The sequence below is a fragment of the Camarhynchus parvulus genome, chromosome 5 (genome assembly GCF_901933205.1).
Source record: "Camarhynchus parvulus chromosome 5, STF_HiC, whole genome shotgun sequence".
NCBI classification, from domain to species: Eukaryota; Metazoa; Chordata; class Aves; order Passeriformes; family Thraupidae; genus Camarhynchus; species Camarhynchus parvulus.
The window spans coordinates 41,769,334-41,841,422 of NC_044575.1; the positions used below are offsets into that span (position 1 = coordinate 41,769,334).

General features: G+C 39.3%; 1 protein-coding gene across 1 annotated transcript; it reads right to left on the reverse strand.

The window, feature by feature from the left end:
* Window positions 1-333: 333 nt before the first annotated feature.
* Window positions 334-31,877, reverse strand: SEL1L (SEL1L adaptor subunit of ERAD E3 ubiquitin ligase). The gene is made up of 21 exons (XM_030949172.1): window positions 31,614-31,877; window positions 24,496-24,533; window positions 23,922-24,144; window positions 20,571-20,738; window positions 19,864-19,969; window positions 18,004-18,166; window positions 16,484-16,537; window positions 16,343-16,402; window positions 15,646-15,727; window positions 15,186-15,340; window positions 14,390-14,446; window positions 13,317-13,385; window positions 10,792-10,869; window positions 9,602-9,664; window positions 8,739-8,826; window positions 8,345-8,493; window positions 7,610-7,775; window positions 6,084-6,158; window positions 4,313-4,485; window positions 3,928-4,056; window positions 334-2,736 (listed from the first exon to the last, which is right to left on the reverse strand). Exons 1-21 carry the CDS (start codon window positions 31,705-31,707, stop codon window positions 2,533-2,535), a joined length of 2,394 nt encoding a protein of 797 aa, XP_030805032.1. The 5' UTR covers window positions 31,708-31,877; the 3' UTR covers window positions 334-2,532.
* Window positions 31,878-72,089: the final 40,212 nt, after the last annotated feature.

Genomic DNA, 72,089 nt, shown 5'->3' on the forward strand with positions numbered 1-72,089 from the left:
AACTGATTTAGAAAACTTATTAATATCTTTAATCCCTGAGTTAACTTGCCATTATTTATGGTAAGTACCTTTTTCTTCTACCACCACATTCAAATGAATGTCATCTGAAAAGTTAGTGGTAGTAATTTGGTGGAAGGGAAAAAAGCAGGAGAAAGACGTCCTTATTGCTCCTTCCAAAAGCATTTTTTTTTAAATGAAGTAACTTGCTGATCTTCAACTGTTTTCTTCTGCTGATTTCTTGGATGTAAAAATGCATCAGATTCACTGAAAGTAATCTACAAGACTGTCACATAGCAGCAGTGATGAGAGATTCTCATGCAAGTAAAAGAGAGCTTTTAGAATTCAGTTCTAATAGATCAACAACCAAAACACTTTAATAATGCAGTAATGAAATTGTTAAATTGCCTAAGAGACCAATACCAATGAATGAATGGTATTTAACTAAAAACGTTTTCCATATAATCTTTAATTTACTCATGCCAAGCTAAAACAAATTATTAAGTGAGAGTGGCAAAATATGTCAGAGGGAGTGTTCAGAAGTCACAGATATCTTAGAAATGCAGCTGGGGAATGCTGTACATATAAGACACTACATGTAAGTTCAATACTGTTTCATCTGCTAATGATGATTGAGACTGAACAGGCATTCCTCTACCACATGCTGCAACCCTCCACACTAAAAGATTTGTCTTCATATGACCAGCATAAGCATTGTGAAGTACTGAGAAGTTCGAACTATAATACTAGTACTTTTAATACTAGTCATCTGTGACATTTCCATTTACAAAAGAATGGATTGCTTATCTTCTATTCCAAGCTAGAGGCCTATTGTGCAATGATCTCCTTGCACATGTACGAAGTATGAAACCATACGAAACTCTCAATTCTAAATAAAGTGTATTGATATGTTGTTGCCAATACACTGGAAAAACATTTGCATGAAAAGAAGCCCTTAACCCTTTAAACACAACAGCTTCTGTCAGAAAGCAGCTAAAGCCTCATTTGTATTCATTCAGCTTTATGATAGTATATTCAGAGGGTTTAATGCTAGTACAGAAACCAAATATTTCTCTACTATTGGAAAATAAGAACAGACAGTTACGCATTTCATGCTCCTAGACTATTCTGCCACTGCTTCCCATCCCCAGCCCCAGAAATTATAGTTCAATGAAAATCATCACAAAGTGAAGAGACTCCTCTTGCAGTCTTAAATCATCAGTCCACAGGTCACAGTCTTTACACTCATTAAAAGGCCTTTACACTGACCTGGTGGCATCAAGAAGCCACTAGTCTTCTTTCTCTTTGGATTTTCTTGTTACAAAGGGTCCTCGAGATGGCACAGCCAGAAACATTACTGTGACTTTCCTCTATGCCAGGTACAAGAGAGGCTGGCAACAGCCAGAGCACCCCTGTAGCTTTGGAGCAGCATCACTGGCATAAGCCCATGCCCTTTTGTAGGGAGCAGGCATTTTTGTGGCTCTTTTTCATAGATGCATTAAGCAGATGCATGCATGAGATACACATATTTCTTTCTTGCAGTGCAAATCACTAACAGGTTTGTGGAAAATCAAGCACAGAACTTTCAACTCCAAAAGCAAGTCAGCTAACTCTGAGATTTCTGGCTCTCTCCTTTGTTCAGTGTGCGCAGTAATACTGGTGCTTTCTGCTATCTAGACTCAGCCTCTTAGTAAAGACAAATTTAAATTTAGGAACTCTACCAATATGTTTTCATGTCATGAAGGACTGCAAAGTACACAGGCTCCTGAAAAGTTTTAGAAGTATGTGAGATCTGGGTGCTGTGTGGACAGTTTTTGACTGACGAGATTCACAGACCCCACTGTCCCACTCCACCTCACGGGCTACATACTAACTGCTGAGACCTGTCTAAGGGGAATGCAGGAAAATACTCAAAACAAAAAGCACAAATGGAGAGTAGCATGTTTGCTGGCTTAGTTTTACAGGGTTTATCAATAATCTATGTTAAACCATCCAAGACAGCCTAAAAGACCAAAGTGTAAGAAATACTAAAAAAATGAAATAAGCACTATAGAAATACTTGGGATGCAGGTCAGAATTTAAGTTCCTAACAGCCCTAATCTTTTCAGAATTTGAATATAGGTCAGCTTCTTGGGACTTAAATTTGCCATAAAATTATTATTACATTTATAAAGGGCAACTGCTATCAAGCAGGCAAAAACCTTCCACTGCTAGCCTTCTGTCTCTCTGGGAGATGAAAAGGACTCTGAATAAAGAGGAACTAGATACAGCAGGCAACATTTTTGTAGTAGCACTCTTGTGTTTCCATGAAAAAAGCCATAGTGTTATTCCATTGGCACTGAAATAACATTCAAATCAGTTTCAAAATAATTTTCTTATCCCTGAAAAAAGGCATCATTCTAAGCAGCTTTCAAACATTTTTTTTAAACTTCTTTGTGCCTCTTTTGGGGGAGGGACTGTTGATCCAAAGTCCTAATTCACAATGAAAATTGTTCCTTTTGGAAAAATCCAGTTCTTTGACTGAGGCTCTTGTTGCTATTGTGGTGGTTGATGCTCTGGGGGCGGTTCTTGTTGAGGCACAGCTGGCCGCAGTCCTGCTGCTCTGGGAATTGCCTGGTGTTGCCTTTGTCTGTAAGCTATAATTGTTCCCAGGAGCAAGGCGATGATGGTCATAAGGTAGAGGTCCCACTCAGGCCCCAGCAGCTGGTCCATATCAATGTGTGAGAATACCTCTCTTATCTAAGAAAGAAAAAGTCCACATCATGTCAAAGAACACAAATGGGAAATTACTTTCATTTTAAATTCCACTTGTAACACTTTTCACGTACAAGTATCAGTTTTAAAATTTAGTGGCTCTTTTCCTCTCTGAAAAAATAGTATCACATCAGCAACATTTTCAGTTTCCAGGAACTAAAACACCATTGAGACTAAGAGCCATCCTATATAGAATGAGGTAGTCTATTTTCTATTTTAGAGATTAAAGTTCCACTATGGAGTTTTGTGGCTTTCCCACAAATGACACAGCATTAAGCCTTAGGACACTTGTATGGTACAATGCTGAGATTTGTGCAGGTAATGGACAGGGAATTTTGATTGAAGTGCCTTTTTGTAAGACCCCATTTGCATAAGGATTAGCCAACACACACTTCCATGCTTCACTACTGTATCTGATGATACTACACAGTCACTGCCAATTTAAATCTGCAGCAGCAGACTTAAAACCAGGAAAAGCTGCATTCTGCATACCAGCTTCTGTGAGTGCTATGTGGGTATTTGCCTGATCGACTTAAGTATTTTGACTGTCCTCAGCCTCAAATACTACTTTAATTTGTCAAACTCTGCTGAATTGTCTGAAACTGCATTTGCTCTAAGTGGTAATAACTTCCATACAATTTTAATTTATTAAAATCCAAAAAGGCAGTAAGATGTCAGAACACTGAGAAACATTGGAAAGACTTTAATTCCAGATAAGATTTTTTTCAGGGCCACTACCCAGTAGAAACTACAAAATACCTAAACTATCTAATACAAACACATTTTTTCCCCCACAGAGATCAAACAGAAGTATAATGGGGTTGTTGCAGCTGAATATAAAATAGCATGAGAATCAGGGATAATTTTTTTTTCCCCCTAAGCAATCATGTCAGTTAGATCTGCTTTCATTTTGACAGCAGATGGTCATGGATAAGAACAGTCAAACAGTTTTGAGAAATTCTCTTCAAGGGAAGAACAGCACAGAAGAGCACAGCATGTGCACATTTCAGATTCACAGAGTTGCACAAATAGGAAATAGGAATGAAAGCTTCAGTGACTTTCTTCCAGAAGGTTCAAGCAATACTTCTTACTTCTACTTAAGTAAAATTACAAATTAAGCTACTTTTAAAAATGGAAAACACATTTGCTCTTGTCTTTTAACTCTGCATTACTTACATTGATTTCTCGTATGTACTGCAAGGAATAAATCACTCCAAGCTTGCAAAGTGCTAGGAAGACTGGAACCTGAGCATCTGGGCTTGCTTCAGCTGCCATGTCATAGAATCGTTTTGCGAGATGAATATCCTGAAGTTAAGAAAATCCAAAGTACAGTTTTGAAGAACTTGAAAAATTAACCATAGTTTCTTTTTTTCCTAAGATATGTTCACCTTTGATGTCTATGCATCATTACTTCACATAGTTAAGTGTGAAGTCAATATACTTGTCCATTTCCTATTGGTGAATGTACTGGGAGACATGCTAATTCCACTAATTGTGGACTTAATTGAATATTAGCAAATGTACTGTAACAAAGCAGACTCTCAGTGTACAGCTCACTCACCTGCTTGATGCCCAACCCCTTCTCATGCATGTAGCCCAGATTAAACATTGCTTGAGCACTGTGCTGCTGTTCTGATGCCAGTCGATAGTGAATAAATGCAGTTTCGTAATCAACATCAGTACCAAACCCATAAAAATGGTAATCTCCAAGTTTAATTCTTGCAACAGTATATCCTAAAAAAACAACAAAAAAAGGATAAAATAACTAGGCAAAGAAACCCTTTTGGCTTCCTATGAAGATGCAGTAGGAGCGTTAGTATTACTTTTCACAGTTTGTACAAACTGTTTATCTTTCAACACCCCCTCACATAAACAGCTTTTATTTTTAAAATTTGGTTAAAGCTAACCAAAACACAGCCAATTTCTATCTGCAGGTAAGACCTCTTCCTAGTAATCCTACCAATATTTTTATTGCTATATAGTGGTATCAGCTGAAAACCCGTAACATGTTCATGATCACTCCCTTATTACAGAAAAACTTTTTATTTGCTATATGGCCTTTAAAGGACTCAACTTTTTTTTTTTAATGCAGTAACACTGGAACACTTGAAAAATAGTGTTTCATCATTCATGCCATCATCTCAATTTCTTAATTTTAAACTAAAAGCCTTGAAAGTCTGAATTTGCAAGGTAGTCTTGCTCTACAGTTAAAATGTAGTAGACAGATATTAACATAGATGCATCCCTTTGGAAGTTAGATACCTCAAAGTATTTCCTCATTAAGTTCACTTTTGGTTATTTTAGGGTAGGTAAACAAGCACCAGGGTTTAAATTTGTGTTGTTTGGACATCAAGGATGTATTTTTCATTAGTGCTTACTTTGAATAGGAAATTGCATTTCTTAAAAAATGATGAAAAGTAACAAATTACTCTGAAGGATTTTGGATTTATTTTTCCGAGCAGATATACTTTTAGAAAAGTCAGTGTAAACATTGCCAATGTTGTTTAACACTGCTCTTTAATTCCATATGGAACAGCAAAAGAAGCACAAAGTACATTTGTATCTTAGTCCTTTTAGTCTTTAGAATCACAGAAAAGCTCAGATCTGCAAGGATATTGTAATGACACTATAGCTAACAATAGACCAAAGAACACTAACCATCCTATCTGGGATACAACTTATGTTAACAGGAGGATGCAAACTTTCCCTCTTTACATGTTTCATAGCAAAACAGATGAAATCGGACATTAATGGCTCTACTAAATGTAAAGGAAACCTTCTTGTCTGACCATTTGGGAGGCACTGTGGCCATCACACTCCCACCACTACAGACTGATACTGCAGGGACTGAAGCTCCTTCCTCCTTTGCAGTGCTTGGCTGCAAGGGCTGATGAGTGCTTGACTCCCTACTTGTGCCACTCACACAGTCAGACAAGCTTTCCTTACTGGTTTGACTCTGGGTTTCCAAGAGCAGAGTCTCAGATGCCTGAATCTTTTAAACAATTTAATAATGGCACAATAACACAAAAAACAGCTTGAGCTTGTATTTCCGAGGAGGAACCCCAAACAAAAGAATCTCTGGGCTTTTATACCCTCACAGTCTGTTCATACTTAAGTGTAGGGTCCTTGGCTCTGGCTGTGTCTTGTCACCTGCCTGGGCCACAGGTCCCTGGGCCCCTTGTTATGGAAAAGGTTGGCAGTTCATGGCTCCTTGCCTTGGGCTCCTCCCACCCAGAGCTCAACCTGCAGCTCACACTGCAGCTGCAAACCTACACTGAATGTACTCCGCAATATAAAAAGAAGCAGATTGGAATTGTAAGGCACAGACATACCTTGAGAAGCTGCTCTATTCCAGTGAAGCAAAGCTCGAGGATAGGTTTCATTTTCTCCTACTATGCTAGCTTCTTCTAAAGAAGAAAATAATCCAGTTAAATAGAACCATGGTATATGCACACACGACCACAAAAAGCCCCCTGCTTATCTTCAGTCTGGTGAAATATGTTAAAAACTTGAAGCAATCTGTGTTATAGAACAAACAAGATTCAACACATCTGAAACTTATAAAAACCCCTTTCATTTATAGGGCCTTTCCATTTATCTGCCCACATAAGGGAGCTTGGAACAAACTATATAATTTTACCCTGAACTATGGCTTACCAAGCATCTCTCCCATTCCAGCTGTAGGAGATTCTGATGCATACTTGAGGAATGACAGAAAATGCAAGTTTTAAGAGCACATAATTTGAACTTTGACAAATACAAGGTTGAAGTATAACCTGTTACAGTTTTGGCCATCTGAAACCTAGGACTAGTCAGGTAAAACAAAGGCTTAAACTCCTTTAACCAGCCAGACTGCAGTCTCTTACATAGCAGTGCTTTGGCTACTTCAGAAGTTGTCCATGTCACAATATGAAGGTTCATGAACTATCAGACAATTCAAAGGATTTATAACTTGAACTTCTAGTGTAACTATGGTTTCAGCTGTACTGTCCCACAGCTGACACAGATTTTGTATAAAACATATAAAGTAATTTTAAATCAATCTCCAGTCGAGATGCAGATATATCTGAGTAAAGACAATCAGAGTTTTAACTCAGGGAAAAATTCTGTTTCTTTGCACTTCCAGCCAAGACCATCACTACTGTACCTTATCTAAAGATGATTCACTCAGACACCTTTAAAAAAACATTAACTGGAAATGAAGATGTTAGATTAGCCCATCAGCCACCAATAGGTGCTTTCAATACTAAGATATAAAGCTGGCAAGGAGACCAAGATTTGGTTTAGAGAAAGTTTAAAATACTGGGTTTTGCAGTTTGTAGAAAGATTTACCATTGTACTTCCACTGTCTACCAATGACTTGAAACTCCAATAAATCCAAGTTCAAGCCATCTAGTTCCAGTAAGACATGGGATAAGTTTTTTTTCAAATCTAAAAGAATCAGCTGCTCAGTTCCTTACCCCTGCTTCAAGAGTAGCATCAGTAAAGTCACACAAAGAAGAAGGTGCTGAGAAAATGCATTACAAGAGAAAGAACAAAGGACACTGAGACTTCTATGCATAGTACTGGTCAAAAGTAAACCTAATGCAATCCCTGCTTTTACAATTGTGCTTTGGAAGTCCAGAGAATTTTTAGCAGTGTGCAATATTCTAAAGACTCTCTGCTTACACCATTTTAAAATCCCCAGGTCAGAAAATAAATGTATTTTAACTTTTAGTCTATGAAGCCATTCTTAGAAGTGAAAATGAAAACTGATTGCTTTCCAGCGTGAAGAGCAGGTAAGAGGACAAGAGCTTCATTAAAGTTCTAACATGCCACCTCCAGAAAAACCCTTTTCAGTATATATTCAGATTCTTACTCTGATCAAGTATAAAAGCAGCATTGCTTTGTGCAACTTCATAGCCTTGTTCTGCCAGAAGAAGATATTGAACCACAGCAGAATTTGAATCACCATCTTTATAGCTGTTGTAGGCAGTCATCAGTCTTTCAGACCAACGCCCCCGTTCACAGACATTCTTAAACAACTGCAGAGGAAAAAGGAAGGGGGAGGATACTGGTTGTCAGGAACTTCAAAAATTTAGGTTTTGCAAGAAGTAACACTAACATTCTGATGCCTGTTCAAAATATTTGTATTTCACATGAAAACATGACAAGCAACCTCCACCGTTCAAGACAGGCTTACTTTAAGATACAAGTTGCTAAGCAGATAAATGCTTAGCAACTTGTAAGATTCTTAGTAAGTAAAGATAGTAACTTGTAAGATTCAGATGCTTACTCAGAATTATTTAGTATCTTAGTTTTGTTACACTTAAATCCAAGTATAAAAGAATTTGGTACTTATAAGTGACTGTTGCTTGCTTTGCATTACATTCTTTAGATTTTCTTTGAAGTTAATAACCGAAATACAAACCACGTAACAAAAAAGCCAAAGATTTTTCTCATGAAATACAAACAAGTTTGCTAATATATCACTTTCCCTTTTGATAGCCTTGACTCTGCAGTCACTGCTGGAAACATCCTGTACAGGCTGATGTGGTTGTAGCCAATCTCTTGCCAGTCAGTATTATTGATGTTGATGAACAGGTGACCTTACCTCAACAGCAGTATGACAGGACCGCATCACTCCAGTGCCAGTAGCATGCATCTGAGCCAGATTATAAAAAGCCAGAATGTGGCCACCCTGGGAAGCCAAGTTAAAATACTTCAAAGCTTGTTTGTAGTCTTTCTTGACTCCAATGCCATCTAAAAGAAAGATTAAATCATTGCTATTCATTCCTCTTGAAAAGCAGCATTGTACCAAACAGTTCTTACTCTTCAAAATTACTCTAGAAAAGCTTTGTGAAAAAGTCAGGAAAAAACAGAATGAAACAAGTTCCATGTTGTAAGCCCATTCTACATGCAAGGTATGCACACTTGTAATGCCACCTAGTGAGCAGTGACTGAAAGGGCAGATGCTTAAACCTGCAAATGGTTTTGATGCCACTTACTGTAATACATGGAACCTAGTTGAAGCTGTCCATCAACCCATCCCTGTTCTGCAGCCTTCTGGAAATACTTCAGTGCTAGCTCATAGTTCTGCAGAAAGATTTGGTCCAGTCATTAGAGCCTTGCAATACACCAAAGTTTAAGAGAGAAAATATGCATGTGCATATGTGAAAGGACAGATCTATTTCACAGAAAAATTACAGCAAGATTTTTTAGTGAAAATATTCCTCTGTTCAAAATCTGGAAGCAAAAAATGAAACAGACTACAATGATATTTAGCCAGTTCCAACTCTGCAGCTATCTCAAAGCTGGCATCCACATACAGCCTTTCTAGAACAGTTATGCTTAACAGAATGGAAGCTCTGTTCTGGTTTTGGAACACTTATTTCATCAACTTTGGGCTAATTCAAATTTTGAGTATCTGTTTGCATAGCTAAATATAAAAAATTTGACAAGAAACCTTCCTGTGGGAAAAGCAATAAAGGAAATTAACTGATTAAAAAGTTTCAGTGTTCCTCCACTCCCACAAGTCACAAAATGGGGTCAGTTAGGATTTGTTTTATGTCACAAGAAAATTAGAGACAAGCTCAAATCTCCTGTTAAAATGCACACTTCTATGCATTTCTAATAGCTTAAGCAACATTTTCAAGCTTCTGAGAGCAAAATCAGGATGCTTCTTTCACAGCTGCTAATTCCATAGTGCATTTTTTTTACATTATAGATTTTCCTCAAGGAATTTTCAGTTTAGCAGAAATCTTCATAATTAAGCTTTCCACAGTACTTTCCTCCAGAAAAAAATAAATCTGTTGACAACAAAAAGTCACACAATCACCTATGATTAGAAAGACGACTGTCAAAAGCTTACCACTGGAACACCTCTTCCGTAGAGGTAAGCCATTCCTAATCCACTCTGTCCAACTGGATTACCCTGAAAACACAGAAAAACACTTCTGGAAAGAAAGGCAAAACCTACATCTATATTATTCAAATCTAGTATGTCTTGAACATCATGAAAACATAGTACTCAAGAGAGATTCATTCTTTGCTCCTAGTAATACTTACTTAGGGAGGAAACAGAATTTACAGTAACTTTTTTCAGTAACTAACAGCTGATGAACAGGGAAAAACTTCCAATATTATTTATGAAAGTTTACTGTGCACTTTTACAGTGTTGTACAATATGTAGAACCCATAACCTTAGAAAGATAGGGCATTAATAGTTTACTTATCTTTAGTTTTTCCAACTTCAAAATGTTTTGGGTGCTACAGAAGTTCCCAAAACGGCTCCAGGAACTCTTAAGAACCCGTGTTAAGGGTGAAATGGTGGCTGTCCTGTGGGCTACATTACTATCCACTGCCCCTGCAAAAGCAGGCATTATGGCACTACTTCAGTGCCAGCACAGGCAATGGGACACATCAGAAAGTTTCAGTCAATGCAGGGTGAGCACATCAAGAGATCCTCACTTTAGCACAGAGCTGTGGAATCTAAGAGTTGTGGAATCTAAGAACCAGAACTGCCTATGAAGGCAGTTATCTTACAAAAGTTCCTTCAGAATTTAATCTACTGTGTTTCACATGCTGAACACCCTTCCTGGAGGGCTACTCATGCTTTAATTGTATACATAATTAACATAATCAAAAAACATCATCCCAAAGACCAAACAGTCCAGTGAGATGAGAGGTATAAAATTATTATATATTCACATAACAGAAGCACTGTAAATTCCTGTGACAAGACAACTTCAAAATAACAAACACTAGCACTTCACAGAATTGCAGACTATTTAGGTGGACAGTATTTCATAATAATGAAATAGAGTTAGACTCTATTCATGAGAGCTAGACTCCTTATGCCGAACAGAGCTTCATGAAGCACCATGGCCAGAGCTGTTTTTGACATCTTAGGCAAGAAAGATTATGGGCTAATTAATCTGGGAGAGAAGTTGGGAATAGGTGTCTGCACATGGAAGAGCACATGAAGCATTTGCAGCACTTCAACTTAGAGCTTATTAACTTAGTGCACATGCTGTAGTTCCACCTTACAGGTAATCATACCATATCAGCAGCTTTCTTGAAATACTGAAGGGCTGTTTCATTGCTCTGAGGTACAACATCACTTCCTTCTGAATACATCTGAAAGAGAAAGCCATTACTGAAGAACAGCCAAAGTAGTCAGTTTAGCATGAAGACCATGAAGCATCCTCACTTTACATATTGAGAGGGAGTTACTGTACTTAGATTATTCTGACTATCTCTTTACTGAATAATCATTAAAACTTGTCCAGAAGCAGAAAATACATCCCTCTGCTGTAAAACTCAGAGTTCAACTTGCTGATGGAAAAGAACTGCCCATACAATTAATTTTTCAAGACAATACCCTTAATTTTTAATTTCTACCAATGTGCAGTGAAAAACACACAATCAAGCAAAAATCTTGAGACCAGCAGAAATCAAACTCTTTCGGCAGTAAAAATACTTTGCAAAAACAAAGCAAAAATTGTTTACTAAATACAGTTCACTTCCACAATAATTAGTGACGAAACAACCAATAGAGAATGCAGGAACTGCAATTTCTTCTGTCAGGTGCCTTGAACAGCATATTATGCTATTTTTTTAGGTTTTAAGAACATTAATTTTGAATCCTCTGACAATGACAGCCTGAAAAAGATGACCTAGAGCTGGTGCTTATTGTAGCCTAACCTTAGAAGGTACTCAAATGGAGTAATAAGGATTTAGCTCCTCACAGGCTGAAGGTAGTCTGCAACCCAGATCTCAGACAAGTGACCTAAATACTTTCTAAGCAGTAATGCATTATAATCACTGCCAGCAACCTGCCAATCACATTTTAAATTAAAAATCATAGAACAGACTGGGTTAAAGATCATCTGCATCCAACTACCATGCCATGGGCAGGGATGCTAGCCACTAGACTAGGTTGCTGCGGGCCCAACCAGCCTGGCCTTGAACACTTCCAGGGATGGGACATCCACGACTTCTCTGGGCAACCCATTCCACTGCCTCACCACCCTTTGAATAAAGAACTTTGGCCTAACATTTAGCCTAAATCTTTCCTCATTTAGTTTAAAGCTATTCCCCGCTGTCCTATAACTACTTGTTGTGCAAAATGTTGCTCTCCCTCTTTTTTGTAAGACTCCTTTAGGTATTGGAAGGTTGCAGTGAGGTCTCCCTGGAGCCTTCTCTTCTCCACACTGAAAACCCCCAGCTGTCTCAGCCTGTCTGCATTGGAAAAGTGCTCCATCCCTCGATCATCTTGATCCTCTGTATTCACACCAACAGGTCCATGTCTTCCCTGCGCTGAGGACTGCACACCTGGACAAAGTACTCCAGGTGGGGTCTCACAAGGGCAGAGCAGAGGGGGAGAATTGCCTCCCTCAGCCTGCTGGCCACTCCTCTCTTGATGCAGGCCAGGATGCTATTTGTCTTTTGGGCTGCAAGTGAACACTGCTGGGTAATGTCCAGCTTTTCACCCATGAGATTCCCCCAAGTCCTTCCTCATAAGGCTGCGCTCAGTAAGTTCATCTCCCAGTCTGCACTCCTATTTGTACAGGTGCAGCCCTCCCATTTGCACTTATTGAGCTTCATGAGGTTCTCATGGACCCACACCTCAGGTTTGTCCAGGTCCCTTTGGGTGGCCTCCCACCCTTCTGTTGTGTCACTGCACTGCTCAGCTAGATGTCATCTGCAAACTTGCTGAGGCTGTGCTTGATATCACTGTCTGTGCCATTGGTAAAGATATTAGAGAGCACTGGTCCCAAGACAGAGCTCTGAGGGACCCCACTTGTCACTGGCCTCCACCTGGACACAGAGCCATTAATCACAACTGTCTGGCTATATCCATCCAGCCAATTCCTTATTTCCCAGATATTCTACCCTTCCAATCCATGTCTCTCCAATCTGAAGACAATGATGTTGTACAGGTCCAGATAGATAGCTGATATCAGACATTCTTTCCTTGCTGACCATTATTTTCACCCCATCACAGAAGGCAACCAGATTGGTCAGGTAAGATCTGCCCCTAGAAAAAAAAAGCCTTAAATTTGAGATAACTGAAACAAAGGCCCACCCTGCAGATAGATTCAAGCTTTAGTGCAAAGTAAGTACAGGCCTATTGGCATTTCTGACTCAGATGCCTCAATTCTCTACATTTCCTTCCCATTTCCTTCACAACTTAGTATTTCCCGATGGGCAAAGTTTTGAGAAACCTAGTTTTCCCCCATACTTTGCGTGGAAAAGAATAGTTTCCTATTTAGAGTTTTGAATTCCCTCACAGAAAAAGGACATTCAAATATTTAATTATTTGATTAAAAAACCACCAAAACCCTAGTTCAGGCACTATTTAAAAAAACTCCAAAAAGTTCTTAAAGTAAAGGAAAACTTAAGACAAGACATAACAGACTACAACACTCAGATCTTGCAGAAAAACTCAAAACAGGAGCTAAACTGCAATACTTAGATTCCAGAATTCAAGTTTTAGATTGACTGATATCAGAAAGTAGGAAACATTTTCTATTTTTCTTTGTAAGGCAGTCTTCTTACTTTTGAGAGTATTTATATCTTACCTTTCCTAGAAAAGCCATAGCATGGGAATTGCCAGCATTAGCTGCTTGATTGAAGTATTCAAATGCTCGCTGTAGAAAAGAAAACAAGTGTTTTAATCACCATCACTATGATTTGAGCAACTTGTCTTGCAAATGGAGTAGAGGCAGATAGATTTGTTTGCCAAGTTACCATGTTCTTCTGGGAGTAAAGTTACCAATCCCATCTAATTTAATATATGTGACAGGGTTCTTCACTTATATAATTGCAATATTAAGCATCAATCCCTCTAGCCAGTGTATTCCAAAAACCAGAAGGGGAAAAACCAAACTGCAATTGTTATTATGCACTGTCCACACAGGTAAATCTTACTTTCTTATGGTACCATCAAATCCTGTTTAGAATAGGCAAGATTGGCCAATTCCTATTCTACTTTTACACAGAAATTGGTTATACTTCTTCTGACCACTCACTATCATCTCTGAACCCTCCTGAAGCAGTCATTTTGAGGTATTTTAAATATGATGACTAATAAATAATTTCTGTTAAATAATTACTGTATTGGATTAAATAATCCTCAGGACTGCACATCCTTAGCTCTCCATTTTTTCAATACATACTTCAAGATGAGGTTAGCTATTTTAACTTCCATAAGCAAGGTAGCTAGTTTGGCTTACATCTGCAGAAGTTCTATTTTCTATGCACACCTAATATCTTTAGTATTTAAAGTTACAATGTTTTGTCTACCAGAAGCAAAATATTCTTGCAAGCCACAAACTACACTATCATCACTAATGTATGCCCAGCACATCATGAAGATTGTACCATATTTAGAAAAGCTCAGCCAACTCCAGTACTACTTGATAAGGTTTTACTTTTGACATTCTCATTTTTAAGATGGTTAATTTTAAACTAGTTATGTAAAAAAATCAGTTCCATCTTCTAGTCACATAAAGATTCAGTTGTTTTGAATAAGGCTATTGAAATTGTTACATACCATACAGTGGTACTTACACACTTTTGCACCACTTTTTCAGTTATACTTTCTCCCCCTCTGCCCAGCATATTATGCATCAGAGATATAGAGAAAAGGTACCTGATGATTTTGCTCTACTCCTCTTCCCCCATGCAAGTGCAACTGTCCAAGGCCAACCTAAAAAAAATGTTACATTGCAGGTAAGTCACTTTTCCCTTGGGACTTCTTTTTCTAGCAATACAGATACAGGTGAGCTAATTACATGCACAAAGATAGACAATATCAGAGTTAAAGATGCCACAAAGTTTGAAGACACAGATTTGATTCAATAATTACAGTACAGTCCTACTTTTTCACACTAGCCTAAACGGAAATTTATCCTAGATAGAAGCAACATACTGTCCTAGATGTAAAGTAACAAATGTTCTTTTGAATCCTGCCTACCTAAGTCTTAAGTGATACGTAACCAGGTTGGCTTAGGACAATTTGCCTCTGTTAGCATCCTCCCCTCCTGGACTGTGTGTAGAAGAGATCCAGACTGCAGCATGCAGAAGTCATGCAACAGCAGGAGCAGTGAGAAATTGAAATCCCTTGTCAAGGCCAGTATTTTTATCTAGCCTTCCTGCACAACATCTGAAGTTATCCTTGAAATAGTCTGGCTGGTTTCTAGCGAAAGCCAAAATCTCATTCCTAAGATGGTAAAGTTGTTTTCAAAAATATTTGCATTTTCTGTCCAAGTTCTACCTTAAACACACAAAAACATAAGTCTCTTCACATAAAAACTAAGGGGGAAATAGGAAACAGATTGATTCTGGATGAAGAGAACACTAAAGCTCCAATGTCTTTCCATACTTCATAAAGCTGTTCCTGTAATTCTTGAACATGTCTGAATGTCATCAGGTGAACTGAATCTTACCTGTGCTTGTACATCTCCCTTCTCAGCTAAAAACTGGTAATACTGGATCAAGTCTTCTTCTAGCATCCCACTTGCCATTCCTGGATTTTCCACTTCATCTGCTAAGCGAATTCGCTGAACCACTGTGCCACCAGTCAAGGAAATGTCACTAGCAACTGGAAAGGAGATGAGATAAATTTTCAGAAAGGTTTTTTCAATACAGAAGTTACACCATAACTTAGTAAAACCAGATGTCTACAGAGCTTCAAGCTGTTACTCAAGAGAGAATTAATTACTTTGATACCCTCCAAGACATTTCAATACAGACAAAAATAGCATATCATAATGCAGAGCCATAACTTGTTTAATATCAGAAATTCTCTATTTATACTATTAGTGTTGGAAGTACTTTAGTCTTCTAGTTGAAAGATGAAGAAGAACACAGAAAGTCAAGAATGTTACCCTAGTAGAAAGTTGTTACCGTGATTAGCTACGAGTCGGTAGTGAGTGAGAGCAGATTCACAGCTCTGAAGGACTCCTATCCCAGCCCAGTACCGGTAACCCTAGAAAGGAAACGACAAATATGGGACTAACAATTACTTGAGAACATACTGCTTGCAATGTTACAAACTTCTTTCACATTATTTGATCAAGATTTGACAAGACAACAGGCTGGACAAAGGCCACGAGTCCATTGTAGCTACAAAAAAACCCAATGACTGACACTATTAAAGGTTAAACATGGCCAGTATAGTTCAAATATTACTCAAGAAAAAGCAAATAAGTAGAATGATGCTTAAGGGTGAACCTGTAAAGCCTTTTATTTACATGTTGCACCTTGTCTTAAATCTCACAATACTCATTAAAACAGCATTTTCTGTAATGATCTCTTTCATAGTTCTCATTTGATTACAAAAATTTTAAGTCTGACAATTCTAATTTAAGTCAAGAGATTTAAACATGGTCCATCTAAATTCATAGTGGTGCATAGCTTAAAATGAGCAGACTCATCCTTGAATTAAAAATGAATAATGGGGAAGATACTACTGCCCACCCAATGCATACAAAATGATGTAGTATTTGGATGGGGTATTCATATGAAAGGAAATCATAACACTGAAAATGCAGGAGTACAAAAACACTCTTGCATGTTTAAAGTTATTAACCATCTTACTTACCAAGATCATATGAGCGATCAGATTTCCTCCTAGAGCTCCAAAAGTGTAATACACCAGAGCCTTAAAACAAAAATCACTGGTTATTTAACATCAGCCTCCAAGAGAAAACACAAGACCACACACCGAAAATTTCTAAATTACCTTAGCTTGACTCGAATTGACTCCTAGGCCAGACGCATATAGAAATCCAAGTGCCTAGAAATACAAAAGCACACCTTTTAAAAAACCACAGATCAATTCTCCTGGAATACATGGGCATAGAGATTCAAAGCTGCAAAGAGTAGGCCAAGCTCTACCTTCAGTTTGGTGCTGCCTATATCTGTGCTCTTCCCTGCCCCTTTCAAAGTATGAAGTTTCAAAATCATTCAGTTGCTTAGGATGTTAACATAAATTAGTGTTTCACCAGAATTTGGATGAGTGAATCAAATGCAAGGAGCAAACTACTACTTCCCAGAATATCAAGCCTAGATCCAAAGGTCCTAAACAGTGCAAGTATCCCAGTTTAAAGATCCTCAAGTGAAGCTAAGCAGTATTTGTCAGGTTATTCATGTACCCAGTTTGCCTCAGACACCAGTGTAAACATCTGTGAAACACAGCCTTGCACAGAAGACTTGTACTGTTTGATTCACAGATCCTATGAATTCACAGTTTTGCATCTGCTCCGCCACTGGTCACTTGCAACTATAAATACAAACAATCAAAATGCTCTGAGCTATTTATCTGAGGTTCTTTCAGAAGTTATTTTTGTTCTTAAGATTTACATTGTTATTGCTCTGCCTACCACACCTGTTACAGCTGGTAGCTCAGAACAGAAACTAGTAGCACAGAAGCTAGTGTATAAGTAAAGATGTCTATATTTCAGAGTTCTAAGACTATTCTAGGCAATCTGAAAGTATACACAAAAATTATCTCATGCAGACAGTATTGAATTTTAGATCAATAAAAGTCAAGGTCATCACTGAGAGATAAAGTCTGTAGAGAAAACATGCTCCTGCTTTCTATGGTAAATGGGTACTCCATGATTAAACAGGGAGCAGCTGGAGATTTGGTAGCCAAAGAGAAGAGAAAGTTAATAGCTCCTTAAGAAGCTGACACTTCCTAAACAAGCGATAACTAAACAATAAGTACATGCAGGCATGAGATATTAAAATCATTAACACCCATATTTTATGACATTTTGTAACACTAAGCATGAATAATTCTGTGTTCAAAGGCACAGGGACAAAGCAAGTCCCAATCCACTAAATACATGTCAAGTTTCCTAGGAGTTTTTATTTCCTAGATTATAAACTGGTGTCATCTCATAAAACTGCAAATGAAAAGTCACAATGTTGCACAAAAACCACATAAAAAGTACACAGTTTCAGAAGGTTTGTTGGCTAGAGTCACCTATATATACCCGTTTTTTTGACTTATACATCCAATGTTGTCAGTCATAAAACAGGGGAAAAAATTTTAAAAGACTAGCACCATCTTATATTACTGGTAGTTAAACATTTTAAAACTCAAACAGAAGATGTGTTTGTGCTTACTTTGAGGGTACAGGTGCCATCTATAAAAGCACCCTAGAGGAAGTACAATCTAAAACCCTATATCTATAGGTTATATTATTTCATTTATAAACCTATAGAAGCATCTGTAGGATCTAAGGACATACATACCATTTGTCCTTTAGGAGAACCTTCTTCCGTTAGTTTTTCAAATAGTTCTTTTGATGCCTGGATGTTCTGCTTCAGGTAATCCCCAAACAACAAAGCATAAGACACTTTCTCCATGGCCTTGGTATGATTCATGTCAGCTGCTTTCAGAAGATACTGATATGCTCTTAAGAGAAAACAATTTCTTTGTCAACTTGAAGCAATGTAGTAAATTCCATTTACAAACCTGAAGATTCTGGAGAGGGTTTTGTTCCTCTGTTTTAGCCTTTATTTTCCAAAAACGCATCTACCTACAGTCATTTGTTCCAGCTACAAATCATCAACATCAGCAACAACACATGATTTAGTTAATGGAAAAGCTGAATTTTAATGGTTGCTCTACTCCATAAGCAAAGCAGTGTGCATTTCCTCTCCTCTAAGACATACAAAAAATGTAAGCTCAAATGATCATATTTTTGTAGCAACAATTTTTAGTTCTGTACTAGGTGTCCAGTGGAACCACTCCTGTAACAGTCTCCTATCACGGTAAAGAGAAGCAGCCTGAAAAAGACAATGTATTCTCTACAATCTGAGTACAAAACCACTCCAGTGAAAACACCAAGCCTTGGGCTCAAGACAACAGCATGTGATCAATTTTGTGCTGAAAAAGTCATGCTAACAAACAGAGGGATCTCTGAATACTCCTTTTTCTATTTCACTCTCAGAACTGGTAGCCCTTCAAAGTAATTTCAGAGAAGCTGGTTTAACAGCAATTAAAAATCTCCTAACTTTACACAGGGTTACACAGTATCAAGCAAGCCTGCTTCAGCTTAGCCTCAGGGACCCTTGAGAGCACTCCCAAGATTTTCATTTACCTCTCCTTCTTTCAATTCTCAGGCATGTTCTTCAGGACAGACTGAGGCATACCTGGTTCCTCACAGAAGTTCATCTTCTAAGAAAGTGTAAAGTGTACAAGAGAACTAACACCGAATATTGTTTTAGAATTCTTACACTATTTTATACTAAAAAATACTACTCAGAATCCAACAGATATTGCCTCTCTTTGTCTTTGCCAAGGTGCAGACAACTTTAGATGTTCCTCACTTTCCCTGACAAAGTAGAAATACACTCCCTTATTTCCACAAATGAACCTAAAATAGTTATAGTCCTCACATATTAATCAGCAGAAGTTGCCAACATGAATAGGAGGAAGATCTAAATTAACATAGCAATTCTAAATTACAGTGCTAAGTCCACAGCTATTTAATCAGTAATTGGATGCCTTCAGAAAATAAACTAGAATGAACAGAACACTAATTTCTAATTTTTTTATTTGTCTGCAAGCATTACCCTCCTCTTTCTAAGAAAATTAATGATTAGAATTATAATGACTTGTTAATTTTAAGTTTAATACTATTTTTATGGTGACCAAAACCATCAGAAAGCAGGAGAAAAAACAGAGCAGGACAAGAAATGCCAATTTTTCCCACTTCATCTTTGAAGCAGAATGACAGCAAGACTGCAAGAAGCATGTGAAAAGGGCAATTATCTCATAATACATTCTCAGTTTTTTTCCTGGCCAGTTGCCATGTATAAACTGGAGCTAGAGAACTGCAGCATCACCTTGCATTAAGTCAATGTTTTGATGACACCCACTCTTCAGAAATTAATCTTACACAATTTTTACTGCATTCAAAGGAATGCAGGCATATTTTTTTTTCAAATACCCTGTATTTACTATCTATCTTCTATCACTGCATAGTTTGATCTTGAGTCCAATAAAGCTCAAAATCTCAGGACAGCTCATTCAAGTTCTTTTCAAGTTAAGCAAAAGTGACCAGCCATATCATTCTTCTCCTGTGGGGGCAGATGAGGTATACTTACACTTTCTTCTGAGCCTTTTTACTACTTTCATTAAGGATTTTCATTCCAATCTGATATACATCCTCAGCTTCTTGCATCTGCCTTCTCTTATTAGACTGCTCTTCAGCTAAAAAAAAAAAAAAGAAAAAGAAGTGTACATAAAGAGCTCAAATTATACCACTGAAGACTATCCTCTCAAAATTCCTATTCATTCTAAAGGGTAAGTACAGCCAGAAACTTGCTTTTGAAGACCAATAAACAAAGTGATTACAAAAAGCTGTCTAATTGATGTGTTTGATATATTAACAGATGATTTCTTCTTGTGTGATGTCTCACACATTAGTTTGCTGATAAAATGTTCTTTTTATTCCTTGCTCAAAAGCAAGCTGTGCAGGTTCCTCCTTCAGAAGGACATTTCCTAGAGAAGGGTTGCCTTTCTGTAACAAATCAGTAAGTATAATAGGCAATACTGTCAAACCCCTATCTCTCCTCCTACAGCCTCAGAAACAGTTTTATAGAGGCCTTCATTGCACTATTTCCAAATCAGGTCTAGGAATTGGCATTTTTTAAAACTTCTTCCATCATGAAAACTTTGCCTTTATAACTACTTGTTTATTATGGTATGAAGTGGCCACTTCTACATCCTGAAATAAAGAGCATTAAGACGACTGAAAAGATGAGCCTAAAAAAGCATTCCTTGAACAAGAACAAGCCAAAAGGTTGCTTACATTCACAGAAGCCCCACTTCTGATCTTTCTTGTAATCATAGGTTGTTGCACACCACAGCCTGCCATCTTCCCTCCCATCGGCAGTGCACTCTGCATATTCCTTCTCCATAAACAAAAACGGGAAGTGGCAAGGTTCACCATCTGCAGTGCCTCCAATAGCTGTCAAAACTGAAAAGACACACCTAGCAATTACTCTCCTTTATTCCCAAATTTAAATCATATGTTACAAACAGAAAAGTGCTCCTATGTTGGTTTTAGGCACAATCACGACAGAACACCACACATGACAAAATGCTATATTGAAAGCACTGGAGTATCAGCAGGGAGTACACTCAAACACACAAATATATAAAAATATTTAAGTGAAATCACTATGATGTAGATGAAAGGATTCTCATCACCATGAGTTTGGTAATTTTCTACTCTTGAAAATACTTAGGATAAATTGCACTGTTCAAAGCCATTTTGAATGCAACTAAATATATTGGCAAAATGAAGTAATTATTTTAATCTTTCTCATGCACTAAAACTTCAAATGTTACTGATTCCAATATCACAATATTTTAAAATCAAATCAATCTTCTATGAAGACTAAGAATTCTCTCTCTAGGTTTTGAAGATGGAATTATTTCAGTTAGAATTTTATAAAAGCTTTCCTCTTTCATTAAGCTCAATCCAACAGTTGGGTTCAGCTTAATTTGAAAACATTTGCAAAATCATGCAATTGATAATGTCAATTATAGAGTTTTTTTCAAGTTAACTCTGTAATTTTTGTAGTTACAGAAAACATTAGTTCTTTGTTTGAGGGTTTATAATTGAAAGGTCTAAAGACTATACTAATTTAAATATTTCATGTTGATTTTTTGAAGTAAAAGAAAGTCTTCAGGTATAGCTGGACCTGTTCAAACTGCTCTTCATAACTGGATGCCTTGATACAGGTTCCACCACATCACTTCAAGTTAATTATATCACAAGAGAGAAACTGTTATTTTCAGTAACTGCACTCAAAAATAACGTGTCAATATGCAATTAGCCTGGAATAATCCCAGGCATTTGTTACCTACAAAGTAATATACAAGCTCCTGCTAAGGGCTCATGAAACTACCACTTATGGGACCCCTCACCACTGTCATTTGAACAAGCTCCAAGTCCAGGAGCACTCCTCGAGAACTCTTGGTTTTATTTGTATTGTTTTGTACCTTGTCTCCTGTGTGGAAAGCAGTTTTACACAGGCTCTGCATGAGATGCAGCTGCACACTAAAGTTATGAAACTACTCTGCCCCAATGCTCCCCTCTTTGCATTTTTTAAATTCTAAATTCAACCATAATGCTGTTTTTGCTCCCAGGTAATAACAGAGACTAATCCCAAGAGCAACACAGCAACGCAATCACAGGTTAATGTTCACAACAGTTATTTATGTACTTAGACATTGATAAATACTAAGTAAGGCAAACAATTTACCCAGAGGATAAATTAGTTTTTGTCAAACCAAATGCTCCAGAAGCAATTTCCCTCTTTACTATCTCTGAATAAAATACGTGGTATTTAATTATATTTTTCCTAATTTACATATGTCTTGTTTCACACATTAAGCTGCAGGAAACCCAAATATAGATTACTTATAAGTACTGGCAATATTACTGCAAGATTCTTCCAAATAAGGAAAATAAGTGCAACAGGAATTGCCAGTTCTTTATAAATTTGTGAGCTCTTTATAAACTTCTGAGCGATTTTCAGCAAAAACTGTTAGTGTGGAACTTCGGTGTTATAAAACCCTAAAACACAAATAGCAATAACTAAAGAAATAGCATTTTCTTTACACACTATCTCATCACTCATCAGAAGAGAGCAGGACAACTTTCTTAGAAACTTAAAACCTTTACTAGCACTAATTCTAAATTAGTGATTTTTTTGCTCCATATCCTACAAAACATACATGGAAATTTTCAGGATATACTTTCGTTCCACGCAATGTTGTGACCATACACAGTACCTAAACTGTTCTTAGAAAAGCTTTTATGTTCCCTAATGCAGTCCTATTACCAGTAGCTCATCTGGAGGTGTAACACCTTTACCTCAAACAGGTGCTCAGTTAAAGCGTTTGTAAAGCTGTCCTTTAGCACTCTTCTCTCCTAACAGAAAACATATACTTTTCTTTTATAATTGCTTTTTAAAATGAAAAATCCCTCCATTCACACTGCTTATTTAATTCATAAAATGTTCCAAAAACTGTGCAAGACTTAAACTTATGGTTTTTGAAAGTCACTTACAGTATGTTGATAGTAATAGTTAAAAACCTTAGTTCCCGAGGAGCCAGTCAGCTGGATATATTTTTGTATGAGATTGAAAGTATCTTAAAGTTTACTTTTGACATAGACTGCACGGACTAAATATGGAGCATAGCTTGCTGTTTTGCGGCAGAAAGATATTTAGTGGATTTTACATACTTTTTTCCTGTACAACACAGCATCAAACAACAACACAGCACTGGTTAAGCCTATTACTGAGTTTTCACAAACTGATATTAGTTCTGCTCTAATAAGGAAACAGCTTTGAAAACACTCAGTCATTACATGATAGCAGGAGTTATTAAATGAGCTATTTCAATATGAGTTGAGAAGACAAGTGTCATTAGTACCACATAACCGTATTTTTCAGTAATATTGGAGATTTACTTTTTATGGACAAGTAAAAAGGAAAAGTCTGCTGCATAGGTTAAGGTACTCAACTGTGCCATCTTATTATCAACTACTAACTGCAAGACAAAAAATCATAAAATTATGTAGTAAAAAAGTCATATTAGAATTTCCTAGAAATTTTGGCCCAAGACATAAGGCATTACTTTTATTTAAAAACTTCGTGAAGTTTACATGCAGTTCAGATGTTGCCCTGAGACTCTCAATGCTGTTCCAGGAAGCTTGTCTTTACATTACTATTTGTTCCTTTTCTGTCAACTGACTCACCAGGCAAACAGCCATGGGATTGAAAAAGACTGATGCAAATTTCTCTTTGTATTGCTGGTGTACATACAGAGCACAGAATCTGTTTTTGCTTCTATTTGAAGAAATCAGGGCCTTCTCTATTTGATGGTTAAAGCTTTCCAGCAAGACAAACAGTAAGAAAAATGGAATATTATTTCAAATGCATCTGAAAATAACCATTTCAATTACAGTACCTTTCAAACATTTTAATGCTATTTCTAATGAAAAAGGCAGCAATTACCACTCCATTGCAGAAAGGTTAAGACACTTATTTCCTATGTTCAAAATTACTGTTTGTGTTCACCCACATGCTGGAGTTACTCAGACTCATCTACGCTGCCACTTGTTCAAAAGTCGGTGAGCAGTTACCTGGACTCTGTATTTCTGCTTCTTCCAAATCCTTATTTAATAGACTTGACATTTCTAGAGAGTTCAACTCTTCCAGTGAATTCTCTTTTTCCTCTTCTTGACTGTGAAAGCTCTCTTCATTCTCTGATTGAGAGTCTGATTTCCCAGATTCAAGGAAGATCTGACCTGCGACCACTCGAGTTCCTGTGGAATGATCCTTTACCTGGTCCTCTGCAGATAAAGTCTGAAGGAAAGCAGCCACATAATTTAGAAGATTAGAAAGAAGCAACAGCTGGCTTAAAATCCATTTAAAAACTTCTTAAAAGATACAGTTAATTAATTAAACAGTCAAATCAAAAGTAAGCTGAGCTACTTCTATCAGCTCTCATTGCCTGTATCCCTTTCAGGTCTTTGAAAAAAAATGTTTCAAACTTGTAACCCAGTATTAATTTCTCTGATGCACAGAAAAAAAATTAATGAGACAGCAAGAGCTACAGAAAAGCTTAAAACCTAAAATCAAATTATTGTTCTGAATTTCAGACCTTTGCTCTCACTCCACAGGTAAATCAGAATGACTAGAAACTTATCTCCTCACCTTTGACTCCAGTGATTCATCTTGATTTCCTTCTTCATCTAGAAGAGACATTATAAGTCAGTAAAATGCTTTTCCATGAGTAACTATCTCAAAAATAAAAGCTTTATTTACAATACTGTATCAAAGTTCTAAAATATTCTAATGTACTAAGTTGACTAATACACTTCAGAAAAACCTTATAACTGTGATGAGGAGGAATCAAATGTTTCAGAGGTGATCCTCTTCCTTAAATTATGCCAACACAGCTGTGTGTTCCATAGTGAAAAAAGAGTGTTTTTTCTAAACCCAAATCACAGTCTGAATGGTTCAAGTCCAACTAAACTACTTAAAAAGGTGTTCAAGTGAAAAAGGCCTGTGGAATGTAAGGTTTTTAGTCACCAAATCAGCTTTAGTACCAACAGCTTCAGTAGCGACCAGAAAGTTGTGTTCATACCCCCATGCTTACAATTAAACATTGTCCTTTATAGAATGCCAATCCATTTTGCCTGACCAGCATATTCAAACCTTTATATAGAGGTTTCTCTTCCAAACTCTGAGAAATTAGTTTGTCTTTAAGATACTCTTCAAGAGATGCAAGTCTTGTTTAACTGTCATCTTTCTTGTCTAAAAGCTATATGATATTTGATTAAAGACTGGAAGGAGAAGAAATGAGAAACAAGAAAGGCTATTAGGCAGACACTAAAGGAATACATGTGAAAAGGTGAAGATAATCAGAAAAGCTTATTTATGACAGCTTTACCATTGTTTTTCTGAATTTTTTCTGCAACAATTGTTCTGTTCCTTTAACTAAAATGGGCTTCAAACAACTTGGTCTGTGCTATCATTTTAATGGGAAGCCTCTAAAATTAACATCACTGAGATGTGACTGTTCAGACTCAGTATCTGATACCACCTCATTTCAGCAAACAAACCTCCCTACATTTGAAACAAGATGCCACAGGCCTCCCTCTCTCTGGTACACAACTGACATTAAAATAAAAGCTCAAAACAAAGAGACCACTTAGCAAAGCTGCCACTAACTCCTCCTAGGCTTAGAAATCCTCCTTTTTGAGGCTCTGGGGTGCACAATGCCCTGTAGCAGTGGCAAAGCAATGATGGGCTGGAGACCTGCACTGTGACTGGAAAAGGTGTCTAAACTGATAGAAACGAATGCCCCGTACATTAGATACGTTTCATATGTTACAGTTAGCCGTGAAAGGTTACCTGCACAAACACTTCCAACAGTTTATAGAACTCTGCTGACTCCTGCAAGCACTTAGCAGCAAACAAAACTTGTACAATTTTCATTCTCATGCAAGTAAAGCGACTTACCAGAGATAAACCATCTCTGAAGCAACAAATTCTAAACATGACACTTCATCGGGTCATGTTTCAAAGCCTACTACTATAACCCTTGCAATGCAAGGGTTAATCTTGGCAATTGCTTTCTGGAATCTAGATTCCATATTGTTACTTGAAGTACAACCTTTGGTTGGAACAAGTGAAAAGATGAGGGAGAATTCAACTTTAAGCAGCAACAGCGTAACAGAAATTAAGAACAAATGCGAAATTTTTTTAAGTGAAGCTGCAAAACATGGTGATGAGATGAGTACAACTGAGACATAAATAACAGCCTGTTGAGGATGGTGAAGAGGATGTAAAGCTCAAAGAGTCTGACTGCCAGCAGTCATGGAATTAAAAAGGATCTAGAACAGTTGATGTGGGTAAGCAGCTGTACTCTACAGGTCTGAAAATGAAAATGTGTAGAACACTTCAGAAAAACTTGTGGAGACAGCAGAGCACTCCAGAAGAAACACACCCTGCAAGGAGCAATCAAGACAGCGTAAGAACAAAAACCAATTGGGGAAAAAAAACCCAACACTACAAAGCATAAGGAAAAAACAAGGCTAGCTGCATTTTTGGCAGAGACCTCAGGGCTTAACAGCTTGAGGAATCCAACAGATAAGGGTGATTGTGATAAATCATATGAAGTTCTGCCACTGGACTTTGACACTCCAGATCATGATATGACAATTGGTCTTTAAATTCAGTAAAAGTACACATACATTTAGGATACTTGGTGGTGTTTCTATTTTGAAATTATGAATGAAGTTGTCCTTTACCATGTTTCCCACATATTACATTCTATTATCCTAAATAATTTTGACCTAGACCAAACACTACCTTTAAACTTCAGAGCTTGTCAAGATATCCAGACATGCTTCTGGAGAGCAGGAAAACCAAGGGTAACCTACCTAGTAGCTTGGATGCTCCTTCTACTATATACAAAGCACTTATAAAGTACCTGTTATTGCAGTAGGTAATATGTTTGGGTTTTTTGAACAGCTATACAGCTAGGGTGATTGTTTTTGTCTGTACAAAAACAGCTTATATGCCTGACAGCACTAGAGCTTTCTAACATTTCAGAAAAGGCTTCACTAACTGATTTCAATCTGTGGTGGTAGGTTGACTTTATGTCAAAAGACCACACAAAAATAAACATAAATAGGTTATACTGTGTATGCATACATATAAAAGAACAATTTTACTGTAACTTCATATGCAAAAGGTTTACTAAACTGAAAGTCAAGAGACACCTGAGCAACATCAGGTAGAGCTCACTAAGTGTTTGCTCTTTCTTCTTTGAAAGTAAATAAACCTATTTCCATTCTATTGCATCATTTAAATTTTCTCTGAAGAAACCAGCTTTGTTACTGAGAAGTTGTGGTTGAACAATTGTTTCCAAACAGTGGTTCCAAAAGGCACTAAAGCAAAACCAAAATATTAATTTTTCTTAGCGTTGAGACTTTTTCTAAGGTAGGCAGATGAGGTTGCAGAGATAATGAAGAGTATGACTAAAGGAGGGATCACTTACAGCCTTGTTGTTTCACAGAACTGCTGACTAACATGCACCCACTTACAGAAGTGTGTTTACTCCTATGAAACTGTTAAAACTATTCTGAAAGTGTTAATGAAAGGTCCATGAAAGGTCACAGCTGGGCCTAAGAACAGTTTATTAGTCAAGGCTGAGCTATTGAACGAAGTCACAGATGTTATGTTTATGCACCTGTTTCAGAGATTAAAGCTGATAGTTTAGCTTGTTTTTCCACCCTTCAATTATAAAAAGTAACTAAGTTTTTTTTTATTATTATCATTTGGATCTGTTACCAAGGCTGTCTAATTCCATAAACCTCCTCTAAAAAGGCCAAGTGGAAATTAATCTCACAATTTGTAAAACAAGTTAGGGAGTAAAATGATCTATTAAAAGGAAAAGGTAGGCAAAAATACCTGTGGCTCAACTGGGCAGTTGACAATGCTGTACAGAATGCTTCCCTTATAAACAGTGATGAGCTGTAGACATTGCTGGGTGCTCTCACATCCAGCTAGGACTTTAAAGCACTTCACAGAACCAAAATCTTTTTTCCACCATCCACCAGCTCATATGTAACTAAAATCAGCTTTAAGAAGTATTAATTTTTCCTCAATTAGAAAGGCCAGTGTTTAAGCATGCTATGTAAATATAGGAAAAGTACTCTGGCAGCCTATGCTAGAGAAAAAGATCCTACCATATGCTGGATAAAGCATCTACCATTTTGTGGGAATTACTGTTTTTAAGAGAGCACTAAGGAGAGAAGGGTAGAAACCAGAAGAGCTGTGCAGTGTGATTCAGCAATAACGTCATTAGCTTCAGGGAGTTCAACAGTTCCAAAGTTTTGCTGTACTAGCAGAACAGATAACTGACATCCCATAAACCTAAAGGGCTGCTACTACTAGACAAGAAATACCACTAGTTTCAATGTTAAAACGGTCACCTACACTCAGGAAGTAGCCAAAAATTCAGTAAGCGAAGCAGTCGCCCACAGCTCTGATGAATCCCTAACTGACTACTGTTGTCAGTTTCCTTCTAGTTTTTGCCAAGCTCTTCAAGCCTCAAACACTGTGACAACAAAGCAACTAGTGGGCTTCTGCTGAGAGCAGGGATCTCCCAAGTGGTGTGCTCACCTCAGGGAGTATGCCAGCCAGCCCACCGGGGCTGCAGGAACAACATACCTTTCAGACTGTTAATACATACAAGTTTTCTTAATACAGCAATGATTCCACCTTTATTTCATTCTTCTTTCATTTGTGTTTTTGTGCATGTTTTATGAGAGACATAATATGTTAGGACAAGAGTATATGAATGTTTAACTTACAAAAAAATACATGTAACATGGATGCTCAAAAATCTTTCTCTGGAGAGGAGTGCATGAACAGAAATGGTTTGGCAGTGACTGCTTTAGAGCATCCGTGAGAGATTTTCTGTAGCATTTACGGCAATTTCTTTCAATGTTGTTTTTCTGCAAGTGACTAGATAGACACTGAAAGAGAAAGCAAACTGTTTATCCAGTTCTTGCAGGAAAGAAGGAAATCTTAAGAAAAATTTACCTCAGACTGCTTCTCATCAATTTTTTTAGACTGGTATATTCAGCACAGAAACAGACTCAATGGCATAGATGCTATTGCCATTACACGAAGCTTTAAAACAGGCAGTGAGTTAAGTAAAATCCTTAAGTGGCACCTATTCAGCAAGAATAGTTCCAAAGTATCCTTGGCAGCAAGTAAATTGTTCCCAGTCACAATCTGTGCAACATATTCATTTTAGTTCAACTAGAAGATTGAGATATAGGTCAGCCCTCACCCTGAATAAAAATCTTTTTTCCAGTGTCCTTGCAATTACTGGCTAACTACTTACAGAACTTACTCTCCAGGAGTTCCTCAGTAGGAACTGAGATTCCCAACCAGGCAACAAACCAAAGAGTTTAGGGAATATTTTTCAATCAGGTAAGTAAAAACAGAAAGGTGAGGGAAAACCACTGAGCTCTGTCTTATGGAAGAACAGGTACTGAAGTTCCCTACAGGTATATGAGTGCGCTCATTTGTCCCACCAAGCAGTGGGACAGCATAAAAACATCTGCCTATTGCTGAAGTTAGCCATGGAACACGTAGGAGTCAGAGGAAGCATCGCTTCCTCTCTTCAGGCAGAAGGAGAACATTTTTACCTCTTAGTCTGTGAACAACAGGAAACAATCCCACTGATCAAGTAATACCAGCAATCACAAAAAAAAGAAGATTTTTTCAATGTCCTTAATGAGTGATCAGCAGGGGAAAGCCATCACTTCTGCAGTGACCAGAAGACAGCCAGTTTCATCTGGAGAACACACACGTTTAGCATTTTTTAGCTACTTTTGCCAGTGCTTCTTAATGTCTTTCCCCAGTCCCTATTTTAAATGCCTTCATAATCTGCAGCAATATCATGTTTAAAAAAATACAGTGCCCCTTCCCTTAGGCTTGAATTTTCTTGCATTCAACTCAAGTTTTCAATAAATTGATTTAAACAAAGTTTATGACAATAGAGTTATATTTAAAATACTCAAGTTAAATTTAAAATATTCACTACTAAAAAAAAGTCCTCATTAAAAACTCTTCCTGAAGTTAGGAAATGTCATACTTGGACCATTTTTACTCATTCTTCTTAAAACCCCTCCCACCATACTCACATCTCAGATGATTCTTTCCAGACCAGACATTAGAAACACTTATAGACATTCAAGGAAGCATTTAATACACAGTCCCAAGACTTACACCAGTCTCTAAGACAGAAAGTCACACTGCTGCTCTGGGGAATGAAAGCATGAAATGAGGACAACTTTCAGAACAATTCTTGTCAAAAACTGGGCAAGAAATGTATTCCTCTCACAGCTTTCTGTCAAATTATGGACTCTCAACATCCTCTCCTAATTAACTGTGGACATCAGTAAACAGTCTGACATCACAGTAGCAATTTTAGTTTGTAAACAGCTCCTAAGCCTACATCCATGTACTGTGCTTTCTATGGCTTATTAATTGCATTAGTTCAATTGAATCTAAGCATTTTGTTCAAACAAGCTGAATTAAACTATCAGAACTTCATGCCCACAAAACAACTTTGTGACAGTGGACTAACAGTGAAGGCAGGAGAGCTGCATGGTAGTACAGCCACTGATGCACACTTCACTAGCCCTTATCACCTAACTTCCACGTACACAACAGATGGTGCATCTGACACAGCCCCATCTCACCTTAGCTTTTTTCTTCATATACACTATAAATGAGAGCATATAGCTCAAAAGTTTGGCTGCATCTCTCTGGTTTCACAGAACTTGTGTGTATTCTTTCCAGAACTTCAAAAGTGCCCTGCTGGCTTATAAAGCGACCTACAAAGCCCGTATAATCCAGTAATATTACTTTAATGTTCAACTTCCTACTGCACACAGGAAAATGAACCCCAAAGTCCTGAACTTACCTGTAGCGAAAAGGTTAAGTTACTTTCCTGAAACAGTGTAAAAGCAAATCCCCAGTAACACCGCATATGGCTGTCGTTAAGGTAGTGGCTTCTGGCTTTATAAATAAATGCACTGCACATCCCCCCCACCAGCCCATGGTGGAAAGAAGGGTGTGGGAGGTAGAAACCCCAGGAAAGGAAGTAGATGACAACACATGAGCATTAAACAAAAGACAAAACCCGAGCTGCATAACAACAAAACAGGGACGAGAAAAAATATTACGGAGACATAAAACAGGAGGCATAAATGTTCTCTACGCATCGAGGTGAGAAAACCGCTCTAATAAGGCTGAAATCAGCATTATCAGCGCCTCAGAGAGAAAATGCGTTCTAGGGAGAAAAAACGCCTCATTTCGGTTCTAAGCAGTACAAGCACTACAAAGGGGGCTCCTAACGAGCTGCTAAAAGGCAGGCACCGCACTGAGCAATGCGTCTACCCCTACCAGGCCTACGGAGCAGCGCCGGTGAGGCCAAGCCCGAGCCAGCCCGGTCCCGCCACCCGCGGCCCCGCAGGTGACAGGAGCCCCGCTCCCCCCGCTCTGCTCCGCTCCGCCGCCTCAGCGCCCCGGCGAGGTCGGCGCTGCCCCCACGCACCCCAAAGCCCCGGCGGGAGCAGCGGGTCACCTCCCCCGCTGTCACCGCCTCCGCGCCCCAGTGCAGGCGTCAGGACCCGCACAAACACCTCTGCGCCCCCCTCTCCCGCCGCAGGCCCGGGGGGCAATGCCGCCGCAGCGCTCGGGCCCAGGGGGGCGTAGGGAGGCGGGGCCGCGGTACTCACCGGCCGCGGGAAGCGCTCCGACTGCGGGCAGTGCTCCGGCCGACAGCGCGGCCAGGCACAGTAACACGGCCACCCAGCGCGCCCGCCGCCCCATCCCGCTGGGCTCTGAGGGGCCACGCCGAGCGCCCCCGACTCCGGCTCTCTCGCCCCGCCCAGCGCGCCGCCGCCACCAATCAGCGGCCGCGCTGAAGGCCGACTACGGGCCGCTGGCAGCCGCACACGCAACCCCGGGGAACGGCCGGCTCTACATGGCCCTCTCCGATTGGCTGGGCGGGGGCCCGGCTTGCCCGCCACGCCCTCCCGTTAGCAAATAGCGCCGCACGTGTCTCCGCGAGGGCCGTTGCGCCAGCGGTTCCTTCCGAAACGGCGCCTTCCATTGGCTCGTGCGCCGTTCCTACAGCACCCACAGTTCCTTGCGAGGGCCGCGGCGCCGCCTGGGAGTGTGTGCGCCTGAGTGCCGCGGCGGGGCAGGGACTACGTCACCCACAACTCCCCGCGCCGAACGGCGCAGGGCGCGAGCGCGGCGTCACCGCCCGGAACCCCGCCCGGAACCCCGCCCGGAACCCCGCCCATTCGAGACCGCGGAATTCCGAGGCGTGGGGATACGCCTCATTGTCTAGGAGTATGGAAGAGGCTGTAAATTGTCCGCCTAAACCAGTATAGATGGAGTATGTGAAACATAAAGAGTTCTAGTGCAACTGTTCGCTTCTCATAGGAATTGCATCTCTCTGTGAGTCAAAAAAAAGCAAACGAGGAAGGGAACTAACTAGGAACCCAGCCTTCAATAGAGCGAAACATGGCTGGGCGGTAAATGCCACCGCGTCACAGGACTGTCCTGTTACACAGTGCTGTGCTGGATTCTAAAGTGGGTTTTTCCCACTCTGTCTCGGTAGTGTCAAGCCGCCTCAGCCTTAGCGGGCTACACTTGGGATCTCTGCAGTGAGAGTGGCCAGCAGCGGCTGTGTATCCCATGGGACGCAGTGGCAAAAGCTGTGGCGAGTGCAGACCCGCCCAGCGCTGGCTGAGGGATTTCTGCCTGCCACAGCAGGGTCCTCAGGCAACAGAATGCCTACGGACAGGAGGTGACTAAAGAGCATTGTAAGCGCCTTGGATAGAGCTACCGAGTGGTTCTGATTCTAAGGAGCAGAATACTGAAGTACCAGTGAATTTTTTTCTAGCTACACTACAGCTAAACAGCACGTGTGGCTACACAGTTCGGCGGAACGAAGCCGCACAGGTGCGGGAGTGCCATTTTGGAATGGGTCTGAAGGGGTTTCAGCAGGGCGCTTCCCTGTGCTCAGACCAGCCCTAAGTTTGACATATGGAGGAGTTTGTGGAGGACTGTCTCCCATGTGACAGAGCCCATGCTGTAGCAGCAGTCGTGTGAAGAGTCCTTCCCTGAGGAGCAAGGAACAGCAGAAAGTGGTGAACTCACTATAACCCCCTTTCCCTGTCCCACTGTACCACTAGGAGGGAGAGGTAGAGAATTTGTGAATAAAGCCCGGGAAGAAGAATAGGGTGGGGGAAAAACATGTCCTTAAGATTTGGTTTTACTTCACATTACCCTACTCTGATTGGATTCATAATTAATTTTCCCAAGTCATGTCTGTTTTGCTCAGACAGTCTGACAGTAATTGGTGAGTGATCTCTCTGTGTCCTCATCTTGACCCTCAGCCCTTTCCTTATATTTTCTCTCCTCTGTCCAGCTGAGGAGAGGAGTGATAGAGTGGCTTTGGTGGTCACTTTGTGATGAGCAAGGGTCAACCCATCACAGCTGCCCAGAGCCCTTATGGACTCCCAGCCCATGAGTTGTTCAAGACTTCATTGAACAAATCTCTCCTCAGCTTGACCCAGTCAGCCTTCCTGCAAGCAGGAGTTGAACTAGATGACCTCTGGAGGTCACTTCTAACCAAATTTATTCTACATCTAAAGCTCTGTGTGTGGGGTTAAGTGAACTGGAGGAACAACAGGAAAAATTCAATGGGGGAAACAGATTTTTTTAAAAATTAATTAATAACCTTTCAAACAAACAAACAAAAAAAGATAATATTGCAGACTGAGTATGTTCTGATTAATTTAGTATATTCTGTACTCTTCTAAGGGTCTGGTAAATTTATTGCTGCCTTTCCATTTATGTGTGCAGCAGCCATAAAATTCCCATTAATTTTCTTAATACATTTTGCATTTTCCTCTCTGAAGCTTTGAATTGAGTCTTAGGTATTTTTGCAGTGTTCTTCCTCTCTATTCTGTGCCAACATGTTGTGGTCTTTTATGCAGCAGTCCAAGTGACCAGACAAATGGTAAGGGCCCAAATTACATCCTTTGCATTTCAGGTACTCTTAGGTATGTTTTGTCAAACTATTATCTGATCTAAATTTTCAAGAGATTTTTAAATTTGACCTGTTAAGTACTGCCTAGCTTGTGTGGCATGATGTAATACTAGATGTTTTCTAGTTAGGAGAATGTAAATGCAGGAGTAAAGTTAGGAATACTTTAGTGATATGTATTCTTTATGGTTATTTCTCATATTCTCTTCCTTGTCTTCTCTCTGTGTAGTTTGATCATACAACTATCTGTGTTGTACCAATATTACTTTTTACTTTGATTGCAGAAACTTTCTTCTATTTTTTTAAATGAAAAAGTGGCACAAGTGGGAGACATATGAAGCTTGGTAGATCTTGAAGAGCAATTTCCCAAGAGTTCTCTTTGCAGAATGTTCTCATAAAGTTTTTCAGCTTGCTTCAGAAAAACTAAAAGGAAAAAGCCTCAGACATCTCTCAGGGAAGATTTCTGTCCTAAAACACATTGGCTTTGTGACAGATGTTTCTGGCAAAAAAATGTTTAGTTTTTTAAATTAGTGTACAAAATATATATTCAGGCAGATACATTTTCATAGCTTTTTAATGATATAAAAAAATTACTATGTCTTTTTTAAAGTTTTGCACACTAGTTTCTGAAAAAAACTGTTACAAGGAGCATAATACTTCTATATCTCCAGTGTTCATGGCAGTTGGAGGGTTATGATTCTAGCAAGGCCTATATGCAAAGTAAGAGACACAATACAGGTGTTATTTAAGGAACCTAAGGGAGAAGAGGTGAAAATTTCCATGGTTCCTATCACCTGGTCTGTAAAATCACGTGCCCAGTCACAGGGAATGAGAGAGAGGGAAGCAGTGATGAAGAGAGGAAAGAAGACTCTTCCAGTATATGTTAGAAAAGAGGTTGTTGCCAAGGCTTTTGTGAAGACACCAGTCAAGAGGAACAAGAAGGATGTAGCTTGAAGAGCTGTCACCCAGTCTGGACCAGTAACAAATTGCAGGGGTTAGGCAACACTGTGAACTACCTGCATTCACATAGACAGAAATGCAAATAGCCCAGGCCTGTTTCTCCTCTCCAGATGGTAAGGGTTAAAGCTCATTAATGAAAACATCAGCCCTTGCTTTCCAGCTTCCCAAATGTACCAGCATTCACAGATCTCTGTAATATCAGTGTGGGCTGTAAAATCTGTGCCTAGGCTCATGGTCCTCACCCATTACTTGGGGCCTCCCCTACTTACCAGGAGAGCCTGGCTTGATCCTCAGTACAGAACAGATGCACACACTCACGTGCTGGTCTCACAAGAACACTTGCTCAGATATTAGATTTCCTACTGGATGGTGATCCAATGTCCATGCACGCACACTGTGTCCCTTACATAGCTACTGACTCAGAGCTGGAGTCTTTCCAGATCTTCTATTTCATGGCCACTCCAGCTTAAGATTGGCTAGCAAAATGTATGTATGTGTACACATGGATATGCATACACACAGGTGTATCCACAGTCAAATTCCCTAGGGAAGTGTAAACAGTCTGGTGGCTTCAACTGCTGGCACTTAAGCATATGGGCCCTGTGAGCCACAGTCCCTGCTCCAGTTGCTGACATTTAGACCCCACCAATACACACCATATTCCCAGTGGGGAATGATCCCTTCCTCTGTTGCTGGCACTCAGATCTCAGTTGTATTCTAGTCTTTCTGTTGTCACCTAGATCTAAAACCTGGTGAGCTGGGGTGTGTTCTCCAGCTGCTGGCAATTGGACATTGTAGCACTCAGGTAGGATAGAGTGAGGTTACAAAGGCAAAGTCAGTAATAGAATTTATTAAGAAGAAAGGATACCCTGTGTTGATCACGTGCTGATCACGTTTATCAGTGGCTCAGACAAGCATCCTATGTTTTTTCTCTGCTATCCATCCATATCTCTGACTTTCCTTACATTTTTCACTTCTCATAAAGAATCTATATTTTTTACATAAGCCCCACAATTTTTTTTAGTTTTCCATGGTTTTGGTACACTCTCACAAAAACTTTCAAATATGCCATCATACTCAGGAAGTCTTAATTTCTTTTCTGTTCCCTCCTCTGCTCCCCCTCCCTCTTGCCCTTGCCTGTGTCTAAGTAGTTCCTTGTAACAGCCCATCAATCAGCAACTGAAAAGTCCTGGTCTTTGTCTACCTTATTACCTGCTCACTAAGGTTTGTGTATTCATTTCCTTTATTGCTTTATTGTTTTCCTTGTTACTCCTTACTTCTATTACACTGAATGGTCCTTAACTAGAGAGCTTAATGAACCAGATGCTCTTACAGTCTATGTACTCTTACAGTGGCATAGAGGAAAAATACTCTTGTTTATTTAAGGTCCTGGAATCATGCTGCTTTTTGTATTGGTTCTGGTTTTACCTCTGTTATTGAATTACTGCTATCACTTGCTTTTTTTCCTGTTCATTTTCTCAAGGGAAGAGCTCCAGTTATTGTCAATGAGATTTCCTATAGGATTTAACAAAACCTGAGTTTACATTACATTACATTGATGCTCACCACAATTGTAATGTTAGAGTCCCAAAGGCATGACTGAATTGTTTATATAGATTTCTTCTGTGTACAAATTGTGCTGAGAGCTTCAGCTCGGTGCCAATGTGGGAATCCTTCAGCAAAAACAGTTGGTGTGCCTGCACTAAAAATAATGTTATCCAGTTGTCTGTGTGCTCAAGCTCCTGTCTTTAGCTGACAATGAATAGCAAGCACAAATGAGTTTGCAGGTGTTACAGCAAAACAAATGCTAGCCCACTCTGGAGATACAGTGACAACAGACTGACTTGTGTTCAAGTCTGGTGAAAACACAGTATTTGTAATTAAAAGAAAAATTTAGATTATTGTTTTAAGGCTGTGTAAAATCTGTAGAATTTTATTCTAGCCCCTAATTTTCAGAAACATAACAAAATGAAGAAAAGAAGAAAGCCTAACTGTTAAGTGTCTGTCTCGGTTTGGAAAGACAGGAGTCTGCTAAGGAAGGCAGGAGCCTCCCCTGAAATGGAGAATGTAAACTCTCCCCACCCCTCCGAATTGCTATAATTTTAAATTAAGGGGCTCTCAGGCAAAAATATGGGAGCAGGAAATAACAGTTCTTTAATAGGGAAGAAATAAAAAGAATAAAATAAACAATGCAGTCCACTAGAACAACACTGACAGAGTCAGAACCCAACCTGACACCCTGTTGGTCAGGGTGTTGGTGGCAGTCCGATTGAAAATGTGGCTGCAGTCCTCTGAAGTATCAGGTGTGGTTCTGTTGGAGCAAGTAGGATCTGTAGAGAAGGATGTAGTCTTCCTCTGGAGATCCAGTGGAGGAAAAAAGGCAGCTGTTGTTCCTCTGGTGAATCCCGTGGAAAAAAGTTCTGCTGGAGGTTTTAGAATCTCAGACTATATCGGGGTAGCAATGCTTGGCTCCTCCCTCTGGGCGGAGCATCTCACAATGGGATGTTACAGTTCTTATCAGTCATGCACTGATATTCAATAGCCCGTTATCAGTAGAGGTCCCCTCCCAAGGAAGGTGTGAATGTGGTCACTCAAAGAGAGAGACAAGGCAAACTGCTCACTTGACAAGGTAATCTGCCATACAGATGGTAATGGAAAACATCTTGCATGCAATCTTCAACAGTGTCTATAATTGGAAATTGCAAATGATGGTCTGTTCCCTTTCTGTACTACTGAACAGAATCACAGAATTATTAGTGTTGGAAGGGACCTCTGGGGATCATCTAGCCCAACTCATCTACCAAGTCAGGGTCATGTGAAACAGGTGACACAGGAACTTGTCCAGTGTTGGGGAACTTGGGTATCTCCAGAGAGGGAGACCTGACAACCTCCCTGGGCTGTGCCATTGCTCTGCCACCCTCATTGTAAAGTTCTTCCTCATGCTGAGGTGGAACTTCTTGTGGTTTAGTTTATGGCCATTGTTCCTTGTCCTGTCACTGGGCAACACTGAAAACAGTCTGGCACCATCCTCTTGACACCCAAGTTTGACATATTAATATGCATTGATGATGCACTGCCCCTTCCCTCCTCTCCCCGGCTGTTCCTCCCAGTTTTAAATCATCAGCAAACTTGTATCCCTTTGTCCAGGCTATTGATAAGCAAATTGAAATATGCACATATATGTGAATTTTTGTGTATGAGTGTGTTTATCACGTGATTTCTAGAGAAGTGTCGTATGAGGTGCAGCGCAGATGAAATTAAACCTAATGCTGCCTGCAAGCTAAAACTTTCGTACATGTTGCACTTCAGTTGCAGTTATGGATTTAGCAGTGTCAGTTATTTTAGTGGCTATTTCTAGAGTAGCCTGAATTACTTAAAAGTAAGAAAACCTCAACGGGGCTGAAAGCTTTCAAGGGAAAATAGGACAAGGTAACAAGTACAGCATGGAAATGGTTCAAGGGTAAGTGGGACCTGATTTTGATGTTTTTCTTCCCAGCTTGTGAGCCCTTTTTTTGAAAGTTTTTGTGCAAACTGCAGGCCCGAGACCAAAGCCAGAGCTCTGCTCAGTGATCAGGAAAGGAGCAGGATATTTATTACAGTAATAGGGCTGGGTATTAACTGGGAAACATGTCCAGAGCTGGGAGATGTAATTCTGGGAGGTACACAATGCCAGATGAAGAAAAGTGCATCTCTGAAAACATCATATTTTGCTATATTAAGTGTCCCCTATCTTTCTGTCGACTCTCAGGTATCTAATTTGTGTTTATGGTATGTCAACACTGTTATTTCTTGGACTTTTTCAGAGTTAGCTCTTAAATGTGAATAGTTAGGATTTGTAATGGTTTGCTTAGAAAATGTGAGTCATTCAGGTAGAAAAAACAAAACAATCACAAGGTTTAAACTATCAATCATAAATAAACAATCTTGGCATTCATGCAGAGTGTAATTTATTCAGAAAAATGGTTCAACAAATACTTTCAAATAATGAAATGTTTGGGGGATTTTTTTTAGATTATTTGGGAACAGAGAATGGTAAAAATTATTAATTGTATGTATTTAGAAACATGTATGTAGAAATAATTTATGTGTAAAATAATGTAATATTTGATATTAGAATATTCAGATATTCTAATAGATGTTAGCAAGATTCTTTGAAGCACATAATCAGAGAACTAACTTGGGGTATTAAAAATGAGACTAGTAGAAAGCCAGGACTGAAATGTATGAGTTTGGCTCTGCTCCTCAGGAATGGAAGAGTACCTTGTCACCAAATGGTATTGTCACACTGATTCCCACAAAGTTTCCACTGCTGTCAGTTTCATTGTGTTTCTCATGTCCACCCCTGATGCGCTAACAATGGTTAAGTGATCAGATGTCTCTGGAAAGAGAATAATGGAAAGGTATCAAACCTATTTTATTTTGAAAATATTTGCTTTGGTGAAAAAGCTGTTTCGTCTAATGCTTCAGCTGCTTCTGTTTATGGTTTAACTGTAATTAAAACTGCAAGCTACAAAGTGAGATGGCAGTAAGAATGTCTGTAAAAATGTAAGAAAATTCTGTAAGAATGGCTGGGAAATAAATTGGAATTAATTTTTCTTATTGCTATGTGTCTTATAAATTTTGTACCTTGTTAAAGGACACACAGGTGTCACAGATGGCTTCAGAGTTATGGCATCCAGGTTAAGGTTTTGCCAGTCAGATGTGATTTAAGGCAGGTTATTCATCCACTGCTCCAGGAGTCTGAGCTTTCCAATGGATTGCTCAGGGCAAGCATCCGTCACTCCACGCCATGGAAGGACGGATGATTGTCACATTGGGAAGGAGTACAAACTGCACTTCAGATTTCTTTTCCTCTAGTGTGATTGTGAGTTTTAAATGTTGGCACATTAGTATTTTTTGACTCCTTAACATTCCCTCAGGAATGGTGACCAGCTGGTGACCTCTGGTGACCAGCTTACTTCTGTTGTGATCTTGGGTTTTGTCTGCTTAGCTGATCTGTAAGCCACAGCATACAAACAGTTCTGATGTAGCTCAGTGTTCATGTTACAAACTTCAGCATCCTTGGCTATCAACTGACTAGATTAGAGATCCAACTATCCATTTGTTGTGCAGGAGGAGTTCAGGCTTAAGAATAATTTTGACTTGAGCAGAAAGCTGTCTGTACTACTGCTGCTGCCATACATGTCACATTTGGTTTAGCAATTGGGCACTGTTCCTCAGCAGTGCCTGTTCTAAACACTGAAGTAAAATAACAATTTAAAGAAATGTGCTTGCGATGTAGATTAGATTTGTCCTGAATTGTCTGGGGGTCCTCTCTGCTGTAGTTTCCAGCTGGGTACTAACTCAGATACCTCGAAGCTTCTGGAAGCTGTGACAGTTGGACGCTGCAAACAGTGTTTTAAGGTTGTTGTTAACATGTTATTAGGAAATTTTAGACGTATGCATATCTATATGTTCCACAGATACGCGTGCCTGCCCTGTGTACCTTTATTTGGGGACGTTTGTTTGTGCACCTTCGTGGCCTCGGCCTGTGGCAGGGACTCCCCGCCCGCCGCCCGCGGTGCCAGCGGGAGCCGCCAGGTGTCGCTGCGGCGCCAGGCTGGGCGCGGTGCGGGCGGCGCGGGGTCGGGGAGGGCGGGGCGGAGGGAAGGGAGGAAGGCTTCGCTGGGTGGCCCGGGGGTTTCTCTGCCGATTACACTTACCCAGGGGATCTCCTTTTGAGTGTCTGAAAACCCCTTGAATACTGCTGGAACTGTGGTTCCAAGGGGCCGCTGCTGCTGTCCCGAGGGACGGTGTGCCCAGCGCCGACTGAAACACAGAAGCTCCGTCCTTTGGAGGAAAAGGTCCCTGGATGGGAGGGTGGCTGAGCACTGCAGCAGGCAAGCCAGGGCGGCTGCGGAACCTCCTGTTCAAAAGCCGCCTGCATGCGATCCTGGCAGCCTGCTTTGGGTGAACCTGCTTTAGCAAGGGAGTTGGACGACATGGTTCCCAAAGATCCCTTTCAACCCCATTCTGTCATTCTGTAAAAATAACAGGCAAAGCTTTTCTGGTTCAGAGTCCACTTTTTGAGAAGTCTTGCCTTAATCTCTCAAGACTTACATAGCTCAACTGTGAAATGGCATTAGTAATGCATCGCTTCTCTACTGAACAAGAACTTGCTTGTGGAGTGATATTGTGGATTTTAATAATAAAGCTATTTAAATCTCTAGGTAAACACCACAAAGAAAGCCAATGCAAGGCAAAATTGACTTCAGTACAGTAAAGAGCATGTGGCATCATTGTGCATAATTTGCCTCACCAAGTTGTAGAATAATACCTGATTTCCTCATCATGAAAACAAGTGTTCAGAGACTAAGACATTTTAATCTCTAAACATGTTTGACGTATGTTTATGCAAAACCATGAGGAACAGTTTATGTTTCTATCCTGTTCTTTTTTATGTTTACTTTTACTTTGGTGTTTTTTAGCTTGTGAGTTTTTGGTGTGTTTTTTTTTTTTTTTTCAGTTTTTCGGATTTTGTTTGTTTATTTTCTCTGAAGGGGACACACTAGGTAATTTTGTTTTCACTTTTGAATTTCAAGCAATTTATAACTCAAAACAATTTAATTTTGAAATAGCACACTTTTCTGATTTGAGATTGAAACATGAATGATGTAGTTTTTATGTAACATGTTCCAGCTAACTGTTGCTAAGTCTTGCTGTCTGATTTAAAATTGGTCTTTCAGTATTGCTGGAGATGTAGCTGAAGCTTGACATACCAAGTGCATCCAGTTCCAGTTTTGTAATGACTAATGGGCTTTTTTATCCCAAATTTTGTGTCTTTGTTTCTTTTTGTTTATTGACTGCTGAAGTAAACCAGCATATTGTGAGGGCAGAAATAGATCAGCATTTAATGTATACTGTACTTGCTGATGAAAACTTACTAGTGCAGAGGACTGGCAAAAGACACTGAGCCTATAAAGAGAATAAATAAAATTAATATCAAGACAGCACCGTTATTTGATATGTATTCTCTAGGATATTTTATTGTGTGGAACACTAAGGTAGAGATACTGGTATCTTCTCAGTGACTCAGGAGGAGGAGCAGTTCAAAGGTCAGAGTTTCTTTGTGCATCAGTATTACTGTCACATATTTCAAATAAAGCAAAATGGGATTGGAGACAGCCCTAGATATTTAAGGCTGTGGTTAAGTGGGTGTAACTGCTGCTTTGCAAACATGTCCTACACCTTTCTGGATGTAATGGACTAGAGCCATTTGAGTTTGTTTCCTCTGCCATGCTGAAACTTTGTGACTGAAAAGCAGTGTAGCCTGCTTTTATGTAGCCTGCTGATACCTTGCTTTAAACTCAGATTTCCCCAAAGTTCACAGAGAAACAATTAGTCATCAGGATTTGTTAATGAACTGAGCCTTGACTTCACGCTTGGACCAAGAGTGGCTTTTCTTCTTTGGTGTGATTAACTCCCATATGCACAACCACTATGTTCCAGGGCTCAGTATTATGAGCTAATGAGAAACTTCTTTAGATCGGAAACTTGTAGCCCTCCTTTCAGTTGGACCTGCAGACCACAAAGCTATTAGCTTTATAGTCAGACACTAGTCAAACTACTGAACAGATATTAATTTCTTCCTAATGACATCCATGGTCTCATGATATTGACCACAATTCCCAAAAATTAACTCTCATAATTCTTAGCTTAGTCAATGCATAGGTTCCAAAAAAATTGTCTTGACATTCAACGATCCTGCATTCCTTCAGTTCTCAATGTGACTATAGTAATTTAAATATAGGAGATTTAATTTGAAAATGTCAGTAATGCCAATTACCCCATCTGTAAAATTAGAAATATTAATTAGGTTAAGATTAGTATATGTGAAAGAGATTTGTAATCCTTGAATAATCTCTTGGAAATATAATTATTCTAAAACCTCTCATGCATTAAAAATCTCTTTATAGCTTTATAAAAGTAGGTGCTGCAGTCAAACATTTTTCTCCCTTCTTGCTAATGTTTTTATGTGTACCTTTGAATAAGAAAAAAAACCAGATATTTTGATTATTTTTGTGTGAATTAAAAGTAATTGTATAATTTCTATTAGGACTGCTAAAAATCTTAGTTTAAGATTAAATTAGTGAGACAGGTTTTCCAGGACAGAAAGCATCATGTTAGAAAGCACTGTGATGATTAGCACTGTGCCAGTGAAATCATGTGCCTTAGAGGTTTAGTAATGGGTTTAATCATACAAGAACTTAATTATTTTGATGTTCTGAAGCAAACTTTGAAATCTGTGAATTGTTATGTGATGTGAATAGTGTCCTAGAAATGCATGGTATCACTTGTACCTAAAACCAAAGTGTGGTGAATGCTTTACTGGGTCAGATTTTATGAAAAGAAGCTCATTATGAGGAAAAATTTATTAGACCAGAAGCAAGCACAGAGTACAGTGCTCTCTGATTTTTTTTTCCTCTAGGTCAGGGGATACTTGGTGTCTAATGACTGATAATATTCTAATTCTGGGATAGCACAATCCTTCTTGAGCACTTCCCGATGTCTTCTTTTCATCTTTTACTACTTTTATCTCATCTGTTCTCCAGTGCCAAATTACAGCAAATGTTTTTTTCTGTTTCAGCACCTAAGGTTTGAACAATGTTTAAACCTTGTTTTCTATTTCCTATATACCTTTACTTTTGTATGTCTTACAGAAAGCAGAGAAGTATGATATTATGAAGCAGTATGTCCAATTTTATTAGGGAACATTGTGCCTAACAGTGACTTTTAATGTATGTAGAATTGTACTATCCCAAAGAATCACAGTCTTCATGGAAAATGGTTGTATTTCCATCGAGATTCATTGTGGGGAAAAATCCATTTCTTTTCCATCAGGTTCCTAAAATCCCAGAGCATAACCCCAGATGGTTTTATTTTTTGAAACGTAAGTACTTCAACAGCTGCAGCTTATTATGAATAAACAGAGTATACATGTGAACCACAGTGAATGTATATAAAATTACCTGCCTGATACGTGATATCACCATGCCATAATTTTGGGAGCTGTATGAGGTCTATAATCAAGTTACATTTAGAAAAGTAGCTCTATGATTCTCTTGCACTTACACCTGCCTTCTGAAAAGATAAATCTCAGATTTACAGTAGAAATGTTTTATGTGTATTCTGGTTAAGCTTTTATGAGATGCTATATCAGCAAACAAGAAATTGAATTTCAAAGGATAGGGGAAAGGGACAGAGCACATATAACAAAAAGAACTAATTCTACCTGTCTTGTCTCTCAGACTGTCTACTAAATTCTCTTTTTCTCTGTGTGCTTTAAAGCAGAGCTGCAGAAATAAGTAAAAAAATGGCTAACCTTACAATAAAATCCTATGGTGATGTATTCTTCACATCCGTTGTGAAGTGTACAGGAAGAGCAGGGATTTTTATAATAAATTTTGGGACAAATGACCCCAGACATGTAAATGTTGAGATGGAACTTTCGGAAGTTTTAGTTCTGTATAAAGGAATTTAGCATATGCAGCTAAACTGGAGCAATAGAAATGCCAGCTGACTTGCTGGGCAGTCACAGTGCTGTCATTGTGAGTGCTGAATCCTTAACTTAGCAGGACTTGCATTTTTGGTATAGACTAGAAGGAAATACTTGTCCGGATAAGTAGAAACAGCAAACATCTATAAAATAGCTTGGTCTATGTGGACAGTTTGAATAGTAAAAGAGCTACATTTGGAGACTAAATTGTTTATTGTGAGTTTCTCTCCCAGCTTCTCTAGTAAATGATCTCATACATCAGTGTTCAGTGCTTTCTCAAATAAAACAAACCAGTCTGGCGCTGTGCCACTGCCTCACTTCCATTCACATGCCATTATGTTTATCACCAGCATGCATCTTTCTCTCCACAGAAAATATACAAATGGGCAGTGCTTGACATTCTTTTGCTTTTCTTTTCCTTCTCTTAGTTTGTGTCAAGCTACCCATGCACTACAGAGATCACACTTTTTTCTTTCTAGTATAATTGAAAATGTCTTTTGCCTTTCTGAAAGACTTGCATCAAGAAAATCACTTTTTCTACCCTCATTTTTTTTCTTTAATAATCCTGGTCAAGGCAGTAGTTTATTTTGTTTTTGCTTTTTATATGAATGGATAATTTACCAGGCTACTAATGAGAATGTGGGTAGAAATATTTAAAGTAGTTTCTAATTTCTGAAAATGTAAGTGACATTGCTGAGGTCACCTGAAGCAATCACTGAGCACTACCAGTGAGTCTTCCTCTTTACCTGCTGGCATGGCAGCCCTGCACAAATTACAGGTGTATTCATCCTCAGCTGCTTTGGAGTAATGCCACAAGGGGAAGAGTGTTTGCCTTTGAAGATTGATTCCTGTCTCCGAATCCTTGGTCCAAAAAAACAAAGCAACATAACTACTTTAGGAAGATTTATATCTTCCTGTGGCACCTGGTACAGTCAGCTTGCAGTTAAACTATCTTCTAGGTGCCGACTTAATTTGAGAAAGTAGTAAAATCTTATTTTCTAGTTGCTGGATATGAAAAGCTACACAACTTTTCTAAAGAGGCTTAGTAGGATTTCAGGTAAGGTGAATAACTCCATATCAACTAGAGGGAGAATTGTCTGATAAAAAGCAGTCAACCAGTCCCCCAAAAGATTTTTATGGCAGAATGTATTGAAGACATCTGCTGAACGGGACAGTGCCAGCCCCCGGGCCATATGCTTCATGTCCCTGGCATATGTGCAGCTAAGCACAACAGCACCGAACATATTGGGAGAGGTATGGATGCCTCTCCACCATCTCCTCCCACTCCTCAGGGAAACAGAATGGAATAAACTTTTGCTGCATAAAAAACTGTATTAGAAATTCACCAAACCTTAGGCAATGATCTAATCAAGAGAAGGAGTCAGAACTCCTCTCTGTCTATCCAGCTTGACAGTCACAGCTTTACTACAGCTCAGAATCTACCTTTGTTTTCTGTTTGTGTTGGGAAAGATTAAGGTTGCAAGGTTTTCTGTCTCTCAACTCCCTGTGCACTGCTTCAAAAGCATGAGATGGAGTGCGTGCCAGGCGTGTTGGTGTCCAAAGTGAAGTATTTGCTGGTTCCCTTAAAAGTGATTTCTTTCAGCTGTGCTTCTCGCAGGTGACAGTTCCATTTTTACATTGTACAACAATTAAGAGTCTTCTAGGTTTATGTATTTCCTTGTATCCTATAAAAATAATAAAAAGTAATTGCCAACATTCAAAGTGAAGTGAAAAGCATTGAAGTAGCAGTTGCCTAAATTTTGCTTGCTGTTTCATCTGATTCTTTTCCATGAAGTATGTTTTCTTCCATTGTTGCTTAGACAATCTTATTGTACTGTTTTTCCCCCAGTTCTTTCAGTGTAAAACTGATATAAGGACATTTTTGTCTAACTTGATGTGTACTCTGTCCCTATGTTAAAGCAACCCATGGGAGATAAAGTGAATACCAAAATCGAACAGTAGTAAGATGACATTTTTAAGGTAGATTATGAAAATATATTATGAATAAGATATATTATGAATCAGCCTCCAGTTGATAGCTGTAAATTGGGTCGTGTTATCTGTTGCTAAACTGAAAATAAAGTTATAAATTATGATGCAGAAGAGCTAGAAATATTCAGCAGCTGTTTCTGCTCTGTTTTTCAACCCTCATGATAGATAGTATACGTTTATTCATTATAGTCAAAGTGCAAGATGGAGAGCACTGGATAAAAGTAAGTGTGTTATGACCAGCAGTTCTGAAATCCTACTAGATAGCTAAGACTAACATTTGTGTTCTGAGCCATTAATTAAAAATTAAAGAGTGTTGGAGAGTGGAGAAGCTCTGTAACAATGGAGGAGTGCCATGGTAATACAAATACTTAGGGGAATCATAAGGAGCTATCCACCACTCAACAGAATAGCGACTTCCACAGAAGTGTTGGCAGCAGAACAGAACAGTTTGGATGCATCTACAAAAGGTTAGAGACGAAGAGCATATTATTGTCAGTCAAGATGGTTTTATGGAAACGTGTTCTGTCAAACAAAACTGTCATCACTTGACAAGATCATAGATCTGGCTGATAAAGAGAGCATAATGAATATAGTATTCTTGAATTTCTCAAAGGCATTTGTCTTATCACTCAAACATCTTGATGGGGGAAGCTAGTGAAACTTGGCTCTAAGAGTTTATATATTAGATGGATTAAAATCTGGCTTCATGGCTGATCTAAAAAGTGGCTATGGGGGAGAAAACAGGGTGTCTGTTTTCTGACAAGGTACCTCAGGAATCCTGTTTGCTTTATATTATTCAGCATTTTAGTAGTGTTCTGAAATGTTATTTAAATTATTTAATAGCAAATAATGCAGTAATTATAATACTGCATTATTACAATGTAATCTAAAGTCCTTGCATTCTTTATGGATAAATAAAACAGTATGTGTAGGAGTAGAGAATACTGGCTATACCTATTTGAAGAAACTCCTGAAAGGGAGTAACTTAGAGCAGTAATTATGAAAGTGAGTACCTATCATGATACAGGTTTTTACTGAAGTGATGTTCAAAACGTTTCTGCTATGAACACTGGGACTGAAAATCAGAATAGCAGGTAAACAAACAGATGTAGTTTTACCTCTGCATGAAATACTGGTAAGAGTGCTACATTCTTATATTCATTTTAGAACTTTCTATCCAAAACCAACATAGCAACATTGGTGGAACTTCAGAGAAGGGCACAAAAATGATCCTTAGCTGGAGATGGATTTGAATACATAGGTATATTTATCTTCTGTTTCTGGAGTCTCAAAGTTGACTTAAAATATACTATTAACTCCAGATGAGAACATGATGCCCTAGTAGGGAAAATTTTCAGTCTTCATTGCAATAACACAATGAAATAAATGAGTTTACTCTAAAAAAGGTGCAATATTTAAGTGAAGGTTGTTTCAAGCAGTTCACTAGGGAATGTGGTGGACTTGCCCTCACTTCTGATGTTTTAACATTTTAAGATTTTCTTGTTAAAAAGCATACTGGAATATAATTCCTAGAAACCTGTAGTAAAATTAAAAGAAATCATGCTGGATAAAGTCTGCAGGCATTAAAATCTGTGGAGATCTGTGGTTTGCTTGGGCATGCTGAGTTTGTCAAGACTGTCTAATGAACATCCTAAATATCTCTAAGGAAGAGTTTGGAGTAAAATGTAAAGCCATGATTTGGAGGGAGGAAGATGAAACTGAAGTAACAAGGAGAGAAGTATTAGTGAGGTAGGAGGAAAACAGTAAAATTCAAACTGGAGAAAAGACTAAGATGTAGAGAGATGTTAGAGAATGAAACACTCCAAACAGATTCCCCAGTCTTAGCATGTACATATTTCATGCCTGTTAGTTATACCTTACTTACTGGTTTGACCTATTACTTTTCATTATGGGGAAGAATAAAATGCTTCATTTGGGAGCAAGACCTCACTATGATTGCCACATATGATGTATTGGTCATTTCAGTAACTTCTCTTTTAATTTGGTTCGCATGGGCTAAAGGGAGTTCTTTTCAATTTTGCAGCAGATCATAAGAATTCAGGACTCTGAATTTTAGCCCACTCCATTTTTAGACTACAGAATAAATCTTTTGGAGAATTATCAATTTCTGAGTGCTCTTTTTACAGTATCTGACAGCTAGCTTGATTCAAAGATTTTCCACTTTTTCAGTCACAGCAAGAGCTGTATTTATTATAAATTCTCTCTTCGACTATTGAAACGAGAAGGATATCAGGTGTTAAAAAATTGAGCAAAAATTTTGCAATCGAAGGCAAGGCCCACCCACAGCTTTCTTTTTTTTCTTCCAAGATTCTTTGTAAGGTCTTGCAGCCAAAACTCCAAATAAAAGGCAAAAAAAAAAAAATTATTTGTCTTGAGAAGTGCACCACCTCATTAAAACTATGCTTACCCTGCAGAGCAAATCATACCAGTGACTACAAGAAAGTTTGAGATGCAAGTATGTTTACTGGCATATACAGAAGTGTCCAGTGCACACAATTTTTAAGTGATGTGAAAAATGATGTTTTGTACCAGTGAGGGTGAAGAGTGTAACCAGACATAAGAAAGGTTTGTCAGTTTTTATATTTCATTTACCCTCGAGTCCTTCCAGTTACTATTTTTTCCTAACAAGTCTTTGTAACAGTGAAATTGAGAGACAAGCTGAAAATCACATTCATATGCATGAAAGGCTTTTGAAGCAGAGATTTTTTTTTCAAAGTTAAACCATGAAGACTGTAACAGCAAAAGAGAGCATTTTTCCTCTGCTGAATTCCCATTGCTATGCTAAGGTTCTTTGTGCATTTGTAACCAGCTACATGCCAGCCCCAGCTGTTCTGAAGGGAACCTGGTGTGCCAGACTTCCCTTCTAGCTTGAACATGTGGAACATCTTCATGTTTCAGCAAAGGCATGTCTGATAGGCAAAACAGTGTGTCTCAGGGAAAAGATGAGGACGTGGCTGCTGTACTTCAGTCAATCAGCTAAAATATTTTCTGACAGGTGGAAGGCAGTGCCAAAATCAGTGTCTTGAAAAAACCCGCATTTGCTGACAACAGCATCTGCACAAGATCTCCTGTGAGTCTTTACCTGAGAGTTGTCCAGGTGTCTGGCCTTACTGCTGTACTAGGGGCTCCTGCAACCATTTTCTGCTGCAGTTAATTTTTGACTTGGTTTGCGTCTGCTCACAAGATCACAGAATCTTGGAAAAGTTGTTTGGATGGGATCTCAGCATATTCTCACCCAACATCACTCTGAGAGTAGGACTGTTATTGATAGATCAGATCAGCTGTGGTTTTGTCTGAAAGCAGCTTGGAGATTCCATCATCTTTCTGGATTATGTCTTCTAATGCTACATTACCCTCCTGGTGAAGACATTTCATGTTCGGCATGATCTTCTCAAGCTACTAAAAGCTGTGGCTTTTGTTCCTTGCCAAGTTTGTGAAGTTAATAAAATGTGCTAATTGGTGTCTTTTCTGCAGCAAAATTTCCTTCCAGTACAATATCAGGGCTTCACCTTTTAAGATGATTCTTTATGAGCATTAATGAGCAGTTTAAGTCTCCGTGATCCATTCCTTGTGCTGGCAAGACTTCTGAGAATGCGACAGTACGGCCACTTTTCATTGTTAGACAGTTCTGTAATATCTATAGGCATCAATTTGACAGGAGCTTATGACTTAAAGAAATGGCTGTAATACTCTTGCCATAATCAGAGCTTTTGCACTTCCACTGTAAATTTAGCTCACTTTGCATTAGATATTCACTGAATTGGTTAAGATAACTTTAGACACTTAATCACTGTAGTGTTATTAAATAGTTGCATACAAATGTGTTCAGATGACTTGTAAGCCTCATGTAATCAGAGGCCAGTTGAACCATCAGAGCTGTTTAAAAGGAAAGACAATTCTGTCTTGCTGGCTTTAGCTATTTTATATTAAAGTAAATGAAACATGTTTTAATCATGGTGGGATATTACTAGATTATCAGCTCTGGGACTGATGCCCTTTTTTTTGGCCACAGTACCAAAATATGAAATGACCCCAAGTATGTTTCTGATGTGTTTATGTATTTTTTTTAATCTGTTTGTGGTGGGGGTTCTTTAGCTATAAAATCTAGTTGCATCCAAGATGACAGGAGTTTCAAAGAGACAGCTTATGTAGGATTTCCAATCTAGTGTTTCTGGTCTGGTGAGAATACAAGGCTAATTTTCAAAGAAAAACAGGATTAAATTTCTGTTTTAATTCTGTTTACCTCCAGTTATATTTTTTTATTTATATTATGATACTTTCTGAGTGTAACGTTTGATCTGTAGTTGAGAAATACCACATGCTTGGTGGCTTTCAGTGATGAGAGTGAATGATGGGTGGTGGAAAAGCTGAGCAGAAGGAGTTAGAAGTGTTTGTATGTGCTACATTACAGGAGGTCCATGTGTTCCTTTGGGATAGGACTAACAGTATTCCATCTTGCTTTGTATGACAGAAACTTTGACTTACTGTGCATATTAATAAAAAGGGAAGGAAGTGAAATGCTCAGTCTTCTTCTTCACTGCTGCTAATTAATAAGCAAAATTGCTATAGGAAAGATACTTATCTTTGAGTTGCACAGTCTTGTCAAATCAGACTAATTTCCTTCAGAAATCTGTTGTACTGCTACAGTTTCATTCATCATATTGTCTTTGTCTTTAATGCTGTGCTAAGACAAATCAGACTAAAACGACATTATCAGTCAGATGTATGGTCCATATGTCAGCCCGTGCTTGCATACATGCAATGTGGAACAGAACTAGCAGGCTGCTTCATGCTCCCAATAAATCCATTTCCAGGGCAAGTACTGCTTGTGCATTTTTCAAACCTTTTTAAGAGTTGCTATTAAGAGCACTCCCATATAGTGTTTGGGCTTCTCCCTTTCAATCACTGATGAACTGCCTCCCCAGCTTGTTTGAGAGCAGTGCTGGCAGGGGTTAGGGGATGAGGTGCAGTCTAATTTTTCCTTTTGACTTTGCAAGAAGTCTTGACCATTTCAGTTTGTTACATATTCAATGGCACTTTTCCAGGGAGTGGTTTGTAGCCCTGGTGTTTTCTCCAAATGTCTTGTGAAACTTCCCTTGTGATTTCGAATTAACATAGGAATTTTTTTTTCTTCTTACATAATGAAATGTTATTTCATGCTGTCTTTTTCAGTTGTACTCAGAGATGGCTGGATTTCAATATTGAGTGAGCTGCACACTGCTGCTTATATAAATTAGAAAGCATGCTGAGATCTCTAGGGAAGGAGAATCATTAAACAGAGGGACTTGTTGCTATTACTGTTGTTACTAGAAATAATTATTACCTATTTTTTTTGGAAATTCTATACAGCATTTTTTCTATAGGAGCTCTCCTTGTCTTGAGGCTTTTCTTGTGGTCTTTAAACTTTAATTTTCAGCCTTAGGAAACCTTTTACATAAAGGCTGAGACAGATTTTGTTACCAAAGAAAGCCCTCCTGCTGATGGAGCTCTGTGTTTAATTCTTGGCAGAGCTGGGGAGGCACTTTGCTTGGCTTGCCTGCTGTTGATCTTTTTCATATAGCCTTATATGAGATCTTGATAATTCTGAATTGCAGCTCAAAGGAAAGAGGACCACAGTGTATTTCTAGAATATTGCAAAGAGATTATTCTATTTGATTTGAAAACTTGGTTTGATAAGCTTTTTAGACATGTATAAATGATGCAGTTCCTTTTAACAGCAGGACTAAAATGGTGGTAATGTAGTTGGGCATTCAGTGAGGTCAGCAAGGTGCACATCTACCCTGTTAAAATGCATTTTGAAAGAAATGAAGAAAAAATTATACCAACAAATGTAGCACTGAATTATAGCTGAGGCTTTTTTTCTTGCATTTATGTGAAGGCAGACAGTTTGTGGTGATTGGGAGTGGGGCTGTGGCCGAGCCTCATCCCCAATGGGCACAGCTGTGAGCAGCAGGTGAGCAGCACTGACAGCAATGAGCCATGGAGTGCCCAGGGGCACTGACCAACCACAAAGGGAACAGAGGCACACAGGTGCAATGCATCAACATGAGGGTATAAAAGGTTGGGCTAAAGAACAAGAAGGGCAGCTGCTTGCAGCTTTCTGAAGTGGTGTGGTGTTACTCTGTGTGGGCAGACCCCTGAAGCCTTCTGATGTGGTATGGTGTTACTGTATACAGGTTGAAGCTTTCTGGAATTGTATGGTGGTACTCTGTGTATTGTGGCTGTCTCAACTGTGATATATGCTGTGACATTGATGTGTAAAAGCTTTTAATTACTTATTAAGTATACCTTATTGTAATACTGCCTGCCTGTTTGTAACAGGAAGGGAATGCAGTAGCAAACTAGTTATGTTGTGGTTTTTTGACAGTCTGGAGCTAGTAAGGCTCTACTGATATAGGTAGATTTATGTTAACTTATAGGTACAAGGGTTTGCTCTGTTGTTTGAGTTTGGTGGGGCCTCCTGTGCATTATAATCTTGCAAACAATAATTTAAATCAAGTCAGTCTGTGTCAAACCCTGGACATCTAAATGTGAGTATTTATCTTAGACTGTTTTCCCAGTGGTAGCAATGGGTTCTTTCAGGAGGCAGCTAAGGACAATATTTCTTAAATTGTAGCTATAAATTGTATTTTGAATGCTTGTATTTTTGTCTCTGGATGATCTGAGCTGATTAGCCTTCTAATTTAGGCACCCAAAATCAGATGATACGAAATCTGTTTGCTTTTGGCATTTCTCCCCATACACTGCAGTATCTGGATACGTATCAGATGTTAATGATCCCATATGCTGCAACCCAGAGATGATTTGCCTTTATGGCAGAGATGTGCTTTTATTAAGCAACAGTGGCTCAGGAGCGTCCCTTTATGAGATCACAGTGTTGTGTGACAGCATCAGTTGTAGTCTTCTGGCACAGTCACCAAAGCAGGTTCTTGTGACATGATACAATCACACTATCAGATGCTCTTTTGCAACAGTCTCATGATAGGAGAATGGAGCTGTGCAGCCACTGGCCCATACCAATGCAGTTTGACACTAACTGATGAGGCTTTTTATATTGTGAGGCTTGCTTCTAATATTACACTGCTCTGAATCCTTATTTATTCATCTTGCTTGCCATGTGCAACAAGGCTGTTATTCCCAAATGAAATCTGTGTAACAAGGAGCAAGAATGAAATACAGTACCTGTTATTTATACTTTCCATTCATTTGAAATAACTTAATTTCTGTAGAGGAAGGTTTAAAAGACCGCTAAAATAGCTCTGAATTTGCGACATGACAACACAAGAATAAAATACAACTACAGAAAACTCCCTGAAATTAATTTGGTTCCATTTCAAAAGCACTGCTGATGCCCGGGAGGGTGGGAGAGAAAGCTGGTATGCACAAACATAATAGATTTTTGATAGGGGACAGCTTATAATGTCCAAAAGATGCATCCTGTATCAATTGGTGGGAAGAGAACTGCTTTCTGCTTTGTATGCATTTTTAAGGCTAATAGTGGAAAACTGGAGGAAACTTTACTTAGTGACTCTTTGCCTTTAGTACCTTCTCTTTATAGCAAATCTTAAAGTTTAAATATTTGAAGTTAAATGAGTAGCATAAAATAGCTGGCAATTGTTTCAACTTGGTTGTAAGTGCCCAGTTAATTTCACAGTGGAATTATGGATTGTTTTCCAGTGCTTTTTATCACTAGCATACATTCCTCTATTAGAAGTGAGGAACAGAAGACTTTACCTTGCTATTACCTTTGGTCCCTGACTGAAGGATCACAGAGTATGAAGCCTGTCCAGGTGTCTAAGGTGGGGTGCCCTGCTCAAAGGATCACCAACACCAGAGACTGCAAATTGTTTAGGAACAAGGGCGCCCAAGTCCTGAGAAGCTGAAGGTTTGTCCATGTGTTAGCTCATTAATTTTTCTGCAGAGACAGAAGCAGCTTTCATTTACTGGTACAGGCTGGGGGCTGATCTGCTGGAAAGAAGCTCTGCAGAGAAGGATTGGTGGTCCTGGTGGACAAGTTGTCCATGAGCCAGCAATGTACCCTGGGGGCCAGGAAAGCCAGTACTGTCCTGGGTGCATTAGGAAGAGCATTGCCAGCAGGTCAGGGGAGGTGATCCTGCCCCTCTGCTCAGCCCTGGTGAGGCCACAGCTGGAGTGCTCTGTCCAGCTCTGGGCTCCTCAGGACAAGAGAGACCTGGAGCTCCTGACACAGGTCCAGTGGAGAGCAACAAAGATGATTAAGGTGCTGGAGCACCTCTCTCATGAGGAAAGGCTCAAGGAGCTGGGCCTGTTCAGCCTTGAGAAGAGACAATAGAGAGGGGATCTTATCAGTCTGTTGGTATCTGTCAGGAGGGTGCCAAGAAGAAGGATCCAGGCTCTGCTCAGTGGTGCCCAGCAACAGGACAAGAGGCAACAGGCAGAAATTGATGCACTGAAAATTCCACCTGAACATGATGAAAAACTTTACTGTGCAGGTGACCAAGCGCTGGAACAGATTTGGCTGTGGAGTCTCCCACACTGGAGATATTCAAGAACTGTCTGGATGCAAACCTGTGCAATGTGCTCTAGGATGACCCTGCTTGAGCAGGGAGGTTGGACCAGATGACCCAACTGTGGTCTCTTCCAACTTTACCCATCCTGTGATTGTGGTTCTGTGAATTCTGTTCAGCTGGAAATTCTTGGAAGAAGAGGTGATATTTCCAAGATTATTTCTCTGTCCTTTAGATCCAGATCTGGATTTTGGATTGTCTGCTCTCTAAACACAAACTTTAAGTTTATTGGATTTAAGTTGTTAAACATAGAACCTTGCTGAGAAATTCGGAAGCAGGCTGATTTGGTACAAGTCTGAATAGTGATACGAGGTCTGGATCTTGGTTAACAGTGGGCATTTTTAATCTGGCTAGTTTCTGCTTCCAAACCTATAAAGTTCCCAAGCAATGGACTATCACTGCTGTTTTGGGGTTTGTTCCATTGTCATGATTTCATTCCCATTAAGTCATGGTGTCTGCCCCTTTTCAAACTTCCCAAGCATTTGCAGTTAAGAGGCAAGAGACTTCCTTGTGTTTTTCTGGCACTGTGACTGGAAATACTTAAACATCCATCACATCCCCAGTAGAACTGAGGGGTAAAGTTATCTGTTGATTCATCTGCTTCCCTTTCTGTAAGGGACTTTCTTATGTAAGCTATAATGGAGTAAATACAATTACCAAGAAAAGTAAATTTTCTGATTTTTTTTCCCCTCTTTTGGGACCAGTAATCTCCCACAGGAGGAGATACATGTTTGACTTCAGTAACCTTATTCTTTTGTCTGTCTCCCTGTAGTTTCTGAAGTACCATTTCATCATATTTTGGTCTTTTCCGTTCCAGTGGTGCATCTGCTTCCATTTTTCCTTCCTGTGCTTTTATGCTTCTTCCTGAAGTCTGTTGATGTGACATTTGCTCAGTTTCACTGTTCTAGATGTAGGCATTTTAGCTGCTTCTAGTTAAAGACACAGGCAAGGAGCAAAAGATACTAATGATAACAGCATGGTTATCTTATCATCATTGGTCTGTTTCTACACCTCCCTCTTACTCAAGCAGTTTTTACTGGCCCTTTTCTCAGCTTATCTATTGTTATCTGGTCAAGCAGACAGACTGTGTGATGTTCCTGAAGAATTAATTGCCATTTTCTGAAAATTCCCCATTTCTCTTACCTGCTGTAGTGTGAATTTTTGCCTGTCAGTGATCTCTCCTGTTAAATGAAAAGATGCCCTTCTGGGAGAGTCTGTGGATTTCAGTGACTACAGAATCTCATTTTTGGGAGGCAAAAAAAAGAAAAGATTTTTTTCTCTGGGGTAATTAGAACCAAACTCACACTGAATCAACCTGGACTCTAAACTGATACATTTTATGGAATAAATAATGATAGGGACAAATCCTGGCTATGCATATCAGTTCACTGACTCATTTAATAGAAATTAGCCAAGTTAGGTTGGGCCCTACTATTTGAAGTGCCTGATACTCTGTCAAAGCAAGGATGTTATTCAAAATCTGCACCATATCCTTGGTTTTCTATGTAGTTTTATTTATATTAAGTACTGAGTCTGAGAAGGTCATCCCTTTGTCCTCCAAATAGCAACAGAGACACACACCCCCTGGTCTGTCACTTGTTAGCCTCCTAGACTCTTAAAAAATTCAGGATAAGACCTTGCAGTAACTCACTGTGTTCTTGTACTCAAAGCAGGGTGATGAAGAGTGAATCAGTCTCTTGCTCTTTGAAATCTGTGGTCAAGTGCTGCCCATAACCTGTGGGAGGATAGAATGTAAGAGAATAGTGCAGAAGGCAATCTCACACCTGAGGAGTTGCAGCTGTACTCATCACCAAAGGTTAGGAACTGGCCGGCCCTTAATAGGCCACAACAATGTCCAATAAGGATGAGTGCTAAAAAGGACGGGTTAGGTGGTTGAGAAGATCTGGAGTTTGTTGGCTGTGCTGAGAAGGAGTCAGTGCTGTGAGGAGCTTCCCATGAGAAATCACCAAGAAGGTATGGAACTTTTGCAATAAGATAACAACAATAACCTACCCAGAGATCTTGGTCATTGCCATGGCAGTAGATCCTGAGATACCTGGATCTCAGCTTTGACATGACCCAGAGAGGAAGAATGCTTTGATCACTATTGGCAACTCTCTATGTGTGAGCTGAATTGCACCCTTTTTGCAATAGCAAGTTTGTATTTATAAAAGCACTGACCTCTTAAAGTCTCCCATGCTACCCTGGGATGTAGGCAGGGATTTGCTATCGAGTTAGTGTCTGTTGCTGAGAATGGCAGCCCTCAGCTGCACTTCTCCCAGTTTCTGCTTTCACACACTCTCTACAGTCTGCTGCGAAATGCGAACATGTTTCTTTGTGCCTGAGAGTTAATGGAAGCACACTCAGAAACATAGAAAACACATTTAGACTCATAAAACATAAATAATAATACCATTTGGTGGTGATATGCTGTATTAATGGATAGACCAGTCACATTTCCATGCCATCGTCTCAAGTCCTGGCCTGAAACTCACTGGCTAAAGGCAACTGATGAGATACATTTTGTCTTAAAACCATCTCAAAAGACCTTGTCATCTTTCAAAATGGGCTGTCACTGAAGTGAGAGGACATCTTTGTCTACCCTGAAATATCCCTTCTGCTTCCTCTTCTGAGCCAGACAGAGAACTGTTTGCACCATCTGTATTAGGGTTGGACACTGCAGAGGAAAGAACTCAGCAGCACTTCCAGTTTACCTTTGACTCTTCTAAAGAGGGGCAAATGGTCCTTTCTGAGCCCTACTGGACCAGCCCTACCAAGGAAATATGAGGTAACTAGAACCTTTTACAGGTTCTAAGTTAGAATGGGTACTGCATTCCCAAGCTGATTAAAACCAGTGGCACAAGATAAGGCACTAATTTGTTTAATTGACTAAAACAGGCCATTGTTTGCCCTTTAGTTAAGTGCATTTGACTGTAAAACTAGACCAACTCAAAGAGATGTATCCATAAAGCTATGTGTGCCCTTTGAGCACAGTGCACTTCTGAGTAATTTTGATAATAGTCCCCAGTTAGTGACTTACTTGCCTAAATGTAAATTTCTTTCCCCTAGAAAATGTTTCTGTTCATGTGGGCCTTCAGATAATTCATATTACAATGTCAGTATCTATTCATGTGGCTTGAATTGCAGTCTGGTCACAGTCTTTGGTGCCTGTGGCATCTGTCTTACTGATACTCAGCCCAAGTCTCTTGGTCTTGTTTATTTACTATGTAGAAGCTATATAGCAGTTATCCATGTATCTGCATTTTACTTTGGAATTGGATCCTAAAATACAACTGATATTCCAATATTCCCATTGGAATAGGAAGGCAGAATTCCCTTACTCTCACTCACTGCAGTGCCTCTGGTTATATACCTTCATGACAATCCTTCTTCCTATGAGTTTTTCCCACCAGATGGCAGTGCAACAATGCTTACAGAAATAGGGAGTGCAGAAAAGCTTGAAGGCTGGCACCTCTGCAGTGGTGAAAATGCATCATTTATGGTAACTGCTTACTTAAACTACCATGTGTCTTGTTTAAACTGACTACATCTGTGTAAGTTCTCCCTACAAGGCCCCAGCTGTGAGATTTTAGCAATGTGTGTGTCCTGCTTAAGTTGGTCTTCCAGAAAAGAGCATTTTAGCTGCTTGTTTGTAGTAATATTATCTTTGTACAGCAGGCAAGAGTTTTTAACAATTAAGATGATTCCCCAGTGTCCTCTAATTTGTAAAAGCAGTGCATGTAAAACAGCACTTATAGTTCAGGAAAAGCTAGAACCTAATCTCTAAGAACAAAGAGAAAATGTAGTAATTAAAAGACCCATATCTTGAAGTGACTGCAGCAGCTCACTTCTGGCTCTGTCTGCCAAGCCTTTGTGGTACATACCCAGTTGTCAACTCGGTGCAGCAGGATCTGAGGCACCTTGAAAACAATCTTGTTCTGATGCTTTGATCTTTTGTGCTTAATTGATGCTGACAAGTGCTGGAGAATATCTAAGTGTGCTGACCTCTTTTTCCCATTTAATTTTCTCATTTTAGTTTGAAACTGGCCCTATATAGGATATAAATAGTAATGTATTTACATATCATGTTCTGCTCCAGAGGGGATCACCAGGCAATTTTCGACTTCATATACTTGGCATTACTAAAAAAAAGCCTACTTCTGGCATAGATGTTAGAGCTGCTTTGGCTGTGGTTATAAACAGGAATCTGGACTCTGAAAAAGTGCCAGGGAGATTTTTTTTTTTTATGTTTCAAGAAGGGCTTTGTCTTCTTTCTCTTAAAGCTTTTTTTTTTTTTTTCAGAAATGGTTCTTGCTGCAGAGCATGTTGTATAGTACTGCCTACAGCTGCCTTAGAAGGATGAAAGGTTGGGGCAGCCCTGGGAGCATTTGACACTGGGTCTGGGAGTCTAATTATGCCAAGCCTGATGATGAGACTCTTAAATCAACCCTTCTAGCATTTTAATTAATGCAATCATGAATAAGACTGGCAGCAGAACCACTTATGGAGAGCATTTCCATCGAAGGCTGAAAATTAAAGGAAAAAAGATAGTGCTGAGCATGGGTAAACCAACTTTAACTTGCTTGAGCTCTTGGGATTGTAAGGAGGTGGGTTGAGTGAGAAGTGATATTAAAGTGGAAGTGTTAAAATCTAAGAGTAATCTGCAAGAATGAGGAGTTGTCCTGCTTTTACTTCTTTCTTCTAATTTAATGAAATCATACTAAATATTTTTTGTAGTACTTGCTTGGCAGATAAGTACTCAAACCCAAAGTTCTGTCTTTCTGCATTTTTGTTATCCTAAGCTGCGGAAAGGTGAAGTTAAACGCGTGAGGTGCACTCCTTGAAAACGAGAAATCCCAACTCTTTTTAGGGTGGAGTACCCTAGGCTGGGTTTATGCCCTGCCATGGCACGTGTATTTGTACTGGTCCTGGCTGGGATGAAGTTATGTACTTGGCTTTGTAGCAGCTCACAAGGAGCTTGTGCTTTGTTGGTAACACTGGTGTTTTTACTGCTGCTGCATGTTGCTTGCACAGTGTTAGGGCTTCCCCCTGTGAATAGTCTAGCAGTGGGGATTGGGTGGGGACAAAGTTGGGACAGTGACCTGAATTAACCAAAGGGATATTCCATATTGTATGATGCTCTCAACAGTAAAAGTTCAGGGAAAAGTGGCATTTTTCTTTCCAAGTAACTGCTACATGTAGGGATGCACTCTTTCCCAGAAAGTGGCTCAACATCTGCCTGCCTGCCAACAGCAAGGTGTGAATACCTTCTTTTTGCTTTACTTACACAGTGCTTGGTTTTCTTATTATATTGTCAATATCTCTATCTATAAGCTGTTTTCCTTCATTTGATTTTTTTAAAAATTGTCTCACAGGAAAGTTGAGTGAGCCAAGGAAGGATGGGTGTTTGGTTGCTGGCTATGGTCAACGCACAATGCTATTGCGTCCTTCTTAGGATTTTTGTCCAGGATTTGTTGGGAATTGTAATCATGCTGCCTTTTTCCTTCACTTTGCCTAGCCTTTCCCTCTGTCCTTCAGTCTCACATAGGCCTGCATGCAAAACAGGATCAGTTGAAGTTGATGAAATAAAAAAAAGTTCCCTATGGACAGGATGGTGCAAAGGTGAATATTCAACTGTTCAAAGGGAGAAGGTGTGATGACACTCATTAATGCCTTCCAAAAATTCTGAAGTATGACGTTTGTATTTTTAAACAGATGATTTTGAAAAACAGCTGGCTAAAAAGCATTGAAATCTAGAGTTTTTTTGTAAATACTCTTATTGCTGTAGCAGGCTCCCCTGAAAAACTGGATCGGAGCAATAGGGGGAAAAATGGATTTGAATTCAGATTTACAGCTTATATTGTTAAAAATTCCCACAATAGAATTTGGATTAAAATATGCCAGTGAAATTAGAGTAGGTTACAGAAGTTTGTTTGTCTCAGTTACATAAAACTTGATTGAATTTTTGGACCAGGTTAATCCAAAGCCGTTATTAGCTGCTTTGAGAATTTAAGAAGAGGATTCAGATTCTCTTACAGGAAATAAAGAGAGCAAAAAAATTACGAGAGGATTGAGGTTTTGATTTCTCATTTTGTTTCCAGACATCTAATGTAACTGCTGTGAAGTCATCTCCTGCACTACTTGGATGAGAAACATGTCTTCAGAAATAAGACTTTGAAATGTCCATTTTTCTACAGGAATCCAAATTTGGCCAACCTTATTTTAAAAGATTTAAAAAATAAGGAAAAATAATAAAGTGGGTAAAATAGGGAGAGCAAAAAGACAAAAGTTGATATTACTGAAAATATTAGGCTTCAAGACCTGTTACTGAAGTAGCAGAACCTTGCTCGGCTGCATACTTGAACATTCCAAGGTTATTGGGGCATTGGCATTGCCAAATTTCTTCTGGGGAGTCATGTTTGAACTTCTAGTTTTACAAATTTCACATGGTGCTTCATTCCAACAGATAGAAGAAGCTGTCAAACTGCAAATAATGAATACTGTTTTTAAAATATTTTTATTTTCACTGTAGTGAGGTTAATAATATGCTTGCATGTGGCTCTTGCATAATTTTGGCTACTAAAAAATGAAACAGCATGTCTTGCAATTTTCTTTCTCTTGCTCTTCCCTTTGTTTTCTAACAGGGTTTATTTTGAATGTCTTCTGTTCATTGATAGCTGATATTTTAGGATCATACTAGTGAGACAAGAGGTTTTTTCCTTCTTGGTATTCACAGAATCACATACTTCCCTCCTTATTCCCAATGTGGAGATCATGACTGATCTGGGAAGGTCTTGTAGAAAGTGCTCTCAAGGCTCAAAAGAGTAAGCAGCACGAAGTTTTCATAGTTTGGATTGGGTTGGAAGTGATCTTAAGATAATCTGGTTTTCTACAGACAGAGGACCTTCCTCTTGACCAGGTTACCCAGAGCCCCCATCCAATCTGGCCTCCAATACTTCCATGTAGTAACCCTTGTGGTATCAACACAGGTAAGCCCTCTTTGTGGTATCTTGTTCCTTTCTGTCAGCATGGTGCCTTCTCCTTGCCCAAAATATTACTGTCCTCAGGGAGAACAGAATAGGGGTTATAGAAGAACTTTGTATTTCTCAGTACTTATAACTGTATCCTGTACATAGAACAGATTGTTTTTAATTGAAAGGAATTTGCCTTGACAGCAGGATTTGTGAAGCTAGGTTTCTCTTCAAAACTCAGGCAAATAGTAATTTGATGTGGATTTTATACTTTCAGGATTAAGCAGTCTCAGATTGCCCCCCAAAACCCATGTTCCAAATCAAAATTGCTTTGTTCTCTCAGGAAAGCAGAGTGAAGTCACTACCTTTGCATTATAAACAAACTGGAGTTCTTTGGAAACTGGTTCCAGGCCTGTGGCCCTCTTGATGAATGTGATCAGTCTTGAGTTTGAATAAAAAAACTCAAGACATCAGTAAATTCTATGTAATTTAGTGTTTTGGAATATATTACACGTGGTATCTGTGAAGCAAGACGGGTAATTACTTCCAAGGAGCTATCTGAAGCAGATCTGCCAGCGCCTGTAAATTATAACAGGTATTGCCCAGTCAGCTGTGACTAGAGCTTTAGGCAAAATCCATCTTGGCTGTTAGGCCTGAAACCTGATTAATCCACAAAGCTAATCAGGATTTGGTGATGTTAAAACTGTGGGATCAGAGAAGGTGTCAGTTCCTCTGGTGGAAGTTCATTGGCTGTAAAATGTCACAAAAATTGTCCACCTCAGGCAAAACTGAATTCTTTAAATGTATTACAATTAGTGTGGAATGCCAGAATAATGAGGTTTATACAGGTGTTTTCCCACTTGCCAGGTTAGTTTTAATTGCCATATGTAGAAGCCAACTTGTATTAAAAGGAAAAAGCAACAAGCCAAATTCAGGGGTGACACAAATAGTATGTAATTTACACACAGCTACAGCAGTGTACATGCACAGCAGTCTTATGTGGGCCATGTGCTGGGGGGCACAATGGCCAGTCTGTAGGCTGGGGATTGTGCCCATAGCTTCTGCAGCCCAGTCCTGCCTTGTTCAGAGTTTGAAATAATCCAGTCTGCAGCAATACACCTGAGTAGTGCATTTTCACTGGCATTTTTTTCCACTGGCGATTTGTCTTTAGCTCTGAATTCTCTCTTTCTACCTCCTCAGTTCAGCTAAATTTTTGCCACCTGTACAGTGAAGTCCAGGAGCTGAAGGACAGTGCTGGAATCCCTTCATGATGGCTATGGTCTAGCTGCATCTAGAGACATGTTTCATGGCAGGGACCTCTTTGTTTTATCTCTGCTGACATCCTTTGGGATGGAGACGGTAGAATATTCTTTCTCCTTTCAATAAACGGGCCTCCAAGTTTTAGCTTTCACTTCAAAGCTTAATTTTCCAGAGTAGTGAAAATAATGCAAATGAAAGGGAAATCTTCCCTTGTGGTATAACTGGCAAATACATCAGCATGAACAAGGGCTTATTTATGTTCAGGGTGGCAGAGCACTGGCACAGGTTGCTCAGGGAGGTTGTGGAGTCTTCCTGTCTGAAGACATGCAAAATGCACCTGGGACAGTTGCTGTATAACCTGTTCTAGGTGACCCTGCCTTGACAGGTTTGAATAGGTCATTGCCAGAGATCCCTTCCAATCCATTCAATGACTGTGATTTCTGCTGTTTAATAGAGGGTCCTATATTCCCAGCTTGGTGGGAGTTGAAACCTTTCCCAGTGTCTTTTAGAAAGATCTCTTGCTTATTTATAAGATGATTAGCAAATAGTTTTGCTCCTGAATAATATTAAGGAGGCCCAGAAAAACCTTTATGCTAGCAAATGAACGCTGTCTGCCAAAACAGAAATAACTCCTGTGTGCTTGAAAGCCAGAAGGAAAAGGCCACGCTTCTTTCATTGCCACTTTCCTGACAAGTTTAAATATAGACAAACCAACAGTTAGTGATGTAATGTGAATGCTCTACCCTGTTTGTGAGCAGTTATTAGTTAATAACCATATTAAAAAGTCACGAATGGAAACATACAGCATGCCAAATAATGTTGCCAACTATCAAAGCTGTAATAGATAACTTCCTACTCTAAACTGTGTATCCTGTTGAAAACACATCATTAAATTTTTATTCAACAGTGTTGAAACACGTTTTTATTCAACAAACAGTGGAATTGTTTATACCCTACTGTCCAGTTTTGTACTCTCACTTACAAATGTTGAAAATCATGGTAGCACATCATCAGAACAAAATACTTTGCTGATACTTTTCATAGTTGTTGATGTTTTTATTTTCCCCAGTTTAAATCTTGACATAAGTGGAGTTAGGTCTCAACAACTGCTTAGTACATCATCTTTCTTGTAGTAAAACAGTGAAATAATAGTTCAGTGATTCCCCTGCTAGCTCTGTAGATGTAATACAACCACAGGACAGATGATTTTATATCATGTATACAAAAGCTGATCTTAGCTGACCATTTTGCTGGAAACCTTTATTCCTAGTGAGAAGTGAAAACAGCAGCTTGAATGGTCAAAATTGAGTCAGCAGAAGTTGAGTGACTTTTAATATTGACATATTTGGTCTTGAAATATTTAGACGCTCCGAAGTATCTTGACAGTTGCTTTCCCGAGCAGGGCCAGATTGAGTACTGAGCAGTACAGCTTGGGTATATTCTAAGTGCTGGCAGCAGGGACCTGAGTGGGAAAGAATGGAGGGAGGATTCACTGAGGATCCATTCCCTGTATTAATTAATGATGCTCCACTTTTTCAACCATAAGGGGAAATGAGCACTGAGTGTGTGCATGTGCAGTGTGTCCTAAAATTTATGGCTGGGAATCTTTCTGTAGCTGACACTGGTATCTATTGGTGACCCCTTGGTTTTATATTTCCTCACCTCAAGTTATTTAAGCAGAAAATTGCCTGTAAAGCAGCAGCTTGCTCCTTGCTCCAGGCACAAGAGGGAATGGAGAAGGAAACAGGTTAATGCTGGGTCAAACTGATAGATGGCAAGCAACTGTAAAAGTCACCTTTCACATGTTCTCCCTCTTTGCCTGTTTTAAATCATTGACTCCTGGGTTCTCACAGGATCTGTTAATATCTGGTTATAAGCAATGCCAAGGAAGAATTAGTAAAAGTATTGCTGAGGAAAAATGAGATGAAGCACTCACTATGTATCAGCAGGAGAAGTGGTATCACAGCCAGTTTTTATGAGATCTACTGAGATTTGAGGGTGGACAGGAGAAGGAGGATGAAATTTTAGGAATAGGAGAACACTTTTCACAAACTCTAAGCAGGTGTTAGTGCCAGAGATATGAGCAGAATGCCAAGAAGCTCAACAAATATGTGCTGGCAACTTGTGCCAAAGATTAAAAAAATCATCATAAGGAAAATTATCCTACTTCCTGAGCAACAAAAGGGGATTTTATCCTCCTCCCCTGACTACTTACAGAATGGCAGGTATGGGCACTGTTTCACAAAATAATTAACAGAAAAGCCCTTTATGCTCACATAGTTTGAAAAGCTGAATTATTCCTAGCAGGAAAACCTCATTTGGGTTTGAGGTTTGAGGCAGGTACTATTGCATGGAGTTGCTCCTTCCTGAGGTGCAGGACATTGTACTTGCTCTTGTAGAACTTCATGAGTTGTCAGCCCATCCTTGATTAACCCACCAGCCTGTCAACCTGCCTCCTCTCCCAGCAAGTGGTGTGGCTGATCACACACACCCAGCACTGTATCAGGGAAGCTGTGCCCACATCTTACTTTGCAAAATCTTATTGCTAAATTTACCTCATTTCCTCCAGCCTGTATTAAAATAGTAGTAAATCCTACCCAAAGTGAGAAAATCTTGTGATCAGGATGATGATTAAACAGTAGAGAATAGAAACCTGTTTTTTCTTTTTGGCGGTGGAGGGGAATGGGATTGGGAATTCTGGGATATTGGTATTACCAGAGGTAACTGGTGGAGCAATAAACAAGTCCATATCCTCATTATGCAGAAAAGCACTTAGAAGTTTGTCTCTTGACTTTGCCTTTCGTTTCAAGGACTGGCTGCCTGGATTCAATGTGCACCTGAGCAGGCACCAGAGACACACCACATACCTGCAGGCGTCTCTGGCACAGGAGTGCTGCCAGAGCTGCTGTCCCTGCTGCCAGCAACACTTCACATCAGCACAGGGCACCGAGGCTTCTTGGCTGCCAGGGCTGCAGTGCCAGCTTAAGTTTTTTGCATTTCAGCAAATTTTGATGAGCACTTCTTTCTAACTTCCATTTAGCCTGACTCCTATTCTGCTCACATGAGTAAGTTCAGTTACTCATATCTGCAGTGGGGAAGGGATGCAATTTAAAATGGGAGCATTTTGAGTTGTGAGTATGTGTATATAGTACAAGCAGTACTACACTTAGCAAATAGGACAAGGCAATGAAATAGGGCTAAGGTGATCAAATTTTGTCAGGAAAAAGGTAGATGGGAAATATGCCCTTTATAACTTGTCTCATAACAACAATTCGAGTTCTTTCTGAAATGTGAGTAAGAGTAAAGCTTATCTTCTCTGTATGCAGAATTTCTGAGCTTCTTACACAGTAATGACCAATCAGTACTGAATAATTTATTTGGATTCAGGGTTTCATTCTTGTTCTTTGTGCTAGTGTGTGTATCATAGGCTTGTGAATGTCTTGGGAAGTGAAAAAGCATAAAGCTTTAGAAAACCTTCAGTTTGATCTTCCTGCATAATTTGCAATATCAGGACAAGAAACATTTTTTTTTTTCTTGTGAAAGTGATCACAGAGGTAACTGTGAACCTATTTGTATTGGTAAGTATCTATAGTATGAAAAGAAATTACACATTTGTGTAGTAGGGGCTTTTTTAAACTTGCACTTTTAATAATTAGAGCTCTACTAAAGCAGATAGAGAATATTTTGTTTTAACCTGCAGAGTAAGAATTGCTCTTTCAAGGAATTGGGCATACCTTTCTGAATATAAATACTTTTCCCTTTCAATCACCTTCTAAATCAATTCTAAGGAGCAGATGCATTAATTTTTTCTGTGGTTTTGCCTGAATTTCACAATGCTTTCCTGATTTCCAGACATGTCCTTCTCTGCATGTTGTCTGTTTCATTATTAGGTTTTTGAAGATCTTGTAACCTTGAGGTAAAGCCATTTTATGCCTCATAAGTAGAGATGTCTTGTCTTAAAAATATAAGTATAAAGGAAACAAAAAGCACCAAGAGAGTTCTGGAGGCCCATTTCCTTCCCTCATTTCCTCTCATGGGTCTCAAGCCCTGCAGATAGTTCCAGTCACAATTCACACGGTCATTTATCATAAAACAAGATGTAGGGATCTCTCCTATCTTTACTAGGAGTATGAAATAATTGCTGGTAAATGCATGGTAAAATCTATCTACAGCAGGTTTTTCTGTGAACATTTCCTTTGTGTTTGCATCATGTTCTTCTGTCAAGTCTCTACATGTCAGTAAAAGCCGAAAGGATGAATTAAAATTAATGGTTGCTGGGAGATTGTTTTCCTCATTGTCAGTACTGGTGTCCTGTGGAGACAAGCAACCCATCTTAGTTTGGTGTTTTTTACCTGTCAGGAACAAAGCTAGATCTGATGTTGCCTTGAAGGATTTGATCTGTGGCCCTTCCCTAGTGGTGAGAGGAGATTGGTTAATTTGTATGTCTCCAATTAGGAGAAAAAGGTGCTCACAGGCATTGTTCTTTCCCACTCTGCTTGAGTGGTTTCTGGCTTTACTTCTGCTGCTACAAAGGTATGAGGAAGGATTAAAAGTCAAAGTTACTTCTGATGAACTGTGAGTAGAATTGTTTCTCTCTTGATTTTCTGTGCTTGAGCTGTCACATCAGAAGTATTGTGAGATCTGCATATGTAAGAGATACTGCCCTTATGGCTTCTTCCAGTTAGGAGGCATTTTACATAATGTGGTTATATTTATGACTAAATGTCCCCAGCTAACTGCTGTGCCTTCCTTGTCTTTTAAATTGAGAACTTTCTGCTTTAAACAATATCCAGGAACCAAGAATGCATGAGAGATCATACAAAAGCCTGTTTGTTTGTTGGGGACCCACTGTAATGTCTGACTTTTGTTTTCTTGACTTGGAGTGAATGCATGGAGAGATGGCAGCTGCATTTGCAGTCAAGCAGGGGGAAGGTGTTGAACTGCTCTATCCCAAAACCCAACAGTGTTACCCTGGCATGAAGTGGGGATCTACACAAAAGCTCCATATGAACTGTAAACAATTCAGGCCAGTTCCCTACTCAATTCCATCTTTTCCATGATAGTCCTTAGTTCCTGAGTGGTTTTTCAGCTCCTATTCAGATTTGAGTTCCAAACCTCACCTTGGTCTTCCTGTGTTCTGTTTTGCAGTCTGGTCTCTGTATCTTTGCTTTGTCCTTTTGGACTGTTCCATGTGGATTAGCTGGAATAGACTGGGACTTAATATTTGTTTTTTCCTGGTGTTTTGAAATGGTGCCTTCCTGGCTTTGTCTGTTTCCTGTCCATAGCTCTATGGTCCTGCCCCCTAGAGGCTTGATTTTTCTAGAGCTGATAACAGACCTCAAGTTTTCTAATAATAAATAATCATACCAGTCTGTAAAACTAGTCAGGCCTTGTCTGGTTTATTTGCTCTTTGTAGCTTAACTTTAGCTGTATGTATAAAATTACTTAAACTGTATATAATTCTGGAACCAGATGATTACTGACTGGCCTGTCCCAACTCTAATAGCATGATGTTTCAGTGGCAAGGTGGCTTTTGCCTATTCTGTTGTTCTGAGCTTGTTTTTTAGCTATATTATTACCCAATTAATGTTAGGTTTTACTTCACTTTTATGTTACTTATTTACTTGTTTGATTCTTTCCCAGAAATACATGCCCCATTTTATTGTATCATACCTTGTATAGAGAAGGAATAATGGCTAATGCTAAGAACAATTAGGAGTGGAAAAAATCTAACCTATTTACAGGGTGGAGAAAAAAACACACAAGAATACTCATGGAATGGATACAAGACCTGAGAATAAAAAACTCACCATCAACATCATTCCTCTGGCTGACAACTTACTGCACTGAAAGAGTGAGAACTTGACATTGGGATACTTCATTTTAGGCATTTGTTACATTAGTGATAAACCACAATAGGAATGGGATCATTTGAATTGAAGAAGTGTATCTTACTTTTACATTAGTTTGCTGGACCACTAATTAAACTAATAATGTGATATTTTTTCTTTGATTTGCATACAATTTATGTACTTTTGGTTGACCATAAAAAATTTTGTATGCAAAAGCTCTCACTTGTCTGTTGGAGTCTTACTCTGACTTACCTGGAATTCAACTTGATCTTAATGCTGTAAGTGGAATATAAATATCCTTGAGCAGAGCCAGCATTAAGTGTGAATAAACTGGTGGTTGTTTGGGGCAAGACTGTGAGTGGTGGTAAAAGCATGGTGGTAACCAAGCAAGGAACCTCAGTCCCTTAATATTGGCCATGTCTTTCTTTGGCCTTCACTGGCTCAGGGATATTAAGTAAACAGATGGAAGAACACAGGAACCACTCTGTAAGTGGTCCTAGGTGATAGGAATGAATATGTACTGCCTAGTCCCTGAAATAAATGATGAAAGCTGTGTTGCCTGCATCTTGGTTTGGTCAAGCATCTGACCCCACCCCTGCTGGGAAGAGAGACCATGCAAATATTGGGCCCAGCAGGAAGGATGGTGATGTCATAAGAGGGATGCCTGAAGACTTTCCATGCTCCCTGACTTCTTCCTGCTTGGCAGCTCTGCATTTTCTGTGTGTCACAAAGCAGGTGTTTTGAGGGTTAGCAGGAACACACTGGGGGCAGAAGCAGATGGCATCCTGCTAGGCTGACATTTGTCTTTGGGAAAGAAGCAGTAATTTTGCTGCATAGCATCCTTGTTGCTGCACATATAGAATACAGTGAGACAATGTATTGGAATGGAGTAGAGACCTTGAAGCAGAATATAGTTGCCATTATCCTGTCCAGAATATTTCTGTGGAGAACTGGAGAACCCTATTAAAAAATGAAAGATATAAGTAACTCTTAGTTTCTCATATTCTGTCTCTGTTTTTAGGCAGAATTGGAACACAATTGAGGCCTCTGACAAATGCTTGCTGCCTGCATCAGTGGCCTCAGTAATGTTGCATATGAGAGCAAGAATACAGAGACCTTAGAGACAAAATGCTACTGGAATCCCTATTAGAGGTTAGAGGAGTCTCTAATTCAAACCCTTCAGAAGTCTAAAGCTGGTATATGGAAGCTTCTGACTTACATAAGTCTTGTGTCTCTGAAACTAAAAAAGCTCCTTTTTGCTCAAAGGGATAGAGCAGTTTCCTTCACCTCCTCCTTTGACTGGCTATGTGCTGTTGCTGTAGCAGCTTAGCAGATAATGTGTTCTTCAAAAAAAGTGGTTGCAATAAAGTTCTCAGTGAAGAAAATTTCTCTTGTGGAAGAAGATAGTAAGATTTATGAAACTACATCTGAAAAACTTCAACAGAATCCTGATGGTTGCTGCAAGTATAATTATTTTAGTCCTTTAGGTCTAGGGCGAAAAATAAATTTTTAGGATTTTGTTATTGTTGTTTTTTGCTTTGTTTTGTTTTTATTTTTTTCAAGAGAGTTCTCTTAAGCACATGGCTGTAAGAAGGCTTTATTAAAGGAAGACTATCATATCTCAACCTCTGAGCTTGTATGCCAAGAGGTCTCCTCTCTGTGTACACTCTCTTAAAATCACATAAAGGAACTAGAGCTATATTTGGTTTGATCATATTTCTGATGGGATATTTTTAACAAGCCAGTTTCATCACCCACATCACAAAACAGCTGGGAGCCCAAGATGAGGTTCAGTGTCTTTTCATTAATGCTTTCTTCCTCTGCAAGATCTTGGAACTAATAACTGTGACTGAAATGCATCTGCCCTCCAGCAAGGAATGCTGGACACAGAGCCATTAATTCTCACTTACTTCTTTGGGGGAAGGTTAAGACTTAACTAACTTGCTGCTAGAAAAGGATAAATTTGCTGAGATGGTGAAACAGTAATTGGTGACCCTGAGGTGTGCTGAGTGCCTGGGTCATGGGCCAGGTTCTTGATGCAGCTCACCACCATGCCACTCTGGTTGAATTAGCAGTAATAAAAGGGCTACAAAGAAACAAAATTCTGCTCTGATTGTCATGGTGGAATGTAGAGTGAGGTAACACAGCACATTGTGATGTCATATCTCAACTGTATTCACTAAGTGGATGAGTAGCATTTTCTATTCAAACATGTTCTGATGCTTGCTCATTCACTCTCTAACACTGACATACCGGTCAGGGTTACAGCCACAATCTGTGCCTGGTCTTACAGAGGTGGGGGAAAGGGATGCTTGTTCCAGCTGGCCAAGAGTCTGAGTTCTCACAGCTGAAGGATTAAGGCTAGCAGAGATCTCAGCTGCAGAAAGCTGGCCCGCCCTGTGCCAGAGAAATGCTGGAGGAAGACCAGGTGAGACAAACACAATCAAAAAGTTGGATAATTAATGATGGAAAATATGGAGACCTGTCATTCTGAAGATTCTCATAAAAGTGGGTAGTGAGATCCACTTTTTGTCCCATTGAAATGAGAAACTTCCTGAGCTTGTTTCTGGAGCTTGTGAGCTAGCTTGAGTTTCACATCTTTAAAATTTAGTGCGACTGTATTCTGAGAACCAGTGCAGCTGAAAAGTATATTGTGTCTTTATGATTGCACATGAACAGCACAAAATGCAGAAGTAGCTGAGCAGAATACTCAGGGAATCAGGGAAGTGCTTGTAAAGAATTAAAGGTCCTCTAAACAGTGCTTGAATTGAAGGGCTGAGTGTCCAATGGTGTTTGTGGTATGGCAGAGTTTGGAATCTAGGGGCACATGGATGTGAAACAAGAAGTGGCTGTCAGCTGTCCTGCCAACAGTGCTGTCATAAGCAAGTAACTTCTCTGTTCTAGACCTCAGTTTTCCACATTTGTGTATTCCACATCTGTTTCATTACAATTTTTATTTCCTTTTATATCCTGCAGGATGCAGAATATTAATGCTACTTCCAGTTCTAAATG

Excerpts from the sequence above, each read along its gene's own strand:
- SEL1L (XM_030949172.1), bottom strand. The coding sequence starts at position 31,707 with ATGGGGCGGCGGGCGCGCTGGGTGGCCGTGTTACTGTGCCTGGCCGCG. Across the intron at positions 8,827-9,601 it reads ACGGAAGAGGTGTTCCAGTG|AACTATGAGCTAGCACTGAA; the intron begins GTAAGCTTTTGA and ends ATCTTTCTGCAG. Across the intron at positions 4,486-6,083 it reads GAATAGAGCAGCTTCTCAAG|GATATACTGTTGCAAGAATT; the intron begins GTATGTCTGTGC and ends TTGTTTTTTTAG.